The 54,730-nt window shown below is 39.5% G+C and overlaps 2 protein-coding genes across 14 annotated transcripts; one reads left to right on the plus strand and one right to left on the minus strand.

Moving 5' to 3' along the window:
- Positions 1-15,398: 15,398 nt before the first annotated feature.
- On the minus strand, positions 15,399-17,410 carry LOC142608997 (uncharacterized). Its single transcript, XM_075780644.1, has 2 exons — positions 17,259-17,410; positions 15,399-15,927 (listed from the first exon to the last, which is right to left on the minus strand). Exons 1-2 carry the CDS (start codon positions 17,408-17,410, stop codon positions 15,399-15,401), a joined length of 681 nt encoding a protein of 226 aa, XP_075636759.1.
- Positions 17,411-44,358: 26,948 nt separating this feature from the next.
- On the plus strand, positions 44,359-51,102 carry LOC142610170 (uncharacterized). 13 transcript variants are annotated; one of them, XM_075781914.1, is made up of 11 exons: positions 44,458-44,574; positions 45,762-45,878; positions 46,274-46,350; positions 46,457-46,664; positions 46,745-47,545; positions 47,641-47,932; positions 48,189-48,398; positions 48,585-48,758; positions 49,502-49,702; positions 49,804-49,917; positions 50,507-51,102. In XM_075781914.1, the coding sequence occupies exons 5-11, from the start codon at positions 46,782-46,784 to the stop codon at positions 50,846-50,848; spliced, it is 2,097 nt and encodes a 698-aa protein (XP_075638029.1). In that variant the 5' UTR covers positions 44,458-44,574; positions 45,762-45,878; positions 46,274-46,350; positions 46,457-46,664; positions 46,745-46,781; the 3' UTR covers positions 50,849-51,102. The 13 variants fall into 13 exon arrangements, with proteins under 13 accessions (XP_075638030.1, XP_075638026.1, XP_075638017.1 ...); XM_075781913.1 differs by lacking the exon at positions 44,458-44,574 and adding an exon at positions 44,593-44,871 and having other exon boundaries at positions 45,762-45,853; XM_075781911.1 differs by lacking the exon at positions 45,762-45,878 and having other exon boundaries at positions 44,360-44,574.
- The last annotated feature ends 3,628 nt before the right edge of the window (positions 51,103-54,730 follow it).

The raw sequence follows: 54,730 nt of genomic DNA on the forward strand, positions 1-54,730 counted from the left end.
TTTGTGTGACAGAAATCACATATTTTAGGTATGCTTATAGTACGTGTTACAAGAAAGAAAACAAAAATGAATTTTGCAATTTCAGGAGACTAAGTTAAGGAACAATGTGAATATGTGATAATGATAATATCTTGAATATTTTCCCCTTTCATGAAAAATCCTATTTAGCACGTGCTCTCCTGCTAGCTGAGCAGGAAATTATAAGTTCCCCACCAACCCCAATTTATAGAAAAAAGCAGATTCTTTGTCGTCCTCAGAGATAATTATATCCTCTCTCTCTCTCTCTCTCTCTCTCAATTTATTTTTGATTCTACGACTTCATCAATCTCCCCTAATCATCATCCTCTAATAGAAGACATTAATGTCGGTGCGGATTGTACGTACCAAAACGCACATTTGACGGTGCATATATAAAGGGCTATTTTCATTTCGGTATTCAAATGATCATGGAGGCAACTCATGTTTTGAGTGAAAATTGTAGTTCAAATCTTACTCATTTTTTCTTTTCCTTTGTTTTCTTAAGACTTGATTTGGGTCTACTATTGTTGAATTTGTAACAATAAAATAAACATGTGTTATAATTCTAACGAGTCAATATAGAACGAGTCTAGTATAGAAGAGTAGTAGACCCGGTCTTTGTGTTTCTTCTAAATAGGATATCATTTACTCACCAAAACTCTTTAGATAAGGTGCAACATTTGTTTAATTACTCATTTACCCTACTACATCTACATGGACTGGTTTAGTGTTGAAAACTTACCCAAAAAAGAATGAAGTTGTGCTTATGATTTGCGCTAGTTACCACACGTTGTCCTAATCATGATCATAAAAATTCAATCACGATCGGATCTGAGGGTTGAGTATACTAAAAAATTGACATGAATATCAAGCCCTACCTAACTCATGCAGATCAAGTCTTCCTTGACTAAACATCATATTAGTTGTAACGCAAGCTTATGCATGTTGTTAATTTTCTTCAATTAGGATATGTGGATATTTTAACCTTTTTTAATACGATGTTTCAAAGATTGGACAAGATGCCTACCTTATTATAATGATAACATGTTATTATCACGTGCATGCGAACTAATCTTCAAGGGTTTATTTAAACTTTCAATAGATAAAAATTAACCAAAATTTTGGATCAATGGCCTACGCAAAATGAGATTAGTTGTAAGTTGTAATCCAAATAATTCTTTTTTTATTTGGGTATGGTCCACTTTTCGCTTTAATAGGAGGTCCCTTGTCTCGTTGTACCACTAGCACCGAACGCTTGCATCTATGGCTAGGTATTTGGACGTGCCCCGATCAGGCCAATCAACCTTAACTATGCGGAGGGATGCAAACATAATTTCTTCTTAGGGGATCAAAGTACTTTTTACTATATAAGAAAAAAAATTATTATAAACATTCAAGACTAAATTAATACATAAAAATAAAATTAGTATCTATTATGTGTTAACAAAATATAAATAAAAGAAATTAAAGGAAAAAAATAAAATTTTTTTTAATCATTTCAACTTTATTACTTATGAAAATGTAACTTGACAATTTATAATTGACTATGTATTAAATTATAAATCAATTTTCTTGACTTCAAACTTTAATAATGTCAAGAGTTTTGTACGTAACTCAACTAGCTCGAAGCAGACATCTAAAGTTCAAATTCCTCCTTTAAAAAAAAAAACTTTCTCTTAAGTTAGAGGCCACCTTAAATTTTCTTATATAAACAAAGATTATATTATCATATCTTGTTTGGTATATACCTAATTCCAAAATAATTAATTAATTAATAATAATAATAATAATAATAATAATAATAATAATAATAATAATAATAACAAAAATGATGAATTAATGGATATGACAAAGAAAAATATAACTTCGATAAAATGGAAAAACTAAACAAATTGACGCGAAAATAATACTTTCAATTTATTTCTATTAGTATTGTAAGTGCACAATTGCACCTGGACCCAAAGATTATTATGGGCTCAGGCCCAATGAGCCTTAAACAATGAAATTTGTAGAGTGTGGGCTTGAAATCTAGATTAAAGATACTGAGAACTTGATAACAGGCTATAGGGTGCAAACACTTGTAAACAATGAATGATAATTGCAGGTGGACCTCCTCGGACGTGAGCCGAGGATTATTTCTGTATTATTTCTCTTTCTTTCTTAAAGATTACAATTCTTAATTTCTTTCTTAGTTACAGACCGCCCCCTTTTCTTTGGCCTTCACCCCCTTAAATACTTCCTTTCCTGACACTTTATCCACGTGTTGCTTAAACCCCCTCCCCCTAGATATTTTTTCTCTTAGTGCCTTTGAATAGTGACCAAAAGTTTCAGCTCTACTATTCAAGGGTCACTTCCCCATTAATGCGGCCAGGGAGGTAGGTGCAGAGTCTTTAATGTGGAGGTAGCAGCCTTGGCTCATGATATTTTTCTAACATCGGTGTATCCAGAAGGTTCAGGGCTTCCCCCTTTTAACCAACAGTCTTTCCAGAGTTCTACCTTGACCTTCGTACTGAATCTACAAGTTTTCTTGGGTCTGTCCGAGGAGAAACTCACCCTCGGATGTGTCCTCGAACCCTCGGCGTATGGGCCGATCCGCAGTACTAACAAATTCTTAGCCCAAGAACAGATCGGCCCTTCTTGCTAGAGCCCAAGGGCCCAAATGCCCGCTTGGGTCCTTTTACTCCCCACAATAGCCCCTCAAAACTCTATTTTTCAGCATCCGAGGAGAAAAATAGGGTTTTGATCCAACGAGGACTTACCCCACACGTTTTGTAAATAACCATGCGTGTGGAGATCGTTTCGCGTTCCAGACGATAACATTTGGCGGGTTTTAATTTCAAAAACGCGCGCATTTATTACCGTAAGTTACACTTTGTCCCCCACGTTCAACGGTGAGATGAGCATCCAACGGCCCTTGTTACCCCCTGAAAATTTGGGCGGGACGAATAAAATTTCGAGGCCGCTTCCCGCACGTCGTGACGCTTTGGGAACCTGCGCCTTCATTTATTTCTTCAGAGGCTAATCACATCAAAACATCAGTAATCACCTTTTTCTCTGCAGAAATCCGTGGAAACTCGCACAACTTCAAACTTGTAAGTTTCCTATTCTTTTTCTTTACTCCATTCTCCTCGGATATTGTCCTCGGCTCCCATTTTAACCATTCTCCCTCTTAAAATTTAGTCTTTCGTTCTTTCCTAATGGGTAGATTTAAGTGTTTAGTTGACACCGCCGCTGGGATGGAAGGTTTCAGAGCTAAGTATAACATTCCCAGCGACGTAGGTTTAAGATACTGCCCGGTGGAAGCCGTGGCTGGGTCTAGGAGAACGGGAGAGGTTATCATTCCCATGATTGCCTTCATAGAAGGTGGGATAGCCCTCCCTATGAAGAGCGTGACCAAGGAATACCTCTGCAACCATCGGTTGTGCCCCGACCAGTGTGCTCCCAACGTCTTTAGAGTCCTAGGAAGCGTCGACGCTTTAAACGAGCAGATGGGTCTAAACCTTACCTGGCACGACGTCGTTTTTATGTACGAGTGCCATAAACTTACCAATAAAGGTTATTACATCAAATCCCGCTCTAGCGTAGTTAGGTTAATCTCCTGTCTGCCCAAGTCCAATAAAGGCATGAAGGACGACTACCTCATTGTCTCAGGCAACTGGCACGATGGCCCCCACTGCCCAATTGAGTGGGGAGATCCAGGTGCGACTTAGGATCTAACTTCCCACCCCATAAATCCATATAAGCATCTTAGAATGTCATTTGCATTTATAAACTGTTTGATTTTGATTTACCACATGTCTTAAAAGTCTGATCATGTTCGTCTGTCCTTGGTGTCTTTCTTTGCAGATAAACAACTCGTTCGCCCCCGCTTGAGTCATTGTAACGTCGTGGATCTGAACCGAGTGCTACGCTCAGAGGTGTTCGTGAGCGAAGACTTGCAACTCAGAGCGGCCCACCTGATACTAGGCTACGACCCAATATCCTCAGACTTCCAGGAGATAGAGAACACCATCATAGCAGGGGATAGAAGGCGTAAGAGAATACACGTAGCAAGACAACGATTTCTTGCCGACCAGGAAATCCCCGACGACCCCAACACCATTCTATACAGTCGTCCAATTGTGGCGATCCCCCTCTCAACACACTCCCAAGCGACTGCTGTCTCGGAGGAGCAAGTGTCCTCTTCGCACACATTAGACGACGAAATAGATAAGTTTCAGCTCGAGGACGTCGAAGGACCCCGAGGAAACCAATTCGTCGTACTTTCTGACGAGGAAGAAGAGCCCACCGAGGCCTCCAGAATTGCAGGGTTCATTGTTGCCCACCCAGAAGACGACTCCGAGGAGGACATGGACAAGCTTCAAGGCCTTCTAACCAAGAGAGGCGAGAAAGTTGCTCAGAAGAGGGCAGAAGGGTCCCAAGCTCTTCCATCTTTGCCACCTCCCCCTCCTCCAGCCGAACCCAAACTTCCAGCTGAGGAGCCTAAAAAGAAAAGAAAGGGGGAGGCCGAGGAGACTGCTGGCGAAAAACAAAAAAGGCCACGACAACAGCCGCAGCCAGCTCAGCAGCAGAAGCTGGACAAGGGCAAAGGTCGGGCTCGTTCAGTTGAGAGTGGGGAGATCAGAGATATGGCCGAAGTGCGCGGAGCACCGGCTACCTGGTCTCCTGACTTAAAACTGGACGGTGCACCAATTTCTTGCCAGTCTAGTATTAGGGCAATCTAACAAGGCCACGCCCACCACCTGGCCGACGCGTTGGAGTGCCCTCTTCTGCTGCCCAAGGATATGGAAACCTTGGAAAGAATGAGCCAACCTCAACTGTTTCTGTCTATAAAAAGGGAATTAGCCCTTGTAAGTTTTAACTTTTTATGAATATTCTATCTTTCATAATATCAGATTATTAATGAGTGTTCTGCTATATCTAATTCTCTAACACTTTATGGTAGGCCGTTCAAGAAGTCTTTGTAGCCGAGAAGTTTATAGAGGACTCTCGGAAGAAAGCCAGAATGCAGGCTGACATTCGAATGGAGACTGAGAAGTCCCTAGGCCAGGCCCTCGCAGAAAATGAGAAACTCGTCTCTCAGGTGGCTGATCTAAAAAGAGAAAGAGACGGTGCCGAGGCCAGCCTGAAGACTATGAAGACCCAAATAGAAGGGCAGCGCAAGCTTCTCCACCAAAAGGATGACGAGCTCTCCCAAGCCGAGAATGAGCGCTCAGATTTGGAGAAGGAGCTTGCGCGAATGGAGGAGGAAGCCAGCGCATTCAAACACTCTCTGGAGGCCGCCAAGCAGGCGAGTTATAAAGAAGGAGTAGCTGCAACAGAAGAGCAGCTGACAAAGGCTTTCGCGGCCTTGTGCCGGGAGTACTGTCAGTAAGTCTGGGGGGAAGCTCTAAACGTAGCAGGGGTTCCTTCAGCCTCGGAGCTGAGGAAGTCCGAGAACGTTTGGCTCCCTCTGGACATACAGGAGATAGAAGAGGCTCCTGCTGTTGCTCCTGCCCCTGAGGCAGCTCCTTCTGCTCTTCCTCCTATGGTCCTAGAGCTCGTTCCAAATCCTACAGAACCTTCAGGTTCCAACAAAGAGAAGGAAGGGGGTGGGGATGCCGAGAAGGGCTTGAGCCAGAGTGTGGAGCCCATTGTCCCTCCAACAACTGCAGCAGACAAAGGGAAGCAAGTTCTGTCTTCCTGTGAGTTGGAGCTAAGAAACACTAAGGCAACCAGCACTTCTCAGCAAAACCCCCCTCCAAGAGTTTAGGGACTAGCCTAGGACTTCTCTTTCTTTGTAATCAGAACTTAGCATGTAATGTATGCCAGAATTATTAATGAAAGACAATTTTGTTTGACTTTCACTCATGTTGTATTTGTTTTACTTTATTCTTTTTGTGCTTGTCATAAAAGTTCTCATTAATACATAGTTAAAGGAAGAACAGAGTAAACAAATCTAACTCCAGGAGTTGCACAATTATAACCTCCACACAGCCATGCGCATATTTGCTTTGCAAAGTAGAATACTTAAGAACCTGACAGAGATTAACTTAGTTTGGCTATTAAACAATGCTTTAGTTAAAAAACTCATATGATGGTTAAACTTTTGTAATCTAAGGTATTACTTTCAGTAGGATGTAAGGTCCGAGGGCCATTCCTTACAAAAATTTGTTTAACACGTAAAGATATAGAACTTAAGACCTAAGTTAATGAATGATGAGATACTGATTTCCACAAAGCGTGTGATAAGAATTAGAACAGTGACTAAGGTGCTGTTTAACAAATGAAAAGATATCAACTTTCACAAGGTTTGTGGTCCGAGAGCCATACTTAACCAAGTTTCTGTTTGACACTTAAGAATAGTAACTTCAAATGTTAATTTCCCCAAAATAGGAGGTCCGAGGACCCGGCATAACTAAGGTTCTGTTTAACAAATGACAAGATATCAATTTCCACAAGGTTTGTGGTCTGAGGACCATACTTAACCAAGTTTCTGTTTGACACTTAAGAATAGTAACTTCAAATGTTAATTTCCCCAAAGTAGGAGGTCCGAGGACCCGGCATAACTAAGGTTCTGTTTAACAAATGACAAGATATCAACTTTCACGAGGTTTGTGGTCCGAGGACCATACTTAACCAAGTTTCTGTTTGACACTTAAGAATAGTAACTTCAAATGTTAATTTCCCCAAAATAGGAGGTCCGAAGACCCGGCATAACTAAGGTTCTGTTTAACAAATGACAAGATATCAATTTCCACAAGGTTTGTGGTCCGAGGACCATACTTAACCAAGTTTCTGTTTGACACTTAAGAATAGTAACTTCAAATGTTAATTTCCCCAAAGTAGGAGGTCCGAGGACCCGGCATAACTAAGGTTCTGTTTAACAAATGACAAGATATCAATTTCCACGAGATTTGTGGTCCGAGGACCATACTTAACCAAGTTTCTGTTTGACACTTAAGAATAGTAACTGCAAGCCCCTGAGGTATTTATAACTTTGAACTGCTAACTAACAAAAGCACATTTTATTAATAATAATACCTTCGAAGGTTATTTACATTCCATGGGCGTGGTACATTTCTTTAATCTAGGTCAGCTAGCCGATATGACCCTATGCCTGCTATTGAAACAATGCGATAGGGGCCTTCCCAGTTTGGTCCTAGCTTACCCCAAGCTGGGTTCTTAGAAGTGCCCACAACTTTTCTTAGTACAAGATCCCCAGGTGCGAGTGGCCTTAGCTTCACGTGGGCATCATATCCCCGTTTAAGTTTTTGCTGATAATAAGCCATTTGGACCATAGCTGCCTCGCGCCGTTCCTCAACTAAATCAAGACCTTTCTCTAGGAGGTCATCGTTATTCTCCGAGCTAAAAGAACTCGTCTTCAGGGTGGGAAAACCAGATTCCAGAGGTATCACCGCCTCGGCTCCATAAGTCATAGAGAATGGCGTTTCTCCCGTGGACCTGCGCGGTGTAGTCCGATACGTCCATAAAACATGTGGGAGTTCTTCTACCCATCTGCCTTTCGCATCGTCCAACCTTTTCTTGAGCCCACTAACTATGACCTTGTTAACGGCCTCGGCTTGCCCATTTCCCTGAGGATAAGCTGGGGTGGAGTATCTATTTATGATGCCCATATCGCCACAATATTTCCTAAAAGCCTTGCTGTCGAATTGAACGCCATTGTCCGAGATAAGTGTGTGTGGTATACCGAATCTAGTGACGATGTTTTTCCAGACAAACTTCTTGGAATCAACGTCTCTGATATTTGCTAAGGGCTCGGCCTCGATCCATTTAGTGAAGTAGTCCGTCCCCACGAGGAGCCATCTTTTGTTTCCTGCAGCCCTCGGAAATGGCCCCACGATGTCCAATCCCCATTGTGCAAAAGGCCAGGGACTGGAGAGAGGATTTAGAACCCCTCCAGGTTGATGAATATTAGGGGCAAACCTCTGGCATTGATCACATTTTCGAGCATAATCCTGAGCCTCTCTCTGCATATTAGGCCACCAATAACCCTGAGTCAGAGCTCTGTGGGCTAAGGATCTTCCCCCGGTGTGGCTCCCACAAATCCCTTCATGCAGCTCTTCTAGAAGTGCTTCCGTTGATTCAGGGTGCACACACAACAAGTACGGTCCTGAGAAGGATCGTTTATACAGTTTCTGGTCCTCGGACAACCAGAAACGTGGCGCCTTTCGGCGTATCTTACCTGCTTCAGACTTGTCTTTAGGAAGGATATCGTTCTTAAGAAAAGATACGACCGGGTCAATCCAACTAGGTCCAGGCCTTATCAGATGGATGCGAGCTGCGTTGACAGTGATAAGAGTTGGCTCTAGCAAATCCTCCACAAGGATAATCCTGGGTAAACCCTGAGCCGAAGACGTTGCCAACGTGGCCAAAGAATCTGCATGGGTGTTTCCACTCCTAGAAATGTGAGCTAAGACGAATGAGTCAAATTCAGCCTCCATGGTCCCCGTTACCTGGCCGACCACTAACTGAGAGTCCGAGAATGCATGGACTTCCTTTCCATCCATCCTATGTATCATGTTCATGCCCACCAAGACTGCATCGTACTCGGCTTCATTATTATTAGCCGAGAATGACAGCCTTAGAGATTTTTCGAAGACGATTCCCTCAGGGGATATCAGGACAAGTCCGACACCAGATCCTCTCTGATTCGCTGCCCCATCCACATACATTTTCCAAGTCGGAGGTGATGCGGCTGTGACCACACCAACTGATTTTCCATCCATGTGTGCCTTTTTCAGAGTTTCCTCTAGCAATGGTTCGGTAAATTCTGCCACCAAGTCAGCAAGGACCTGGCCCTTCACCGAGGTACGAGGCTTGTATTTAACGTCAAAGGCTCCCAAAATGGTTCCCCACTTTGCCACCCTGCCAGAGTAATCGGCGCTGTGTAACACCGCCTTGAGAGGCAATTGGGTTAGAACCACCACAGTGTGAGATTGGAAATAATGAGAAAGTTTCCGCGTAGCATGAACTATGGCCAGAAGTGCTTTCTCCAAGAGTAGATAGCGTACTTCAGCCTCATTCAAAGATTTGCTAACGTAGTAGACCGGTCTTTGCACCCCGCTTTCATCCCTTATGAGGACCAGGCTGACCGCGTGGACGGCCACTGCCAGATAAGCAAACAAGACCTCGTCCGCCTCGAGGCGAGACAAAATGGGTGGCCAAGAAAGATATTGCTTAAGCTATTGGAAGGCTAACACGCAGTCCTCGGTCTATTGAAACCCCTTCCATTTATTCAACAACTGGAAGAAAGGACGGCACCGGTCAGCTGACCGAGAGATAAATCTTCTCAGTGCGGCAATCATCCCGGTCAATTTCTGGATTTCTTTTGGGTTCCGAGGCGGCTGCAAATTCTGAATAGCCTTGACCTGTGCTAGGTTTACCTCTATCCCTCTATGAGTAATCATATATCCCAAGAACTTTCCGGATCCCACGCCAAAAGAGCACTTTGAGGCATTAAGGCGCAACTTGTACTTTCTTAGCACCTGGAAGGTGTCAGCCAAATCTTTAACGTGTGAAGGTATTTTTTTACTCTTCACCACCATATCATCCACATATACCTCAATGGTCTTCCCTAGCTGCTGTTCGAACATCCTGGTCATCATTCTTTGGTAGGTAGCCCCAGCATTCTTCAACCCAAACGGCATGACCTTATAGTGGTAGTTCCCTGTTGGAGTAATGAAAGCAGTCTTCTCTTGATCCTCCAATGCCAATGGAATCTGATGATAACCCTGGAAGGCATCCAAAAAACTCATACGAGGATGTCCGACAGTGGCGTCCACAAGCTGATCAATACGCGGCATTGGGAATGAATCCTTGGGGCAGGCCTTGTTCAAATCTGTGAAGTCTACACATACTCTTCACATTCCATTCTTCTTTTTGACCACAACCGTATGCGCCAACCATTCGGGGTAGAAAACTTCTTTAATAGCCCCAGCCCTCTTGAGTTTGAGCACCTCATCCTTAACGGCCTCGGAATGTTCCTTGGAAGAACGCCGAGGTGGCTGCCTTCTCGAAACAATGACGGGGTTGATATTTAAATGATGACAAATGAAGCTCGGATCTACGCCCGGAGCCTCATAAGGATCCCACGTAAAAACATCAATATTGCCTTTTAGGAATTCCAACAACTCCATCTTCTCCTGGTGCGGCAAACGTACGCCGACTTGGAAGAACCTTTCTGGGTCATCCGCTATCAAAAACTTCTCTAACTCCTCACAAACAGCCTCCTCTCCTATCACCGCTCCAGGTGCATCCGGAGCTGTTAATTGCTATGAGTCTTGGATGAGCAAAACTGATGACTCAGCTTCTGTCTGATGAAGCACTGCGGCCGATATGCATTGCCTGGCCATCGATTGGCTGCCGAGGATCTCTTCAACATATTCCCCAGAGGGGAACTTAACCTTAATATGCAAGGTAGAGGAGACAGCTCCCAGAGCGTGCAGCCATGGCCTGGCGAGGATGGCTGTATATGGGGAGTACGCGTCAACCACAATGAAATCCACCTCCACCGTTTCTGAGCCGAATTGAATGGGCAAACGAATCTGTCCCTTCGGCACAACGGCCTTTCCTTCAAAGCTTATGAGTGGCGAGTCATAAGGAGTAAGATCTTCCAGCTTCAACCTTAGCCCCTTAAATAAATCAAGGTACATGATATCTGCACCGCTGCCCTGATCAATCATCACCCTCTTTACATCATAATTCCCTATCCTGAGGGTGACCACAAGAGCATCGTCATGGGGTTGAATGGTACCAACCTTATCCTCCTCCGAAAATCCCAAGACGGGTAAATCCACCTTCAACCTCTTCGGCCTGAGAATGGGCAACCGCCATCACCCTAGTGGGACCTGAGCCGGTCCTGCCAGGTGCAGCAAAGATAACGTTAATTGTTCCCAATGCCGGCCGAGATGGATTATTCTTCTGATTGTTTGAGCCAGATTGACTGCCCTGCCCATTAGGTTGACACAGGTGCTGCTTCAGTTTTCCTTCACCGACAAGCTGCTCTAAGTGGTTCCAAAGGGTCCAACAGTTCTCGGTAGTATGGCCAACGTCCTGATGGTACTGACAAAAGAGGTTCTGATTCCTCTTCGCAGGGTCTCCTGCCATCTTACTAGGCCATATGAAGAAGGGCTCCTTACGAACTTTCTCCAATAATTGGTGTACTGGTTCTCGGAACACAGTGTTCACGGCCTGAGGTACTGCCGAGCCAGACTGCCCAATGTAATCTCTCCTCGGCTTGTTGTTGTGGTATTTGTCCGACCTGAAATCCCTTCTCTCCTGCAGGATAACCTTCTCCTTACCCTTTCCTTGCTACTGGTCTTCCTCTACTCTTTTGTATTCATCAATTCGATCCATGAGGCGACGTACGATGCGGACGGACTTTTTGGTCAAGGACTTCCTCAAATCGTGATCAGTAGGGAGACCTACTTTAAAGGTATTGAGCGCCACCTCATCAAAATCACCATCTATCTCGTTAAACATCTCCCAGTACCGGTCGGAATATGCTTTCAACGTCTCCCCTTCCCTCATGGTCATGGATAACAGCGAGTCCAATGGCCGAGGCACTCTGCTATACGTGATAAACCACGAAGCGAACGCTCTAGTAAGCTCCCCGAACGAACCTACAGACCCCGATTTAAGGCCGTTGAACCACCTCATAGCAACAGGTCCCAAGCTAGAGGGGAAAACTTTACACATCAGGGTCTCGTTATGATAGTGCACCGCCATCCTCTGGTTAAAGTGACTCACGTGCTCCACTAGATCAGTCCGACCATTGTAGATGGTAAAGGTGGGCTGGGTAAACCTCCTGGGAAGCCTCCCTTTCTCAATCCTCCGTGAAAATGGAGATTTGGAGAGTTGGTGCAACACCCGACTCATAGCATCGTTCCCCAAGCCCCTAGAAGGAAGTTTCTTGTGTCTGCGAGCTGGTGGGTCGTCCTCCTCACAAGAGGACATTGCGCTGGGGGGTGAGCATGACCTCGAGCTATAACTACCTTCCCGGACCTCCGCTGAGGAAGGATTAGACAAGGACGGTGAAGGCTTACGTCTGGCGCGGCGCAGTTTTCTTTTCAAATGATTAATCTCCTTCTGCATGGCTTTAGCACCATCCTCGTAGGTGGTGCTACCCCCGCCATGAGTATGGCTAGCCCTAGGGTATTCTGTATGGACACTTCCCTCACGATCCCTTTGACGCTCAAGACGCTCGAAATGATCCTCCGGTTGTGATCCCTGTGATTCTGCATGGTGAGAACCTAGGCCTGCCATCGTATCCCAGCTCCTTTTTGACTAGATTCCCACAAACGGCGCCAATTGTAAGTGCACAATTGCACCTGGACCCAAAGATTATTATGGGCTCAGGCCCAATGAGCCTTAAACAATGAAATTTGTAGAGTGTGGGCTTGAAATCTAGATTAAAGATACTGAGAACTTGATAACAGGCTATAGGGTGCAAACACTTGTAAACAATGAATGATAATTGCAGGTGGACCTCCTCGGACGTGAGCCGAAGATTATTTCTGTATTATTTCTCTTTCTTTCTTAAAGATTACAATTCTTAATTTCTTTCTTAGTTACAGACCACCCCCTTTTCTTTGGCCTTCACCCCCCTTAAATACTTCCTTTCCTGACACTTTATCCACGTGTTGCTCAAACCCCCTCCCCCCTAGATATTTTTTCCCTTAGTGCCTTTGAATAGTAACCAAAAGTTTCAGCTCTACTGTTCAAGGGTCACTTCCCCATTAATGCGGCCAGGGAGATAGGTGCAGAGTCTTTAATGTGGAGGTGGCAGCCTTGGCTCATGATACTTTTCTAACATCGGTGTATCCAGAAGGTTCAGGGCTTCCCCCTTTTAACCAACAATCTTTTCAGAGTTCTGCCTTGACCTTCGTACTGAATCTACAAGTTTTTTTGGGTCTGTCCGAGAAGAAACTCACCCTCGGATGTGTCCTCGAACCCTCGGCGTATGGGCCGATCTGCAGTACTAACAAATTCTTAGCCCAAGAACAGATCGGCCCTCCTTGCTAGAGCCCAAGAGCCCAAATGCCCGCTTGGGTCCTTTTACTCCCCACAAGTATCAAATCGAAACACTTAACTCCTAAAAGGTTTTTTAAGTAGGTTAAGTGTATCAGCGTTGGTGGTGGCAAAAATTTAGCAATTTGACACCACAAAAAGCTACTTTATTTATTTTACCATCTTACTTTTCAAAACACTCAATATCAGTGGTTTTATTTTACCATTCAACACAATAAAATCATATAAACAACACAAAGATGGTTGTGCATAGTGGAGGACCTAATATAATATTGTTATTTGTTTAGCATCTCATGAGCTACAGTGCACACGTAAAGATGGTTGTGCACTTAACTCAATAGCAAAAATTTATGGCTTTTTCTCCACTAATGCAGAAGCATTTTGTTATATTTAGTTAGTAAATTTAAGATTTTAGCAATTTACTTCCACCAATATTAATACTCTTAGACTTAAAGTCTATGCCCCCTCTAGACTTTGATGTAAGAAGAAAACCAAAGCCAAAAGCAATTCTCAAGTCTCATTTTCAATAAATCAGCCCTTGATATATAGAAAAAACAAGCAAAATTGGGCCAAAATGGACATTTGCCCCTTTCGCCCAAAACAAGTAGCAAAATGTCACTGCTCTGAAACTATTTAACCATATGCTTATGTTTTAAACTCAATTTTCTAAAAATTGAGTTTCAATAAAAAAACTCAATTTTTAGAAAATCGAGTTATAGGCAAAAAACTTTATAAAAAAAAATTACATGGAACTCGAGTTCCATGTAACATTTTGCAAGTAACTAAATTTTTTAAAAATCAAATTTCAAAACATAGGCATTTTGCTAGATAGTTTTAGAATAAGGGCATTTTACTACTTGTTTTGGACGAATTGGCAAATGCCCATTTTGGCCAGCAAAATTGTCCCACTTTTGAACAACCCAACCTGAATGAAAAAGAGGCACCAAAACTATCACATTAAAATTTAAAACAAATTAAGAACATCTCTCAGTCTAAGCAAATTACTTCCAATCTGACAGCCAAAAGACAAAGCACCAAATTATTTCATTTTTTATAGTTAAATCAGTAAATCTATCACTCGTTTTCACCCCTATTCACGATAGCTCTTTTTTTCCTTTTATTTTTTATTTTTTATTTTTGGTTCGCACAGCAACTCAGCTTGTGGATTTCATATTTTACACAAGAAGGGGAAAAAAAAAATCAATGTCCCAAGCTCCCAGCTATCTTTTTTCTCTACAGTCTAAAGCCTTAACTTTCTCTACTCTATCTCTTGCTTAGTTGCTTTACGTTCATATTAGACTTTATATAACAATTACTGTTGTTTATCATTGTTATTTATTTTATTTTTAAATCAATTAGTATTTTTATATGCAATTTTTTTTAAATAATATTTCCTTTTAGATGGTCTTCCTAACTGAAATTCTAACTCTGCCACTACTACTACTAAAGACTCTTGAATGATTTTCATTTTACTCACTTGAAATAATTACATACAATCACGTAAGTACTTAAGTGTGGTTTTGTAAGTTATATGCATTGCACCTGACACAGACACATGACATCTTCTCATTTTTGGTTCACTACAAAAAACGCTGCTGTAAATCAATTTTTTTGTAGTGGTTGTAGCCTAAGTTTATAATTACATTTGTACCCAAGCTTTGTCCTAAGTGAAAAATTTGTATTATTCTCCTATTTTCTTAGGTGTTCATACTGGGTAGTGAGATGACAACTCGAGGCGGTCTTTTAATCTTGTCATTCTAGATGTATTGGAGAAAATTCGGAAGGCAAGAAATTTTTTTTATTTAGTTCATCATTTTTGGCATTGGTAGGAAGAGATGGGTAAGGAAAGTGTGGATGAAAACATTATAAAGGAAGTGGAGGTGGGCAAAGGTTTAAAAGAACGTGTCGATGAAATTAAGGTCAACTACATTGAGGGGCATTCTTCTAAATTTAGTAAGCATTTGAGAGAATTTTGAAAATAACACTTCGAACATTCCCATTGAGTAATGCAAATGCATTACACTATAACAACAAAACATTAAAAACACATTCCATTGGGTTATTTATCGCCTTAGCAAAATGCATATGAAGAAAGTAATGGGAATGCTGTAATAAAGGAATAATTTGCACATGAAAATTTGACCCTCAAATTCTAGATGTGTATTATAAGAGCATTTGTTAATAAATAATTTTAAGAAAGTTTTGATACTACTTTTTTATAAAATATAAAAAAAAAAGTTGTCTTTTGCCTTTTCTATAAAAAGTTTTTAAAAGTACTTTTTAAATAAATATCCTTAAAATGTCAGTTGATATTTTCGTTGAGAAACATTTCAACTAGATATATTTATTCAAGAAGCTGGTAAATCAGAATTAACATAATTGATTATATTTGGGGGAACAGACTCCAACCAGATAGAAAGCGGAAAAGAAAAATTATCTTTCCTAGCTAAAGCATATGCTATAGCATTGCTTAGCCTAAGTGTATGAGAGAGCGACCAGCTCTTTAAAGAGTTTAAGAGTGACAGGGTGTCCAAGAGCAGATTTCCATATGCAAAGTGGAACATATCGCCATTTTTTAGAGCATTGATGATGATTTCCGAGTCACCTTCCGAAACAGAGTTGTCCAAGCCAATCTCCTTGATGAATGACACAGCACGCCTGGCTACCAAAAGCTCCAAGACAGCCACACTATGAGGATTTGGGATTTTTTCAAAGAGTGAAGCCAAGACCAGACCCCATGCGTTCCTGACCACCACCCTGATCCCAATTTCTCCTGAGTCTACAAAGACTGCGCTATCGAAGTTTGTCTTGTAACAATTGCTATTCGATGGCTTCCACTTCACCATTTTGAGAGGCTTCACCTGCAGGGTTTGTGCCCTAAAATCCAATTTATTGGCATGTCATAAATAATTAAATTGTTTAATTATACGAGACTATTTATAAATGAACTAATGGGACATTATCATAGTCCATGAGATGCATTGTATGTGATTTATGTGATTTAGTCACAGAAGATATAAGTCACAAGTTCCTTGTAAACTCAAAATGTAGTTCGTAGTCGGTGATGAAATTGAGCGTTTCATCTGCGAAGACTATAACACATCAACTAAGATGATTTGTCTTGATCATGCAAGTGGAGACTTCTAGTTGATGTGTTGATATGTCTTAAGAGTTAAGACATATTGAACTAGACCGCTGTGAGATTAATTATTCAATCAACAACTGTCACCTGAATAATTAATCTCACGGCTTCTATTTTCATAGACTTTCAATCCTAAGAGGGTAGTGAACCCGATCATGAAATGTTGGTTACTTTGATATATCAAGAGTGAGATCTAATATTGACGGTCAAAACCTCAGTATGTTGGGTAACTATACGTAGTGTTGAGAGAACACATATTCTCAAGATAGAATCTATAATCTCTTTTTATAGAGACACAAAATATCCATTTGAGATAAGTTTAATGAGAACTGGTTATTGAGGGCGTCCACTTTAGTAAGGAGTTACTAAAGCTTATATTTATTGAAATTGGATTTCAATAAATGTGAATAACTAAAAGATTAAACCGGGTACTCAGTGATAAAATAGTTGTTTACAAAGTGACAGTTTATTATGACTTTGTTCACTATGGATATTTCATGGAGTGGTCAAATGATATTATTAGAGTCTCGGGACATAATTTATTAATAAGGCTTACAGTGCAATTATATTTATATAGTAGTATTAACTATAATTAATGGTAACTTTGAACTTGTCAAGAGTTGACAGAAAAGCTCAAGGCCAATTGGAGCTAGTGTCTTATTGGTCCCTTTTGGTCCCACTCCAAGCCACACACTAAAGCCCAATTAGAAAGGCCCAATAGGCCAGACCAATTAGATAATTAGTTAGTTATAAAGGGAGAAACATACAAAAAAAATTTATTAGAAAAAGAGATACATAATTGTGAAATGGTGTGTATGTGTGAGTGAAGCCACTCAATAATTCTCCCTTGGAAACTGATTGAGAGACCACACTTCTTGGACGTAAAGTGGAATTGGAGTGAAGATTAAAAGTGTTCCCAAGTATTTCTAATCTTTTGTTTTGAATTTCACAACACCAAGGTACGCTATCTTGTTCTTAAATTCTGAAATTTACATGGTGCATGTTATCAATCATGAATGAAATAGATCTATGTTTGTTGCTCCGCTATATGTTTTGTATGAGATACAAAACCAGATTTTCCAACATCACCTTCACCGGCATGGCATCATATTTCTTGAACTCGGAGAGATATTGGCATGCTTCACCTAAGACCTTAGCTAACTCTGGAACAACCTGCTTTAGTTGAGTTTCATTTCGCCTAGTCCAGATTATCCACATCGTGATGGAAAATAACTCAAGTTTCTGAGGTTCAATGCAAATTATGTTCCATAAGTCTGCAAAACTCCCTCGATTAGCCTTCCTTCTATCTATCCAATCAAAATCCCGGTTCCAAATAGATTTTCTAGCTTCACAGTTCCACAAAATGTGCAGGACTGTTTTAGGTTGAAAGTGACAGAATTCACAAACCTCGTTAGAGATTATTCTCTGCTTTCACAGATTGTGTTTAGTTGGGAGAGATTCTAAACAGGCCCGCCATAGGAAATGCTTAATTTTTCCTGGCACCCGTAGCTTCCCCAAACTTGACCAGAAACTTTTTTGCAGCACCTGAAGAAGAACTTGAGGCATTATCCCTGACCTATTCATCGCTTAATAGTTTGTAGACTGTCTTGACAGAGTAAGGACCGTCCCTGCTATTTAGCCAGATAAGGATGTTTTCTTGAGCTACAACACAAATTGGTATGTGATAAGAATGCAAATTGTCATATTTTTCTCCCTTAATGTTTAGTCTTGTATACTTATTTGGTGCCTAAATGTACTCATTAGGATGCAAATGGAGGCATTAAGTGCAAAACGTAGCTAATTGGGCAATTTTGGACAATTTCGACATTGCTTCGTAATCTGGGAATAACTCTCTCATCAGAGCTCCGATTGAGATGATTCAAGATGCTATGGAACGCCAACAAAAATCTCTACAACTTTCATGTTTTAAGAGATACAGGCTGCATCAAGGTCGAAATCGGGCTTGAATTTGCTGCACTTGCACTGCTGACGTTTTGGAATGTTCCTTTGCTTGAAATTCTAATACCTGATGTGGTTTATTTTCAAAAGCTTCTTGATCTAGTGCATGAAAATTCTAGCTGAAAAATCAGATTGGACACACACGCCTCTCTCTCCCCTCTTCTCTAATTTTCTCCTTCGAGTTTTCATCATGGCTCGACTTGGCTAAACTTTTATACTTGGTTGAAGGAAACAAAAGCCTCGAAATCAATAAAACTATGAGATCTAATTTGTTTTTACTATTCAATTTTATGCTTTTAGTATCGGATGTTCTTCTATGCCTATTTTCATGATTGTCTCATTTAATTACTAGGAGGCCTACTAGTTTATTATTTGGTGCAATCTACTACTAGGTTAGATATCAAATCCGTAATTGTTTGATCCCTCTAATTTGTGAAGCAACCAAGACTTAATTATTTGCTGTGTCATAAATTATTAGATCTCAGGAAGAACACTAGACTAGATTAAATACAACCGTGTGTGCTTGTGTTGTTTAGTTTCATCGATCTCTCTAATTCTTAAGGCTGCTACTAGATTAAATCTTTAGCGCTTGTCTTGGGTTGTTTAGTAGTTAGGTTTAATTAGATCGCTTGTTTTCTAATTAACTGCGACTAAGGAGAAATAGGAAAATAGTTCCAACAGTGAATATTCAAAGTGTGAACTGATATATACTTACATCGATGATCAGTTGTAAAATTCTGGTGGTGGATGTTGACTCAAACCAAGGTTTGAACTTTTGATTGATTTCAATATTTTAATTTGAATTGTTCCTTAATTGTTTTCGTTATACTCAAACCTCCCCCCTCCTTGTTCACGTAGCATAAAACTAGGCTAGATACTCTTCGTGGGAATGATCCTTACTCGCACTACTACATATATTTTTAGGAGTACAGATTTTATTTTTGGTTGCCTACGACAGCACACCAGTATGGCTTTGATTCTAGCAGCTTCAAAAGGCAGAAAGTTTGGATAAATTGTGTGAGAATTCCTTCAGCTAGACACTAGGTCTATGAGGTCTACAACAACAGCATTAGTAAGTAGGCTTGAGACTAGAGAAGTCACTCTACCATCCTCATCACCTGGTAAACACTGCTCAGCATAGACCTGAATTTTTTCCCCATCACCAACTCGCCACTTAGCTCCCATACTGATGACTTTTATAGCTTTGAGTATACTTTTCCAAGCATATGAGCCGCCCTTCAAGTGTGCTTCAAATATAGAGGAATTTGGAAATATTTGGCTTTGAAAACTTTGAAAATTAGAGAATGCTCATCCTGAATTAGTTGCCAAACCTGTTTTGCCAACATTGCCTCATTGAATTTGTTTAAATCTTTGAAACCTAACCCCCTTCATCTTTTGGTTTACACAAAGTATCCCAATTATTTCAATGCACCTTCCTATGATCACCCAACTGGCCCTACCAAAATTTCCAAATTTGCACAGACCTAACGGTAATTTAAAGCAACTCATAGCAAAGGTCGTGATGGCTTGAACCACAGCTTTGAGCAAGATTTCTTTACCCTCTTGAGATAGAATCTTCTCCTTCCAACCCTGAAGCTTTCCCCACACTCTTTTCTTGATATAATTCAACCTAGCCCATTTATTCTTCCCAACTACAACAAGTAACCCTAAATACTTTTCATACTCCTTTATCTTTGCCACACCAAGCAGATTTTTAATGGTATTTTAATCTCCATTGGACACCGACCTACAAAAGAAGAGATTTGTCTTCTCTTTATTGATCTGCTATCCCGAGGCTTTTTCGTAGATTCCAAAAAGAGTTTGGACAATTTGAACATCCCCCAGTTGAGCTCTACATAACAATAAATTGTCATCTGCAAAAAATAACTGTGAAATTTTAGGTCCATTCCTACAAAGAGGGTAACCTCTTATCTTATTAAGCTACACAGATTGTTTAATAAGTTGTGTTAAACCTTCATAACATAAAAGAAACAAATAGGGGCAGAGCAGATCCTCTTGTCTAATTCCTCTTGTTGGTTTAATAACACTTGATGGTTCTCCGTTCACCAAGAGTGAATAAGAAACAGTACTGATACATTCAGAAATAAGTTGGATCCATTTTTGTCAAAACCCATTTTATCCATAAGTTTTAAAACATATACCCATTCCACTCTTTCATATGCCCTGCTCATATCTAGCTTCATGGCTGATAGGGTAAAAATGTATTGAACCCTTGCAAATTAATTAATTACCCAAGTAAATTAATTAGAATCAATTACATGCAATGGCATGGTAGCACAAACAAATCACCAACTAAACTAAATGCAGCGGAAATTAAATTTGACACGGTGATTTGTTTATGAATGGGGAAAACCACCAAGGCAAAAACCCCACCAAGTGATTTTAAGGTCACCACTCCCAAGAATCCACTAATTGATAATCAAGCGATTACAAGTAAAAGGAATCTTACCAACTACCCTTAGCTTATCCCAAATTACCAACCTACAGTTGAATCTTCACTCCAATACCCAATGTGACTTGATCTTGTAGCTGCACTCTTTCCGTTTAATGCACGTATCACAGTACGTGACTAACCAATGATGCACGGGTTGTAGTACGTGACTAACTCCAGCAACTTGAAGAAGGTTGTTGGCTGTAAAGTTCTTCATTTCATGCACAATAAAGATTAGGAAGCTCCTTAGTTACAAAACCCTTTGGCGAAAAAACACGGTAACTTCTTTTAAAGAGAATAAGGCACTAGGTCACTCAATGCATATGTGACGGCCTTTAAATAATCCTTATATATGTCTAGGGTTATGAGAAAAAAAAAACCCTACACAAATATACAAGAATATGCATGCAATCAGATCTAAAAAGTCTAATTTGGTAATTCTCGACAGAAACAGCTTGTGTCGAGCTTCTATCGAGCTTTAACGTTAATTCTCGATAGAAAGGATTCTATTGAGACTTCTGTCGAGCTTTAGTGAACAGCTCTTTCTTCACTTGTTTCTTGGTCAGATCTTCATGGCTTTAGCACTTGACTTGAACTCTTGTTTCTTGAAGTACTAAACCCATCCTCAACACTTGTCAAAGGATTAACCAATTACATAAAATATGTCCTTAACAATCTCCCCCTTTGGAAATTCATGACAAAACCACAACAAAACAAATAATCATGAGAGAAGTCTTAAATCACTAAACTCATAACCACTTGTTGTATTACAAAATAAATCTATCTCTACTACAAACTCTTGAAAAACTTTGCAAGAAGAGAGTTCATGGCAAGATAGACTTTCACAACCTGTTTTTTTGAAACACTTAAACAAAACTCATCAAGGCATCATGTGCGAAATAGAAATAAAGATTGCGTACATAAAAAAACATGCATATAACGATAGAGAAGAAACAACACATGTAAGGATAGGTGATTAAAAAACATACATCTCATATATATATAATCAATAAAGAACAATGTATGTGTAAAATGGTCACAAGACCGGTGTACATGAAGCTAATGTAATAAAAGAAGAAAATACATAAAGTCCTCACTACATCCCTCAAAAGGATATACACACTCCCCCTAACAAAAATGTCCTATACTAACTCTCCCCCTAAGTACAAGACTACTCTCAAAACCAAAACTACTCCCCCTTTTGTCACAAATGACAAAGGGCAAGTCAATGAGAGGTCGTCATCTCATCATAGCTGGAAGAGCTAGCACTATCCTCATCATCCTCATCATCATTATCATCCTCAGAAGGAGAAGTTGCTAGACACTTTAGAGAAGGAGAGGAAGCAAAACCAGCCATGCGAGCCTGCTGATGAGCAATGTGACCCATTCAGGTGTTCATCTGACACATCTCATCAGTAAGATAGTCTAGACGACCACCAAAGTCATTCTACATCCTTTGAAGCTGCTCCATGATGGCCTCGAGGGTCACACCACCAACCACGGAGGTAGAAGGGGCTGAAGAAGATGGAGCCAAAGATGGTGGAGCTGTAGGGGCCGCAAGATCAGTCCTCTCAATGCGTGGCCACTTTGACCGAAGTTAAGCCTCACTCTACCGGATAGAACTAGCATTGATGGCACCCACGACAGTGAAGAAAGGAATGGGAATGGAGAAGTGCTGAAGGGTCCGCATGATAGTCGAAGGAAAGATGAGCTTATCACGAGTAGCGATATCCTGATAGACATCAATAATAGATGTGATGAAATGACAGGGAAAATCAATGGTAAGATCCTCCATCAAAGAAAGAAGAAAACGAGCACGCAGCTCAGTGATGAAGTTATAGTGAGACAACGATGTGAGAGTGAATGTCATCACCATGTTAAGGAATCTCGGGCCTTTTGCAAAATTCGAGCATGGAGTGTTTAGCTTACCACCCAATATGGAAGGAGTCCCACAAAAATGGGAGATGAGTTTGTCTCTAGACATGGTCCAGAGACGATCACAACCAGGGTAGTCAGGATGCGCTACCCTAGGGACTCGTAGTACCTCGGCAACAAGATCTGGGGTAACTACTATACGTGTACTTCGGAATCGTGTAGCAAACTGAGGCACAAAGGCATCAATGCCGTGTATGTTGGAGTAGATCTCCTATATAAACACAACAGGACAATGCACAGGTTTCTCACATAGAGATTCCCATCCCTGAGTCCGATGACATCGGGTAGCATATTGTTGGAGAAATCTGACAGAATGACCTGGCGTTTCAGATGAATGTCACCAAAGAAGTTCGTCTTGGCCTTTTCATCATAGAACTGGATGTGAGATGGAATAGAAGGAAGAGACGAAAGGGATGACCTGGAACCTTAAAGAGGGTTCTGAGCTGGAATGGATTTTCTATGTTTGGGTGCCATAGAGAGGTTCTATGAGAGAGAGAGAGAGAGAGAGAGAGAGAGAGAGAGAGAGAGAAACATAATCTCAGACCATAAAAAGAGAAAAAGAGAAGAACGTATGCATGAAAAGTACATGAACATGTGACATGAAAGTAATCCAAACCTAACAGCACTAACATCAATAATCAAGCACACATCTAACAAATACATGAAACATTGTTATAATGCTAGTGGAATGCAATGCATGATCATATAGCAATAACATCATAACACCCAACCCAAATTTTCAAGAGAAACTCAAAAACTCCAAAAATTTTGAAAAACCCCAAAACCTAAGTCTAAATGCATGAAAAGAAAGAGGATTAGAACACTTACCAGGTGTTTGGAGCAAGATCTACGCCGAAAATCACTTGGGTGTGAAGATTTAAGTGAGAGTGAAGAGTTTGGGCCGAGAGAGAGAGATTTCTATCGAGAAAGAGAGTGAAAAATGAAATCTGAATCACGCCTCGCCTTTAAATAAAAATCGCAGCTTGATGTATCGAAGTTTCTATCGAGGATCTGTCTAGCTTTAAATCTCGACAGAAGTGAAAATGTCAAGGTGCTATTGCAGATTTGTCGACGGCAAAAAGAAGGTCTCGATGGATCGAGAATCTGTCGAGAATCTATCGTGCAGACAAAGAGCAAAGAAAATTGGCTCGATGGATCAAAGAAGCTGTTGAGCTTCTATCAAGATGAAACCCAAAAATCTCGTTAGATCGAAGATCTGTTGAGATTCTATCAAGAAGGCAGAGAGCATAGGAAAATTCCTTGATGGATTGAAGATCTGTCGAGGTTTCTATCGAGACTGAAGAAAGAAAGCTCGATAGAAATGGAAACTGTCGAGGATCTGTTGAGAAGTTGTTGAGCTTGAAGAAAAGGAGTTTTTCAATGAGAAAAAAAAAAAACAAAGAGATAAATGCAACAAGCAAGCAACTCAACCAAAAATCCACTCAACATGTTAAGCTCTCAAAACATCTCTAAACATAAAAGCATTCATATATCCAAAACACAGACACACACTAAACAAGTCTAACCAATTTTATATTTTAAAAAAAAATTAAGACAATTTAGTGAGCATTTATCAATACATGTATTCCTTCTAATGGCCAAATCACATTGTGCCTGCACATGTATCAAGAGTAGTAAAGAATTTTGCATGTTATGTGTGAAACATAGCAAGAGTGCGTAAGTGTCTCATACTATGAAGATTTGAGACATGAGAAGATCAAATACATTCACACACAATCATAACTGCTTGATAGGGACTATCACATTCAAGATACATCATATAACTCCCACATCTCCTAGAAACACGCTTGCAACCATTTTAGAAGCATTTTGTTTCTTTTTGCTTTTATTTTTTTTCTTTACATATTTTTCTTTTAAGCATAGCATGCATGGGCATATAAGGGAGAGAAGAAAAACTCATTTATGTAAGCTAAAATATCCCAATTTTGTTGTGCCTAAGCACATAGATGTTATTCATGATTGGCGGGTTTTAGTGGTAAGATGGTTATTTATGCTTTTCTCTTAGGATTTTCTAGTCTTTCCCGTCAAAAAAAGTGATATGAGCACGAGATATAAGAGATCATCTTAATCGTACTCATCACAAACACGAGCCACAAAGCTCACTTGCTTAGTTGTGCATTGAGATGCTCATATAAGCTCAAGAGATGCAAAGTTAAGAAATTTTGTTTCAAATGCCATCCAAGGTACATAAGTACCAACATACACAACTCACACTGTTTTTGTATTTTTCTTATTTTTTTTATGAAAAACAAAAACAACAAAACTGAAAACAACCAAAACAAAAACATGACAAAAAACACACAAAGCATAAAACTAGATGCATATGCTTGAGGAGGAGAGTAAGAGAAAGAGATCACTCCAAGGAGATTACACCAATGTTTTGGCATAGAAATTCAAACCGTTTGCTATCCAAGGGCTTAGTGAATAAGTCTGCCTTTTGATCATCAGTATGAATGAATTCAAAGGTGAGAGTGCCATCGTCAACAAGTTCATGAATGAAATGATGTCTAATCTCTATGTGTTTAGTTTAAGAATGTTGAACATGATTTTTAGAGATATTAATGGCACTGGTATTGTCGCAATAAATGGTGAGTTTTTCTTGACGAATACCATAATCAAAGAGAAGTTTTTGAATCCATAGAAGTTTGGTGCAACAGCTACCAACATCAATATATTCAGTCTTAGTAGTAGATAAAGAGATGGAATTCTGTTTCTTATTCATCCAGGAGACGAGATTATTACCTACATAGAAATAACCCCCTGATGTGCTCTTTCTATCATCTGCATTCCCAGCCCAGTCGGCATTAGAATGTCCAGCTAAGACATCATTTGTGTCCTTGTTGTACCACACCCAAAATCAGTTGTGGACTTAACATATTTTATGATTCTTTTTAAAACAATCATATGAGACTCTTTGAGATTAGCCTGATATCTAGCACACACTCCTACACTGTAACTTATGTCAGGTCTACTGGCAGTAAGGTACAAAAGACTACCTATCATGCTTCTATAGAGAGAATGATCAACACTTTTTCCTAACAGGTCTACAGTGGGCTCATAAGGGTTCTAACAGAACTAGCAAGTTCCAAACCAAACTTTTTTACAAGATTTTTGGCATATTTATTGAGAGATGAATATACCTAATTCTTGTTGTCGAATCTGTAGCCCAAGAAAGTGAGTCAATTCTCCAATCATGCTCATCTCGAATTTAGCTTGCATCAGCTTTGAGAAGGTGTGAGTAAGATCATCCTTTGTGGAATCAAAGATGATATCATCAATGTAGACTTGTGCTATTATCAATTCTCCATCCTCCCTAGACTCAAAAACCTTAAAGGAGATCAGTCTCCAGCCATATGCCTTGAGCATCCACTGTCAAGATACCATAAACAAGTGTCCATTATTTTGAATGCCGATTTCAACATAAAGCATACTTCATGCTTATTTGAGAGATCACTTGGAATGATTTTCTCCTTTAACTACCATCTTCTTGTAAGACCTTTGATTTTCACCTTTCTTAGATGAACACCTCTACACATGTGCAATTTGAAATAGTCTAGTCTTTTCTGGGTTACATTAGGATCCTCTTCAATAGACTTGCATTTTCTGAAACACTTAAGTAGACAAAGGTTGGAAAAGCAAGATGTATTTGAAACATAAGATATTTTCTTTCTGATTAATGCCATGACAACAGGGGTCAATGGATCTCACAACAATGATTAAAACCTAATCAGAGTGTGTCTACTCTGATACCACTTGATAGGGTATTGACCCCTTACAAATTAATTAATTAACCAAGTTAATTAATTAGGTTCAATTACATGCAATGGCATGGTACCACAAACAAATCACCACTCCCAAGAATCCACTAATCAATAATCAAGCGATTACAAGTAAAAGGAATATTACCAACTACCCTTGGCCTATCCCAAATTACCAACCTACAGTTGAATCTTCACTCCAATATCCAATTGGACTTGATCTTGTAGTGGCACTCTTTTTGTTTAATGCACGAATCTTAGTGCGTGACTAACCAATGATGCACGAATCCTAGTACATGACTAACTCCAGCAACTTGAAGAAGGTTGTTGGCCGTAAAGTTCTTCACTTCATGTACAATGAAGATCAGGAAGCTCCTTGATCATAAAACCCTTTAGCGTAAAAACGCAATAGTTTCTTTCAGAGAGAATAAGGCACTAGGTCACTTAATGCATGTGTGACGACCTTTAAAATAATCTTTATATATGTCTAGGGTTGTGAAAAAAGAAACCCTACACAAATATACAAGAATCTGCATGCAATCAGATCTGAAAAGTCTGATTTTGTAATTCTCAACAAAAACAGCTTCTGTTGAGCTTTAACATTAATTTCGATAGAAAGGATTCTGTCGAGACTTTTGTCGAACTTTAGTGAATAGCCCTTTCTTCACTTGTTTCTTGGTCAGATCTTCATGGCTTTAATACTTGACTTGAACTCTTGTTTCGTGAAGTACTAAACCCATCCTGGATCTACCCAATTACAAGTAAAGTGCATTTTGTCAAAGGATTAACCAATTACATAAAATATGTCCTTAACAATGGCTACAAAGCCCCTCTTTCTTGATTTCTTAGTTTTCATTTAACACTTGACTTGAACTCTTGTTTCTTGAAGTATTAAACTCATCCTAGATCTACCCAATTACAAGTAAAGTGCATTTTGTCAAAGGATTAGCCAATTACATAAAATATGTCCTTAACAATGGCTAAAAAGCCCCACTTTCTTGGTTTCTTAGTTTTCATGTGATGGAGTGTTTCAAAGGCCACCAAGATGTTGTCTAAGATTGCTTTATCAGATTGAGAAGCACTCCATGAATTATATGTAATATGAGGGAGAATTTTTTTTTTAATCAATTTGCTAAGACCTTTGACACCAATTTATATCATACGTTGCGAAGAGCAATAGGCCAAAACTCAATAACCTTTTCAGGGCTCTTCACTTTAGGAATAAGTGTTAGATAAGTACAGTTTAAATCACATGGTATTTTCCCAAAATTCAAAAAAGACAAAACTGCTTGTGAAATGTCATTACCAATATGCTGCCACTAATATTGGTAAAAGATAGGAGGTATACTGTCAAGACTCGGTGCCTTTAGAGGTGCCATTTGCTTCAAAGCCATATCAACCTCAATCCAACAACCATTGATAATAGGATACCAAAAAACTCGAAATTTCTGCCTCACCTATGCATAGGACACCATTGTTATACATAGCAAATAACCAATAGTGTTTAGAATGCAAGTTACTTAAATTCCATTTATGGACTAAAGCAAGCATCTAAATCATCAAATATCATCTTTGATCAAGAAATCAATTTGTTTGATTTTGATCAAGTATTAAAAGGCCTTATGTGTGTAAAGCTATATAGAATAATAAAATTCTTAATGTATGTTGATGACATTCTAATCATTTAGAATGATGTAGAGTTATTGTCATCAATAGAGTTTTTGTTGTCTAATTCATTTTGATATAAATTACTTGGGAAAGACTAGTCACATCCTAAGAATTAAACTTTGTTAAAATTCAAAAATTAGGATGTTGGGTCTATCTCAAACTGCTTAAATAGATTAGATTCTAGCCAAGTATAGCATGTAATACTTCAAGAAAAAATTCTTTCCTTTTAAGTTTGAAGTTCCTTTATAAAGGACTATGGTCCTAAGACATATAAAAGGAAGAAGCATATTAAGACGGTTCCTAATACCATGTCAATAAGAAGTCTTTATGCTATGATATATACTAGGCTAAATATCTATTTTGTGGTGGGCATGGTAAGCAAATATCATTTGAATCAAAGATTACTTTATTGAGTGGGAGTAAAGCATATACTCAAATATCTTAGGAGAATGAGGGATTATATGCTTGTCCACAAGAGTGAGGTTTTGATGGTCACTGGATGTACAAATACTGACTTGTAGTTTGTTTGTGATTCTTGAAGTTGGACTTCAAGATATGTGTTCATCCTAAGTGGTGAGGATACACATTAAGTGTAAGTATTATCTCATTAGAGAGATATGAGTACTTGAGAAGTAATAGTAGAAAAGATAATTTATGCAATAAATTGGGCTGAAACTTGTTTCCAAACTTTGCCTTAGAGTGACTGTGAATTACTCTAAATGGAGATAAGTGTCAGATATATAGTAAATTGTCTTTGAGAGCAAGTGGAAGATTGGTAGGGTTTATACCCTAAAATCCAATTTATTAGCATGTCATAAATAATTAAATTGTTTAATTATATGAGACTATCTATAAATGAACTAATGCGATATTATCTTAGTCCATAAGATGAATAGTATGTGATTTATATGAAAAGTCACATAAGATATAAATCACAAGTTCTTTGTAAACTTAGAATTTTAGTTTGTAGTCGGTGATAAAATTGGGCATTTCATCTACGAAAACTATAACATATTAACTAAGATGATTTGTCTTGATCATGGAAGTGGAGATTTCTAGTTGGTACGTTAATATGTTTTAAGAGTTAAGACATATTGAACTGGACCGCTGTGAGATTTATTATTCTCCTAACGATTGTCAAATGAATAATAAATCTTACGACTTCTATTTACATCAACTCTAAATCCTAAGAAAATAATGGACCTGATTATGAGATGTAGGTTACTTTGATATATCAGGAGTAAGATCTATTAATCATGGTCAAAACCTCAGTATGTTGGGCAGCCGCATTTAGTGTTGATGGAACATATATTCTCAAGATAGAAGTCATAATCTCTTAATGGAGATATAAAATATTCACTTGAGATAAGTTTAATGGGTTTAGTTATTCAAAGTATTGGACCCAACCACTTTAGTAAGGAGTTACTAAAGTATATATTTATGAAATTGGATTTCATAAATATATGATGAATAACATAAAGGATTAAACTGAGTACTCAATGATTAAGATGCAGTAATCTTCAAAGTGGCAGTTAACATTCATGACTTTGTATTACTACGAATCTTTTAATAAAGAGGTTGCATGTATAATAAAGTCTTGAGATATAATTTATTAATAAGGCCTAGAGTGCAATTATATTCATATAGTGGTATTGAATATAATTAATGGTAACTTTGGACTTATCAAGAGTTGATAGAAAAGCCCAAGGCCCATTGGAGCTAGAGTCTTATTTGTTCCCTTTTGGTCCCACTTCAAGCCACATACTAGAACCCTATTGGAATAGCCCAAAAGGTTAGCCCAATTAGATAATCAGTTATATATAAGGAGAGAAACATACAGAATTTCATAAGACTTTTTATAAGGGTCTTTCATTAAGATCATATAAGGAATAAAATGGTTTGTATGTGAGTGTTGGACACTCTCTTATTCTCTTCTTGGGCATTAAGTGGAATTGGAGTGAAGGTTAAAAGTGTTCCCAAGTACTTCTAATTTTTTTTCTTTTGAATTTCACCACACCAAGGTACTCTTTCTTGTTTTTAAATTCTGAAACTTACATAGCACATGTTATCAATTGCGAATGAAGTAGATCCGTTAATTTTCCGCTGCGTATATTTTGTATGCAATACAAACATGTATTTTTCCAACACTTATCTTTCCTATCGTCGAAGTAACTAGAGACGTGCACCACATTGTTTTTTGGAGTGAAAACTTGGTTAGCTCTCATGAATGATCCGAACTGTTTTGCAATCACAGACAGCGTTCCTTTGCTCTCAATCCATAGCACATATTCCTTGCTATCATGGCCGAGGCAACCACACCAGTAACATAAATTGGGCAACCTCTCATATTTGAAGGACACCCAAACTCTCCCCCCTCCCCCCTTTGAGATACATCACTCTCCCCTGCAAAGAGGTTTTGTGACATTCATTGTAACCCGCACCCTCTTACAAATCCTACCTTCCTCCATTGGATGTTTTCTTGATTGATTGACTTCACCAAGACTACCACAGATACCCTCAGCCACTTCCTTTGTCATATACCTGATCGGGATATCATGCACTTGAACCCAAAAAGAGACTTTGCCAAAACATACATCCTGGAGTGGGATGTTGATATTGTAATTCTAAACCACCACCAAATGCTTGTTAAAGCTCCAAGGCTCATTGAGTAACACCTTGTTAACATTGTATGGATGATCAAAAGTAAATAAAAGCGTATGGTCACCAAGATTCTTGATTGAAAACCCATTATGTGAACGCCATTGTGGTTTGAAAGTTCACCCACTACATATAAATTCAATGCCCTCCTAGTTAGAAACTTGGCTACAATGATGTATTCTTGGGAACATTTGCTTTTCCCAATAGTGATCTTGTCGCCCTCCCCATCCAATAGAGAGAGTCTAGTCCACTATTTTGATAAATCTTCCATAGTATAATAGGTAGAAAAACAATTAATGAGTGCAGGAGAAAAAAGATGGAAAAAGATGGAAAAGCAATCAAGAGAAGAAAAGAAAAAAAAGAAAAAGAAAAAAGATAGCCCTAGTGATAGCAATGTTATCACAAGGAACAAACAAGCCTTACAGAGAAGGGACTGAAATTCCACAACCTAGGAGAAGTTTGACAATAAGTCAGAGCTTTCCTTGAGACAGAGAAACTCTTTTTTTGGTTAAAGTTTTTTTTTAATTGTTTTTTATTTTTCCGGTTAATAAAATCTTATATATATATATATATATATATATATATATATATATATACTACTATTTAAGGGGCTTCCCTGTTTGGACTGAATTTTTGTTGTTGTTCTAAAATACCCCTACATCCCTATGTTTAAGTAAAGACAAAACTAAAGAACAATTCGGTAAAAATGTAACCCTAACTTCCAATAAAACATTGCCTAAAAAATAGGGTCACTCTCTTGTTGATTTTTAAATTTATTTATCCACTTATAAATTAGATTCTCAAAATAAAAATTATATATATAAAATAAAATAAAAAACATAGATTTTTTTTTTTTGCAACAACCACTAAAAAAAAAAAGCCTAATCGCATGAGCGAAGTGCGTGTGATGAGGCTAGTGTGTGTGTGTGTATATAAAGGTGAGAATTCACTTAACAAGTAACGTTTCATGAGAGAATATTCTATTTTATTATGCACCCAGATTTTAATAGTGAATCCTATAAAAAAAATCTTAGTATTAAATTACTCACCCAAACAAGTGGTTATTGTTATTATATTTATATATGTAATTCCAATCCCCCACCATCCTTCCAAATAACCAACCAAAAAAAGAAAAAGAATTAATTGTAGAGAGAGAGAAAAAAAGAGCAATCACCAGCTCTCTAACACGATATTTGGTTTTTTCGTATTTGATAACAATTGACACACGCTACTCACAAGGCTGAAACAACACCTGCACAATGAAGAGAAAAGACCTAATAGAGAGCACTGATGTGGTGCTAGCCAAAAACCCTCTGAAGGTCAAGTTAGAACTTCTTCGCAACCCTAGAGTGCCAGAGTTGAGTAAATAATGCGTACCTTGACTTATGAGGGTTTTGAGGTTTTTATAGTAGTATAAGGCCGGAATTTACGCCTTGGTCATGAAGTTCTTTGCTTCTAGGATTAAACCTCGTGGATCTTGCTTACCTTTTAGAGATCTTTTCCTTATAGGAGTTTTCTTGACCAAGGGTTCAAATTGCAGGACTTGTATGAACTAGAATTCTATTTACAATAAGACTCTTGATATTAATCGTGGAGCGCACGTTTACCCTTTAAGAATCCTTGGAGATTACCCAACAGTTGAGAAACGCCAAGCGATCCTTGAACTGTCAACGCTTATTCCGTCAACTTTTACTCCGTCAACCCAGCACCGTCGCCTTTATTTATTTGATTCCGTCGTTCTTAATTCTTCCTCTTCAGTTGCCCCCTCACTCCGTGGGTCCGTCACAATCTAAATGGACGGACCCATGGGGTGATGAATCAACGCATTTAAGGGGGGATAAAATTTTTCGTGATAGGCCGGCGGAGGAAATATTTAATGACACCGACACGTGGCACTTGCCCAGTGGCCCATCACAAAAAACGAAGCGCCTCTTCGTATTTCGTGCCACTTCTTCTATATAAACTCACCTTTCCATTCCTTATTTTTCACTTCTCCTAGAAATCTTTGGGTCAAAGCGCTGCCGTCACCTTTGTCAGGCCTCCACACTGACCAACCGGATCATCCGTTGTCTATCACTTTTGCTGAGTCGTCGCCTTCAAAGGAAGTCTCACTGTTCGGTCACATTTTCCGTCGACTCCAACTGGTATGTACTCGTTTTAATGAACTTTTTCTTTTTAAATTTCGTACTCTTGTAGATCTGTCAATGTTTTAGGGTTTACCGTCACATGTAGGTAATGTCTAGTGCATCGAGTAATCATTCGTTTTTTCATGACGGGGCGGGCTACGATGAAGGATTCCAGTAAGGTTAGAAAGACTCTAACACTTCAAGTGAAGAAAGGAATCCGTCCGCTTCATCTTCGTCAATAGTTGATGAGAACAGATATGGATGGGCCAGAGGATGATTCTAGTGACGGCCTAGATGGCATTGATCCTCCCATTCAATCTGTCATAGGTCTTGATGGGTTTAGGGAGTTCGTAATGCTGCCCCTATGGATGGTCAATGACTTCAGGTCCTCGATCAAAGAACCTCACTTTAAAACTCTTAGGTCCAAGTACCAAATACCTGACAATATTCGCCTCCGTCTACCCCATAAATCAGAAAAATGCTACTATAGGGGTGTTAAAGGCGTCGGGGTCTATGAGTAGATGCTAAAGGCAGGGCTCAAATTTCCCTTAAGCCCTCTCCACCGTCGCCTCCTCCAATATTTGGGCCTGTCCGTTACACAAATCTCTCCGAATGCTTGGAGGATCTTTCTCGACGTGGAGGTTTTGTACGGGGCAATGTCTGACGGAGCTCAGAGGCTGACGGTGGAAGAATTCTTTCACTGCTACCATCCCACTAAGATTACACAATCCAGGGTTATGTACAACTTTGTGGCTAGGAGCCCGTTGTTGAGGCTTGTGTACGATACCCCGGACTCTAATAGGGATTGGAAAAGTCGATATTTTTTCATGGAGGGAAACGAGTGGATGTGCCATCCAAGTGATAATGAATATATGGTCGTCGATACAACATGGGGCATAATGCCCTTGTTCGGTATGCACCCATTTAGTTTCACTTGTTCAAGTTCAATATTAACTATCCGTCTATATAGTTACCTTAGCTGTCTTCTTTGCAGCTCGAGATCGTCCACAAGTCTCACTTGAGCAGTGGAGTTTCCTAGAGAGAATTTTCAACAAGACCAGGCTAGAGGAGAGGATGTGGGCAAAATTGGTTACTCTTGATACGTTATTTTGGTACTGTGACGGCCCTGAGCCTTTTGTTGCCGCCCGTCGATACGATACTAGAGTTCGTAAACGTGAGTCCATCCCGTTCACTCTTTAATCTGTCTTTCATTACGTAACGTTGTGTGTCCGTTCACTTTTTCAAAAATGGACGACGCCAAAAGGAGAGCCTTCATTAAGCAGCAAGCTGCCAAGAAAAAATAGGAGGGTGGTCAGCCTTCCAAGGGGACGGGATCATCCGTCCTATCCAAAAGGAAGCAGCCAGAAAAATCTGATCGTCAGACCAAGAAGATGAAGACCACACCTGAGCCCGTCGTAGGTCTCGAAGCTGAACCCAAAGGAGTCATCACCCCCTTAGGGCCAAGAAAGGGCAAAGGCTTAATGAAGGGTCTAGACACCATCAAGGAGAAACCAACCGTCCTCTTCTGAGAGGATTCGGGGTATGCGCTGGAAAAACTTTCATCTATCCTTACTGCCGATGACTATGAGGACCTTGGCAACCATGCTACTGAAGCAATGGGGGAGACGGGCCTTTTTAGTACCGCTCAGGTATTTTCTATCCATCCTTATTACTTTATCATGATTTCATCAAGCTTATGACCCCTTGGTTTCCAGGAAATGCTGATGATGAAGGGACTCATAGGTCGCTACCTGAATCATGAGACGTCCTTGGACCGTCTCAGGAAAAAGTCCAAAGCGATAGAGAGCGAGTTGAACGGCCTCAAGGCCTGGAAGGTGGGTATGGAGAAAAAACCTACCTACTTTGAGCAAGTAAGAGGAGAGCTCGAAAAGCAGACGAAACAACTCTTGCAGATTTTAAAAGATAAAGAAAAAGAGATCACAGATGTCAAGGATCAGCTCCGTCAGGCTAAGGAGCAGGCAATACGTAAGTACCGTGACTCTGACCTTCTCCTAGCTGAACTTGGTAGTTCTTTTGCTGAAGGGTTTGATGATGCCCTCCGTCAAGTCAAAACCTCATATCCAGATTTGGACGTGTCCCACTTTACGATTGAAACTCAAGGGCAGACTTTAGCTCAATCCGTCCGTTCTGAGAGCACAGAGAGTTTATTTGCTGCCAATGATCCTCCTGTGGACGGAGAAACAACCCTTGATGAGAGAAAAATGATGCTTGTTAAAGGCGATGCCCCTGAAAAGAAGAATGAAACCCCCCCTCAGTAGTTTTTTTTTTTTTTTTTAATTTAAATGTGAAGGACAGCTTTATCCGTCATAATTTTTGTATGTGGACACATTTCCTCTTTTGTAAGGCCCAAGTATTTTGATTGTGTGTTTTTAACCGTCTACTTGTTTGTTTCTTTTGTATCATATTTCATTCGATATGCAATCCATAGTCCGTCGTATAAATTTCATTCTTCATGGGTTGACTCGTCCATCTTGTGGACTTGATAGATTTTCACCCTGTTGAGGATGATCCATCCAGTATATGGACTTAATGGATTTTTATCCTTCTCAGGACGATCCGTCCACTATGTGGACTTGTATATTTCTTCCCTAATGATCCGTCCACTATATGGACTGGATAGATTTTCATCCAATTCAGAATGATCCGTCCACTATATGGACTTGATAAATTTTTATTCTACTTGGGATGACTCGTCCACTATATGGACTCGATATATTTTCATCCTGCTGAGGATGATCCGTCCACTTATGGACTTGATAGATTTTCATCCTACTGAGGATGATCCGTCCACTTATGGACTTGATGGATTTTCATCCTTCTTGGGATGATCCGTCCATTATGTGGACTTGATATATTTTTATCCTTCTGAGGATGATCCGTCCACTTGTGGACTTGATATATTTTCATCCTGCTTGGGATGATTTGTCCACTTTGTGGACTTGATATATTTTCATCCTTCTGAGGATGATCTGTCCAGTATGTGGACTTGATATATTTTCATCCTGCTTGGGATGATCCATCCACTTGTGGACTTGATGGATTTTCATCCTCCTTGGGATGATCTGTCCACTTTGTGGACTTGGTATATTTTCATCATTCTGAGGATGATCCGTCCACTTATGGACTTGATATATTTTCATCCTGCTTGGGATGATCCGTCCAGTATGTGGACTTGATATATTTTCATCATTTTGAGGATAATCCGTCCAGTATGTGGACTTGATATATTTTCATCCTGCTTGGGATGATCCGTCCACTTTGTGGACTTGATATATTTTCATCCTGCTGAGGATGATCTGTCCAGTATGTGGACTTGATATATTTTCATCCTGCTGAGGATGATCCGTCCACTTGTGGACTTGATAAATTATGAGCAAAAATACATTCCATATGCTCCGAATAAACTCCTCTTATTATAATGGGTAGGTAGAATATTGTTCATAAAAAATAAGAAAACCGCCTTTTAGGTTCTAAAAGTACTTGTAGGAAATAAAAACTATAACTATCTGCTGGAAAAGATAAACTAGAAATGAGAAGGGTGGTGCTGCTTTCGTCTTTGTTCTTCGTTTACTGGTAGTACTTGTTCAGGTGCTCCATGTTCCATGGATGAATCAACTTTTTCCCGTCTAGTGTCTCTAGGTAGTACGTTCCCTTCCTATGCCATAAAATGATCCTGTATGGTCCTTCCCAATTAGGTCATAATTTCCCCTAGGAGGCATCTTTTGTCACGCCGAGTACTCTTCTTAAGACAATATCTCCAATCTGGAAGTCCCTGTTCTTGACCTTAGAGTTGTAATGCTTCGCCATTAGGTCCTGGTATCATGCTAGTCTCTGCTTTGCCGTCGCCCTGACTTCGTCCACAAGATCGAGCTGTAGACGCATGGCTTCGTCATTTTTTCTCTCGTCGTAGTTCCCAACCCTGTAGCTTGTTAGTCCTACTTCTGCCGGTATGACGGCCTCACTACCATACACCAACCGGAACGGTGTTTCCCCTGTCGGTGTTCTTGACATTGTCATGTACGCCCATAAAACACTTGGTAATTCATCCGGCCATATACCCTTTGCCCCCTCAAGCCGGGTCTTGATACTCTTGAGAAAGGACCGGTTCGTGACTTCAACCTGTCTATTGGCTTGCGGGTGGGCAGGTGAGGAGTAATGGTTCTTGATCCCTAGTTGGGAACAAAAATCTCTGAATGCGTCGTTGTCGAATTGCTTTTCATTGTCTGAGACCAGCACCCTCGGAATACCATACCTGCAAATAATATTCCTCCATACGAAACTTCAGATATTCTTCTCTGTGATAGTGGCCAAAGCCTCCGCTTCCACCCATTTAGTGAAGTAGTCAATGCCAACCACTAAAAACTTAAACTGCCTTACCGCTGTTGGGAACAGGCCCATGATGTCTAATCCCCATTATACGAATGGCCATGGGGCCGTCATAAGGTTAAGCTCTTCCGTTGGTTGCCTTATGAAATTCCCAAATCGTTGGCACTTGTCGCAGGCTATGACATATATGTTGGCATCCTTCTGCATTGTTGGCCAGTAGTATCTTGCACGGAGTAGCTTGTGCACCAGAGCCCTAGATCTAGAGTGGTTGCCGCAAAATCCTTCATGGACCTCCCTCATGACGTAGTCCGCCTCTTCGTGGTCGAGGCATCTTAGGTAAGGTCAGGAGAATCCTCTTTTGTATAGGACGTTTTTAATCAAAACGAAATGGGCAGCTTTAACCTTCAACTTTCTTGCGGCCTCTTTGTTGTCTGGCAGTTTTCAGTCTTTTAATATGCCGTTATTGGAGCCATCCAACTATGCTCACCATTTACTTCCTGCATGCTAGTGCCAATTAATAATGATGAGAGTTGGACGAAGGATAATACCTAGTTAGGGATGATCATAGGTTCCGCGGAAGCTGCCTTTGCGAGTCGGTCGGCATCTTGGTTCTCTTCCCTAGGGATTTAAACCAACTTGATCTGGAGATTGTTCGCTCGACCCTTCACTTCCTCGAGATACCTCTTCATTCTTTCATTCTTGCACTCGTAGCTTCCATTAACCTGACTGATCACAACTTGAGAATCAGAGTATACGACCACACTGTTAGCTCTTACAGCTATTGCGAGGTCCAGTCCTGCTATTAAGGCTTCATATTCCGCTTCGTTATTGGTTGTAGAAAAATCTAAACAGACCATGCACTTGATCTTGTCTCCTTCTGGTGTGTGAAGTACTACGCCGGCTCCACCTGCATGTTTGTTGGAGGATCCGTCTGTGTGGATGCTTCACGTGGGAGCTTCTTCTGCCCCCTGGTCCTCCATGGAGGTGAACTCAGTGATGAAGTCTGCTATTACCTGTCCTTTCAAAGCAGTTCGTGGTTGGTACCGAACATCAAACTCACTTAGCTCAATCACCCATAATGCCATTCGTCCCGCAGCTTCGAGGCTATTCATCGCTCTTCATAAGGGCTTATCTGTCATGACATTTATGGTGTGAGCTTGAAAATATGGTTTGAGTTTTCGGGCGGCGATCACCAACTCGAAGGCTAACTTCTCCATTTGAGGGTACCTCTCCTCTGCTCCTTTAAGTGCTCGGTTGACGAAGTATACGGGTCTTTGCACCTTACCTTATTCTCTAATAAGAGCCGCACTAACGGCTGCAGGAGAGATGGCCAGGTATAGAAACAGCTCTTCTCCCGGTTTGGATGGGCTGAGTAATGGTGGAGAAGAGAGATACATCTTTAAATCTTTAAATGCCCTCTAGCATTCGACCGTCCATTCGAACAATCTCTTTAGCGTGCGAAAGAAAGGGAGACATTTGTCCATCGCCCTTGAAACGAACTGTTCAGGGCTGCTATCTTGCCATTTAAGCTTTGTACCTCGTTTACTGTCTTTGGGGGAGCTAACTCCATTATTGCCTTCACCTTTTTCGGATTGACTTCAATACCACTTTGGGACACCATGAACCCCAAAAACTTTCCTACGGTTACTCCGAACACGCACTTGCTTCGATTCAGTTTCATATTGTAAGACCGAAGTGTGTTGAAAGTCTCCTAAAGGTCACTCAGGTGGTCGGATTCTTGAATGCTTTTTACCAGCGTATCGTCTACGTATACTTGCACATTTCTCCCAATCTGGTGTGCGAACATCCTGTTCATCAATCTCTAGTATGTAGCTCCCGCGTTCTTGAGCCCGAAGGGCATTACCTTGTAGCAGAAGAGACCTTGACTTGTAACGAATGAGGTTTTCTCTTGGTTTACTTCATCCAACTTGATCTGGTTATAACCGAAGAACGCATCCATGAAGCGTAAAAGCTCATGTCTCACAGTTGAGTCCACCAAGGTATCAATACGTGGGAGAGGGTAATTATCCTTAGGGCAAGCCCTATTTAGATCTATGAAGTCGACGCACATTCTCCACTTCCCATTTGCTTTCCTTACCATGACCATGTTTGCCAACTAGTCCGGATAGTATACTCCACGTATGAAATCAGCTTCTTGTAACTTCTGTACTTCCTCACCTATGGCTCGGTCTCGCTCAGGGGCGAACACTCGCTTTTTCTGTCGGACAGGGGGAATGAAGGTGACACATTCAACCTGTGAATTATGATTGATGGGTCAATTCCCGACATGTCTTCGTGACTCCAGGCAAACACATCCTTATTCTCTTTTAGGAACGTTGCGAGCGCCTGCTGTGCTAATGGGCTGGCTAAGGTTCCAATCCTTGTGGTCTGTTCGGGTCTGGAGTCATCGAGGGGTACCTCTTCTAACTCTTCCACCAGCTCTGCTACCGTCCGCTGCTCCTCGATGTTCATTGTTGGTAGGTGGTCGTCCATCTCCATCATGGCCATGTAGCATTCTCGCGCAGCTACCTGATTTTCGCGCTGCTCTCCAATTCCATATTTGGTAGGGAACTTGACCATCAAATGGTAGGTTGAGGTCACAGCCTTCCACGCATTAAGGGTAGGTCGTCCGAGGATAGCGTTGTAGGCAGATGAGCAGTCGACCACAAGAAAAACTACATCCTTGGAGATCTGCTGTGGGTAATCTCCCACCATCACAGACAACGTGACGACGCCTAGGGGGTAGACCCTTGTCCCTCCGAAGCCAACGAGTGGTGCATTTGTTGGAACTAGTCACTCTCTACTAATCCCCATTTGTTGGAACGCGGGGTAATAGAGGATATCAGCTGAGCTTCCGTTGTCAATCAAAACTTGATGCATATTGTAGTCTCTTGCCCGTATGCTGACGACAAGCGCGCGTCATATAGGTGGTGAAGGCGCCGTGCATCCTTTTCCGAGAACCCAATGCTAGGATTATCAATTCGCGCTATTTTTGGTGAGGACCCCGTCAACTGGACACTCTGAACCATCCGTAGATATGTTTTGTGGGTCTTTCTGGACGACCCTGCAGATGTGGTGCCCCCTACAATCATCCTTATATCTCCTATTGGTGGTCTGGGACGTTCGTTCTCCCGTCGAGGGGCCTGTTCTTGTAGTTGATCCGTTTTTTCCTTACTAACGAACCGTTGCAGCCTTCCTTACCTAATAAGAGCTTCTATTTGCTGCTTCAAGTCATAGCAGTCTGCAATATCGTGGCCATGATCACGATGAAAATGGCAATACTTGTCCTTTGGCCTCTTGTTAGGATCTCCCTTTAGTTTTCCGGGAAATGTTAGGGCTCCTTCATCCTTGATCTGCATTAACACTTGGTCAATTGGGGCAGTAAGGGGGTGAAGTTCGTGAATCTTCCCACGGGTGGTTTGGATCGTCGATCTTCCCATCGCTCTCCAGTTCTAGCCATCTTTCGCCCCCTATTTGATCGTGTGTTTTCCTGTCTTTCCCTTTTTCTAGGTTTTTCTTCTTGGGCCAGCAGTGCATCTTCCGCATTCATGTACTTCGTTGCCCTGTAAAGCACATCCGACATTGTCTTCGGGTCATTCTTATATAGCGAGAACATGAACTTACCCTTTCGCAGCCCGTTTATGAACACTGCTACGAGTATCTTATCGTCCGCTTCATCGATTGAAAGAGCTTCTTTCTTAAAACGAGCGATGTACTATCTCAGCGTTTCGTCCTCCCTTTGCTTAATGCTCATCAGACACGCGGTGGACTTCTTGTATCGATGACCCTCGATAAAGTGTGACACGAATTGAGCGCCTAACTCTTTGAAAGTGCTAATGGAGTTGGGCGTCAGTCTACTATATCATATCCTCGCAAGTACTTTTAGCGTAGTGGGGAAGACCCTGCACATGATCTCATCCGGCACACCTTGAAGGTGCATTATGATCTTGAAAGATTCTAGATGGTCTAAGGGGTCCTTGGACCCGTCATAACTTTCCACCTAAGGCATGCGAAACTTTGGGGGAAGGGGGCATGAACTGACGGGTACGGTGAAAGGCGAATCGGTTCGCTGGACCAAGTCATTGAGGTCGCTGGACACTCGACCTTTGAGGGCATTCATCATCACATCCATCCATTCCCTCATCATTTGCATCTCAGCGGCTATGTGAGGAGGGAGAGTGTCCAAGAAAGATGGCCGGTTGGTGTCCTGCCTCTCTGGCCTGCTCGGAGCATGGCTACCCTCAAGTCCTTCCTGATTCCTCCTCTCAGCGCTTGTCCCTTCCTGGTCTTCCTCTTGTGTGCTGAGGTGTGCATTCTTTTGCTGCAACTGCTCCTCCAAATCATGATTTTGCTTGGTTAGGCATTCGACCGCTGCTGCGAGTGTTTGGACTTGCCTTTCCAAGGCTGTAGTGCGCGGTTCGTTGCCATGATTGTTGGTTGTTGTCATCGATCGAGTGAGTACCATGCAACTTTTTGTCTCAGGGCTAAAGCAAAGGCTTATTACTCACTTTTCCCACAAACGGTGCCAACTGATGATGCAGTAAAATCACCAGTAAGCCACACGCTACTCACAAGGCTGAAACAACACCTGCACAATGAAGAGAAAAGACCTAACAGAGAGCACCGGTGTGGTGCTGGCCAAAAACCCTCCGAAGGTCAAGTTAGAACTTCTTCGCAACCATAGAGTGCCAGAGTTGAGTAAATAATGCGTACCTTAACTTATGAGGGTTTTGAGGTTTTTATAGTAGTATAAGGCCGGAATTTACGCCTTGGTCACGAAGTTCTTTCCTTCTAGGATTAAACCTCGTGGATCTTGCTTACCTTTTAGAGATCCTTTCCTTATAGGAGTTTTCTTGACCAAGGGTTCAAATTGCAGGACTTGTATGAACTAGAATTCTATTTACAATAAGACTCTTGATATTAATCGTGGAGTGCACGTTTACCGTTTAAGAATCCTTGGAGATTACCCAATAGCTGAGAAACGCCAAGCGATCCTTGAACCGTCAACGTTTATTCCGTCAACTTTTACTCCGTCAACGCAGCATTGTCGCGTTTATTTATTTGATTCCATCGTTCTTAATTCTTCCTCTTCAGAATGATAGCATTTTAAAACAAACTTAAAATATATTTTAGAAAATATCTTACTCATATAATCATATTTCCTAAGAATAATATATGTTTTTAATTTGAAAGAGAGATTACTTATTTTTTATGAATTTTTATTTTTATAATTGTTATATGCATATGGAAAATTTGTTTATTTGAAAATATATTAATTTTAAAAATTAATACACCTATTAAGGAATAGCTATTACATCCCTTTTAGAGATGAATAGTTATTCTTCATTTTATAAGGAATGAATATTTCTCTTAATAAAAACATAATCAAATTACTAAATAGCTAAACCATAAGAATAACCATTACATTACAGTGTCTATTACAGTCTACCAAATGTACATTTACTAGTTAGAGTGAGAGATTGAACTTCACTCTATGATATTCAAACAAAGAAGGAAAATGTTTAGTTTAGAAAATTACATTACTCCTTCCTTGGGGGCCATGAATAGACGATCATATTATCCAATCAGTCAAAACTCAGAACAAATGTAGGACCGATTGAATCCCCATTCTCATTCCCATTCCGCTCCAAACGGTTTATATAATAGTGATAAAATAAAAGAATTATCTTATGGCTGGTGATAGATCACGATTGATTTTTGCCACTTTTACATTAAATATATATATATATATATATTTCTTCTTGTTACTTTCAATTTGCCACATTAAACTTTCTCAAAAAAGTTTTGCCACATTCTCAAAAAATATTTGAATTGTGGCAAAAAAAAAGAAGAAGATTATATTCAATATTCAATATAGAGGAGTAATGCTACAGTCATACGGGGGCAGCGCCAGGTTTATTAGCCCAAAGTTAAAACGAAACCCAAATCAGCAAAGAAAAAAATATATATATGTGGACAAATTTGCAAAAAGAAAAACATGTAATTTGTGAGATTCATATCCTATCCTGAATTCATGTTTTTATTGACTCCTAAAAAAAAGTATCCTAAGGTCACCACTGAAACCACAAACTATTTTATAATAGTTTTACAAATTGTTGATATGGCTAATTCTTAAGGTAAGCCTATCACTAACATCAATTTTTTATTTGCCACTAAATCGCTTGAGCATTAGTATTGGTGGTGATAAAAAATTAGCAATTTGGAACTACAAAAAGTTACTTTATTTATTTTATCACATCACTTTACAAAACATACAACATCAGTGATTTTATTTTAGTATTCACCACAATAAAATAATATAAACAACACAATAATCATTTAATCTAAGGTACAATGATGAAAAGAGACAGGAGACGTGCAACGGTAAAATAAGAAAGGAAGAGAAAAAAAAATTATTTAATAACCTGAGCTACAGTGGAGAACTAATAAAATATTATTTTTTTGTTTAACATTAGAGCTATGGGACACAAGATAGCAAAAAAAAAATTTGGGTTTTCTCCACCAATGCAACCCACTTTTATTATATTTAGTTGATAAATTTAGCATTTTAGTAATTTGCCTCCACCAATAATAAGGTTGATAATTTGTAAAACATCTTATCTATAATACTATTTAATAGTGTTTTCGTTTTGGTATGCTCATTTTTTTTTTTTTTAAATGACTCTACAGGGCTTACACCCCTATTTTTAAGTAGAGACAAAATTAAATGACAATTTTGTAAAAATACAACTCTAACTTCTACTAAAACACTATCTAAAAAATATGGGCACTTTTTTTAAAAAAATTACTTTATCAATTTATAAATTAAATTTTCAAAATAAAAATTATATATATAATAAAAATACAGTTTTTTTTTTCTTAAAAAAAAAAAAGTGCGATGAGCTGTGACCAGGCTAGCTACTAAAATACTAAATAGTTTATACATCAAGCATTTTTCTTATATGATTTTATGGGGTCTGTCTCTAGTCTTTTTACCGTGTACTCTTAGACAATGACAATACCGGCCGGTAATTCAAGGAAGACAATGATGGCAGTTTAGGTATACCAAAAAAAACTGGCAAATAACGCGTAGCGTAACCGGTAAAATCCGGTCGCATTCCCCGCCACCGACAATATGTCCCAGTCACCCAACACCATTCCGTACACCCTCACTCACTCATCATACATACCACTTCGCCACTTCCTCCCTTTTAAATTCCAACCCTTCCCGCACTCAATTCTCACCAGAAATAGAATTCTCCAGTACTATAAGAGAGAGAAAAAAAAAAAAACTGCTCACATGTATTGAAGTCAGACTCAGACGGACCACACATAGAATATAAATATTTTATTCTGAGAGAGAAAACTTTTGTTGCTCTGCTCCACATGAACATGACAATCCCGAAGTTTGTCTGCTAGCGTTTTGCGAGGCCCAGACTCTGAGCAACAAAAGCCTGGGTGAGTTTCATTTTTTTTACTCTCTCTCTCTCTCTAACTTTTTACTGTTCAGTTGTCGTTTTGCTATGTTTGTCTGTCATGTACTGAGGAAATTGACCACACGGGAAACATGCATTTCCTCGAGCTTCCTAAATAAATCTCTGATCTGAAGCTTTTGATAATTAGGTCTTTGTCGAGTTCTGTGTAATTTCACTTTCGTTGCTCTAGTTTTTGTTTTATGTTAGTGAATTTCGTTTCTGTTTTTGCTGAACTTTGAGGATTGCTCTGTTTGGAAACATGGAAATGGCTGAATAATTTGTAAGTTCTAAATCTTTGAATTTATGGTATTTTCTGCGTTTGTTTGTTTGTTTGTTAGTTTTTTTTTTTAAATGTTTGGATCTGGTTGTAGTTTTGTCGGTGAGAGTGAAAATGGAGGAGACACATGATCAGGTTTTGGAGGCTCTTCATTTGACTTTTAATTCGAGGGAGTTAGAATTTACTGTAGTTCTTTAAGGTGGGAAATTTCGAATAATGTCCAATTAGAAATTATGTAACTGTAAAGTGAGGACGGTACGGTTTCCGAAGATAGTTGTGAGTGCTGTGTTGTGTTGTGTGAGTGCGCTGGTTGTCACTTTGTGCGGTTCAAGTTTTCCAACTCTTTGTGGTTATGATTAGAACCGAATCCAGTTGCTGGAAACGGTGTCGCTTCAGTCATGCGTCTGAGATCTTTTTATAGACTTACTATTATTGTACTAACTTGTCAGTGATTGCAACATGAAATAAGTAAAGACATACATGGCTTATTATCAAGTGAATGAATTTCAGCAAGGTTGAGAAGTCTTGGATTTATTATTATTTTTAGATAATTGACATAAATTCGTGTGAGTTATACTAACCTTATTCCAATCAAGAATAACACAATGGTGATGGAAACTCTGTAGGTTATTTTATTTTATTATTTTACTTTTTAAATTCAATAGTTGGGAGGGAGGATTTGAACCCTGCAAGATTTCATTGGAAATACCAGTAATAAGTGTTGGTTGAGTTACAAGGCTCTCGTTGATGGAAATCCTATGGTTGATAGTACTTTTTAATTTTAATTATTATTATTATTATTATTATTATTATTTTGTGGGTGATCTTTCTAGTCAATTGTCTTTGTGTGATAAATTCAAGCTAATGTCCAAATGGGTGAACACCTTCTGCAGTTCTGAGAATACAACACCTATGGGCTTGTACTCTGTTCTGAGGCGGACTAGAGGAGTATACTTTTGATGTATTCTTGCCATTTATTCTTCAGGTTCAGGAAACAATAAACCTCATTGGTAGCATCTAACTCTGCAGTTTGTATTATTATTGTTGTGAAGGCTCTGATAATTTATACCCACTTTTTCAGTTGTAGCTTGTTGAATTGTTTGAAATTTTGTCTCCTGTCCTGTTTCTGGCTCTTGTTTTTTTCTTCATCCCTGTATCTCTGAAGTGCAATTGCTGTTGCCTTTTTGATTGTTAGCCAGGGCTCACTCAAGTTGAGATTATGTTTTATCTGTATTATTCTTGACTATTGGTTGACATTTAGTTTAGTTGTCTGCCGGTGGTTAGCTTCTAATACAAATGAAAATTAGATCAAATTATACGTGCTATACCTGGCACTTTGGTATTCCATTTTTTCTTCAATGTTTGGTGTGTTTTGCTGAATATCAAAACTGGTGTCTTGTTGTAGACTTACTAAAGACTGACATAAGTTGTACAAGAATTTTTCCCTACATTTTAGATGCGGAGGAAGATAATTCAATAAAAGTAAGTGTAATTATTTGCTTTATAATCTAGATTGACCTTTTCATAAGTAGCTTGCTTAGGTATATTGAATTTTTTTTTTTTTTTTAAATCTTTTCTCCCTTCTTAGGGTCTTCGTTTGTTTGCAATTGGAGAAGATTTAAAAAAGTATGAAAGAGATAGACAAAAAGAAATTTTCAAATAACAACCAGACAAAGCGCTCAGGAAGAACTGATAGGAGAGACTTTAAACTGCATCAAGCGAATGTCAGCAAAAATTTAAAGGCAAAAGAAACTCGTTCTAAAGCTTCGTCTCCTACAGCACAGTCAAGTATTTCAGTAAGTGATTCAAATGCAGGCACAGAGCCCTCTGAAGTTTACAAAAACATGGTTATACATTATGTGGATGATGTTAACAGGTTTGAGGCGGCACCGCAAGATTTGAAAGAACATGCAATGATTGCCAAAGAGAACACGGATGATGTTCTAGATAATCATTCTACTGATTTGGAGACAGAATCTAGCAAGGGTAAGGAAGAAGTGTCAGATTCTGAGACAATAAAAGATTCAGTATCATCTCAGGGGGATTTGCTGACAGCTGATGATGACAAAGTAGAAAGACCTTCAAGTGTTAAAAATAATTCCTCAGAGGATCGCCAAAGAAACAAACCACAATTTAAAGCAATACATAACACTCCTAAGAAATCCATAGGTTCAATAAAAGTGCCTTCTAGAGTTGTTGCCAGAAGTTCTTCCAAGGCTGACTCCCAAAATATGAAATTTCCTTCCAGACCATCATCAGAATCTTCTGGAGGAGTTGATGATAAGCCTGTTAAAGAGGTAAAAGAAGTAGATGACTTGGATGGGACCTCAAATGGGGCTCAGAGTTTTGGAAGTGATCATGAAACAGTTGATGCTGAAGAACTTGATGAACACGAGGATGAGGCAGCTTTGGAGCAAAAGATTGAAGAAATGGAGACGAGAATTGAAAAACTAGAAGAGGAGCTGAGAGAAGTTGCTGCTCTTGAAATTTCACTCTATTCTGTGGTACCGGAGCATGGGAGCTCAGCACATAAGGTTCACACACCTGCTAGGCGCCTTTCTAGAATTTACATTCATGCTTGCAAACATTGGACTCTAGACAAGCGAGCCACAATTGCTAAAAACACTGTATCAGGGCTTGTTTTGATTGCCAAGTCCTGCGGTAATGATGTCCCGAGGTATATATTCTTAGTCATAAGAGTGTTATAAAATGCTTTGTCCATTTTTTTGTAATGTGAAGCTAACAGGTATCTTTTTCCCTTTATGTTTTAAGGCTAACCTTCTGGATGTCCAACACTGTTGTGCTGAGGGAGATCATCTCACAAGCATTTGGCAGTTCATGTCAGTCCAGTTCTATGACCAGGCATACTGAGTCAAATGGGAGTGGCAAGAGAAGTGATGGGAAGTCTCCAATTTTGAAATGGAAGGGTAGCTCTGTTGGTAAACAAGCTAATGGTTTTATGCAGTTTGTTGCTGATTGGCAGGACACAGGAACCTTCATGGCCGCATTGGAAAAAGTGGAATCTTGGATTTTCTCTCGGATAGTTGAGTCAGTATGGTGGCAGGTAATAATCTAAGGGACTGCGCAATGAAGTATTATGGATTAATCTAGATATTATAACAAGGCTAAATGCGGTTACACACACTGTTTTACACATTTATAGATGTACAAAATTTCAAGCCCTTATTTCAGTGCATTTTGTGTGTACACAAATGTCTAAAACAGAGTGTGTATAACAAACACTGCTCTTAGATTTGCACTATTATAAGTTGCTTAGACACACCTTCCTCCTTTATGCTGACTGCATATTATGTTTTCAGGCTTTAACTCCATATATGCAGTCACCATCTGAGAATATGTCAACCAATAAAAACGGTGGAAGGTTGTTGGGACCAACTTTGGGTGACCAGCAGCAAGGCAGCTTTTCTATCAACCTATGGAAGAAAGCTTTTCAAGATGCTTTTCAACGACTCTGTCCTGTTCGAGCAGGGGGACATGGATGTGGTTGCTTGCCTGTGTTGGCAAGAATGGTATGAGGTTTTTAACACCTGTTTGGATTTTCTTTGGAACTTGAATTACCTTGTCACATATCCTGAAATATAAGTTCAGTATACCAAATTTTGTCATCTTCCTTGAAATTTTAGCAAACTCCAACCTCTAGCTTTTTAAATTCCCCTTGCTTTGGAGGGTTAATTAGATATGATTTCTTTGATCAGGTTATGGAACAATGTGTTGCCAGACTTGATGTTGCCATGTTTAATGCTATTCTGCGTGAGTCAGCCCATGAGATTCCAACTGATCCTATATCAGATCCCATTGTTGATTCGAAGGTTTTGCCCATTCCTGCTGGAGATTTGAGTTTCGGATCTGGTGCCCAGCTCAAAAATTCTGTATGTACCATTTTACACTTTAATGTGGTTTGCATATTTTACATAAAATTATAAAAATGTAAAGATTCGAGAAAAACATATTATGAATGGGAATAATCTAGGTTTTGCTGAGAAAATGTTAAGATTTTCTGTTTTTATTTTATTTTTATTTTTATTTTAACGAGGTAGTCTAAATATTATCTGTTGATTACCACAGTGACTAGTGGGCCTTTGATGGAAGGCACTACATGGTTGATCATAATTTATATTCAAAATAAGGAGCCCAGCCTGCAGAAACATGACTGTCTAGTGGAGATGAACATTCTTCTTTGTTCATTTCATATATAATTTGAATATACAAATTCATGATTAAGCTGAACATTCTTCTTTTTTCATTTTGTATAAAATTTGAAAATACAAATTCATGATTAAGCTGAACATTCTTCTCTGTTCATTTCATATAAAATTTGAATATACAATTTCATGTTTAAGAATGGAGTTCTTACTTAACCAAATACATTTTTGAGTTGTGCTGTACTGAGTGGACCCTTCAAATACGTTGCTATATAGCAGAATGCCCTAATTTCCATAATTCCATGTAATCATAGTTACATGCGTATTGGGAAATAATGGAAAACGGAAAAAGTGGGCGTCTAATATCTCCCTAAATGATGTGACCTATCGCATTGTGTTAAACATCCTTAGTATTTATATTTTGATGAGTTGTCATTCCATGTGTTGATACGAGGCTATTCTTCACGCAGATCGGCAATTGGTCTAGATGGCTTACTGATATGTTTGGCATAGATGCTGATGATTCTCTGAAAGAAGATCAGCATGGCAGTGAAGATGATGACGGGAGGGTTGGAGACAGTGAACCTAAATCTTTCCTCCTCCTCAATGATTTGAGTGATCTTCTGATGCTTCCAAAAGACATGCTTATGGACCGAACAATTAGACAAGAGGTTTATTTCAGCATTAATGTTGAAATTGTATTACTTTCTTATTCTATTTTGTGTTCCATATCTTTTAAGTTGATCGAACTTTGTGGTCTCATGTTTTCTAGGTGTGCCCATCAATTTGTCTTCCACTGATTAAACGAATAGTCTGCAACTTCACTCCAGATGAGTTCTGTCCTGATCCTGTCCCAGGGGCTGTATTGGAGGCACTGAATGCTGAGGTTTGAGTTTTCTTTACACCAATCATCCCATACATTCTCATGGTTTTCTTAAAAGTATCTTTTTGGTCTCTCAAGCTCCACTACTAGTTGATTGTGCAACTATGATAGATAGGTTTTGGAACACTAAATAGATCCAGTACCAGAAGTTGCTTTCAAACTGCTCCCGGGGGGGGGGGGGGGGGGGAAGGAAGCATAGAGGCCATATTATTTCTATTGGAGGTCTCCTGTGCGGGAATAATTTGCTTAAAAGATTATCTTCATTCAACACTTATCATTTGGTGTTGCTAATGATATACATTTAAAGTTTAATATTTTATGTTTTGAGTCTCAGTGTTTAATCGAAACAAAATTGTTAACTGATCCATATGTTTGATTATGTCCTTCAAAAAAAAGTATGAATATATATATGTCCAATTCCTCACAGATGGGAGCATCATTTAGGCCAGATCTTTTTATTCTCTCTCTCTTCTTCTTATTCTTCTCTTTAAAAAAAAAAAAAAAAAAACTTAAGACCTTAAAGTTTTGTGTGGTCTACTAAAAAGAGATTTTTGCTGGAAAATGACCATATATGGTTCTTTCCTTTGATTAGAGTATTGTGGAGAGGAGGTTGTCCGGAGACTCAACTAGAAGCTTCCCTTATACAGTTGCCCCTGTTGTCTACAACCCTCCTTCCTCAGCTGATGTGGCAGAGAAAGTTGCAGAGGCAGGAGAAATATCTGCATTGGCTAGGAATGTGTCTGTTGTACAAAGGAAGGGGTATACCAGTGACGAAGAACTAGAGGAACTGGATTCTCCTCTTACATCCATCATTGACAAAATGCCTTCTTCACCAATGATCGCAGCAAATGGAAATGGTAAACACAAGGAGCATGCCAGTAATACTGGCACAAATGCAAGGTATGAACTCCTTCGGGAGGTCTGGTCCATGTAATATTAAGAGTGACTTCTATATGTAAATTTATTGTTTTTTGTATGAAAGGAAAAGAGAGGAAGGAAATAGAGACAAAAATTTGTGAAAAATAAAGGGCCCAAAAAAAAAAAAAAAAAAATCCCAGTTGATCTGATGCCTTTGGGAATTCTTGCATTTGGCCAAAACCCAAGCCATCAGCTTTCTTGTATATTAAACAATGATCATAGATCACAACCATATATAGTTTAATGATAGATTTCATCCTATTTGAAAAATTGTTCCCTGGTGTTTGATCAGCACGTGGTTCATCAAGCAAACAAAAACATACCAATTCTTAACTACAAAACTAATGAATAAATGACTTACTAAAATTATAATTTTAAGTGCCTTTGAACGATTTGAAGCTTGGAGGCTAGAGTTTACATTTGGGCACTTCCTCTTTGTAAATTCTCGTATACTACGTTGTGCGCCCCCTGCCCCCCCCTTCCTAATGAAATTTATTACTCATCCAAGAAAGAAAAAGGAAATAGAAAGACCGAACAGCTAGGTCTTAAGTCATTGGATCAACTATAAATTTGGTGGCAGAAACTGGGTAAAGCTCGAGCCATTTTACTTTTAAAATAGAAAAATTATCTTATGCCACGGTTTAATGAGATTTGCCTTACAGTATGTATAGATCCTAATGACAGATAGGTCATTTAAGATATCATATCCTATAATTGTTACTGAGATCCTTTTAAGGCTGCAAATACACTGTATCAAAGTTGAGATGAATGATTAGTTTTGTAGAAAACTTACGTAATAAAAAGTAGTTCGAGTGAAGTTTGGTACAGCAATGTGGGCTTATAGTGTTTTGAGGCAAAAATTTGGGTAGGGTTTCTAAAACAGTTGGGTTAGAGTGTAAAAAGTGCTTTTTAATTATCCTCTTTGAGGGCTTTAGAGCAATCACATCAGTTAGTGTAAATTTTCCTTTTAATTTACACTAAAAATCTACTTTTTCTATTTTACACACTGACTTTTACAAAACACCCACGTCAGTTTATCTGTTCTATTCTCTGTTTATTTAAATAATCATTGTTGATGCCCATTTTTGCAAATCCATGAGAAGGGAAGCCCAATGAAAAGCAAGGCCCAAATGGCCTACCAAGAAGACCAAAGAGCAAGAGAGGTCCAAAGAAAGAAATGCATGGGAAAGTGAGCTGCAGCAATACAAATCTGCCGCAGAATACAGCTCTGTCGTAGAATATAATTTTCTGGTAGAATGGCTTCGGCAGATGAAGATAAATTGGGTCCAAAACCTTTTTGATTCATTCATCATTATTTGGCCCACAAAGGCCCAAATCCTTTTGTATAAAAGAAAAAAGGTGTGAAAGCTAATATGAAGAAGCACGATGAAAAGAAATAAGGAACGGCAGGAAGTGTCAGCAGTAGGAATCACGTGAAGTAAAGAAAAGTCAAACCTAAGGAAGTGACAAACGCATAAGACAAAAAACACGCAGCAGGCAGAAACAGAACAAATCTGCTATGATAGAAACGGCATGGGAGACAAAAACAGAAGACAATAGAGCAAGCACAGAAGGGCCAAGGCACCACCAACCTGTACCCAGCCAAGACAAGGGAGGTGGGCTCATGGTCAAGGAGATTCAGAGGGTGTGGTTTGGTGGTGGGGGGAAAATGGGGTCTATATTTGGTTTCCTGTCTTACTTCTTTTGGAAAAATGACTTGCTGGGATGGTATCTTACCCAAAAGAAGTAGTGGATGGTTGGGACCATCTGATGCATGCCATAGAGCTAGGTAGTGAGGTAGCCCAATCCCTATCCGTTTGAACCTAGAGTAGAAGTATACAGCAAGAACAAACAAATAGGAATTTTGTCATGAAATGAGGAATGGTGCAGCAAGCACAGTGGTTGGGGCAACCAATGGGTTAGTGGGTGGTCTTGAATGGATGCCCACAAGGAACCAAAAACAGTTGGTGAAGCCCTAAGGGTAAAAGGGAGAAATCCCATTGAATTAGCTCACTATAAAAGGAGGTAGCCATGGATGAAAGAAGGAGAACGGAGAGGGGAGGAAGGAAGCACGGGAGACCCAATGGGAAAGGGATCCAAGAGAGGAAGCACCTAAAGGAAAACACCTAAATGAGAAAAACAATTTACGGCAAGAGAGTAGTAAGGAAACTAAGAGTAAAACAAAATAGAACGGAGAGAAAGAAAGAAAGTGGTAAAAAGAAGAGAGAAAACGTGGCAGGAATAGGGGCATGCATCAATAGACCATTTTTTCCCTCCCTCTTAGCAAACCCACTCTTTGAAGTCTCCAAAAAATGATAGCTAGTAGCCATTTAGGCCTATTCTCCAAAATGCACAACTTTGATGGCAAAAGCTTATGGCAGGAGCCTATGACAAGGTTGTTCAATTTGGGGTTTGGGTTCCTTCTTGATTTACTTATTCTATGGGAAGACTCAATATTTGATTTTGAGCGCAAATATATTTGTTTTCTCTCTTTATAACTTATATCTGCCATAGCATGTTTTTTTTTTATCACGTTTGCCGCATCGGTTGTCCTGCTGTGACATCTTTACTTGTTGTACTTGTTATTCTGTTGTAGTAACTTTTTATTATATTAAATTGTGTTAGCTATTATGCTATCTAATTCTTTCCTACCGAAACTTTCTTCTATATTTGTCGTTACGTGTTTTACTTTGGACCCATTATCTTGCCACAAGTATATATATATACATATATTTTGTTTCTCACATTCTGTGTATACGTATAAGTATATTTATGGATATACGTATGTATATATTTGAGAATATGCTGACCCATGTAAGCTAACACTTGCTTGATTGGTATTTTCTTTGGGTTTTAGATTTGTTTATGTACAGGAAGCAGAAACATATTTCTATAGTAAAAAAATGAAGAGTCGTTCACATTGCAAAAGGCTTTAATGCGCGGCAGACAGCTTTATTAGCACAGCAGATAGCTTTGTTAGCACAGCAGACAACTTAATTGCACAGCAAGCAGTTTTGTTGCACTGCAGACAGTTTTACCATACAGCAGAAGAGTTAGACCTGCGGCAGAAACTAAAGAAAAGTTCCTTCTGCGGCAGAAACAAGGAATAAGCCCACTTTGCAACGTCTTCCCTTGGGCTTGGACTCATCGCTTGCGCACAAGCCGGACCAAGGAAGGTTGCTATTGGACCGGTCCCAACTCCCTGATCTAGAAAACTTTAGGCCTAGTGTTGCAGCAGGCGGCCCAGCCCGACACTTGCAAAAAAGGCCCATACATTTAAATTGGCGACTCCACTGGGGAGTTGGGATCAAGATGGGGAGAATGAGATATTTCTCCCTCGTAAACATGTTTCCAAGTCCTTACCAAAGCAAGACATGCCGATGTTCTTAAATCTTCCAAGCTATACTCTCAGGAAAGTTTCCAAAACATCACAGAAATACCATAGTGGAATCCTATGGTGGAGTATCACGACAACATTACAGCTGGTGTTGCGAAATTCTACAGCAGAATATTGCAGCAACATTACAGCAGGATAGTGCTGTAGCAGAATTCTATGACATAATATTGCAACAGTGTTACGGCAGGACAGTGCTGGAGCAGAATTTTATGGCAGAATATTGCAGCAACGTTATGGCAGGATAGTATTGAAGCAGAATTCTATGGCAGAATATTGCAGCAACGTTACGGCAGGACAGTACCGTAGCAAAAATCTGTAGCGGAACACAACAATGTTAAAACAAAGCAGTATCATGAGCAAAATGCTATGGTGAAATATTGCAGCAGGATGTTCAATGGTGTTGCCTCAAAATGTGGTAGCAAAATATCACTACAAATACTTGGTCTTATCCTTTAAATGCCACTTGTTCTCCTTGTCATGCATGTAAGACATGTGGCAACC

This window comes from Castanea sativa, chromosome 9 (assembly GCF_040712315.1).
Source record: "Castanea sativa cultivar Marrone di Chiusa Pesio chromosome 9, ASM4071231v1".
Taxonomy (NCBI): Eukaryota; Viridiplantae; Streptophyta; class Magnoliopsida; order Fagales; family Fagaceae; genus Castanea; species Castanea sativa.

What these genes read in the sequence shown, in the direction of transcription:
- LOC142608997 (XM_075780644.1), bottom strand. Translation starts at nt 17,410, where the DNA reads ATGTGGATAATCTGGACTAGGCGAAATGAAACTCAACTAAAGCAGGTT. An exon ending in ATGTTGGAAAATCTGGTTTT is followed by an intron (nt 15,928 to 17,258) that starts GTATCTCATACA and finishes ATTGGATTTTAG; the next exon opens with GGCACAAACCCTGCAGGTGA.
- LOC142610170 (XM_075781902.1), top strand. Translation starts at nt 46,497, where the DNA reads ATGAAAGAGATAGACAAAAAGAAATTTTCAAATAACAACCAGACAAAG. An exon ending in TTGAGTCAGTATGGTGGCAG is followed by an intron (nt 47,933 to 48,188) that starts GTAATAATCTAA and finishes TTATGTTTTCAG; the next exon opens with GCTTTAACTCCATATATGCA. An exon ending in GTGCCCAGCTCAAAAATTCT is followed by an intron (nt 48,759 to 49,501) that starts GTATGTACCATT and finishes TTCTTCACGCAG; the next exon opens with ATCGGCAATTGGTCTAGATG.